Genomic DNA, 72089 nt, shown 5'->3' on the forward strand with positions numbered 1-72089 from the left:
CACCTTTTTCCTTATAATATTCTCCACTGTATTTTCGTCTTCTGAAGGTCATGCTTAATGATATTACTCATACATCTAACTCCTACTTGATTAACGCTCTTACGATTGGTGTACGATTTAATAGTGCTTCCTCTAGGTTCTCCTCAGCTATTTCTCATGCACTATTTATATCCTTCTCTTGCAGGATTTTATGCCATGGCACAGATTCAAGCTTCTTTCTAAGCTTTTTATAATTACCTGTCTTGAGTAACACATATTACCTTTTTCTTCTGAATTTGCCTCATATTTTGCAATCTCCCAAGTTAAGTGACATGGTCACTCTCTCCAATCGGAGGCAATGTGGCCACGTTGATAATGGTTACCGATCCTATAACCAGATCGAATACTCTCACGCTCCGAGTGTGAGATGTTAATTGTTTTCCAGTTCGTGGGTCATCTGCAATCGAAGTTTGACCAACCATCTTTAAATCTTTTGACGCACTCTAATATCATTGGGCAACTCAGAACATTATTCCCCGAATTATTTTTCCGCCATAGAAATTTATGGGAATAAATTTCTTTGGCTTTTTTGACAAATAAGAAAATACAAGATACATTTAAAATAAAAGTAATACACACGCACACACATATATTTATAGATAGATAGATTTACATGTTTGAGTGTTTAGCATTAACGAGTGTTTTTCTCGACTTTGTTATTTAGTAATGTTATTTTTTCCCCAATTTTTCATAGGTGGCGATTATTCTGAATCAGTTATTCGTCGGCGAACAGAAAATTCTTGAAAATAGTTTGTATGTTGAAGTAACATATTATATGGGTTTTGAGTAGATATTTTTGTGTTTGGATATCAAAGAGAAAGGAAGGCTGTTTTTCTTTTTTTTTATCTTTAAACGATGACAAGTATCGAACTCGGTACTTACAGAGACCAGCACTTTAAAGTAAGTTAATTGGGTTTAATGTTCACGCTGTCTGAAATACCGCGTTTAAAAGTTTTGACTTACTATAAAAGAGAAAAATAAAGTAACGCGCGCCAGTAATCAGAACGTCGTGGAAGATTTTATCATTTGAGTTTAGTTACTAACATTTTCACCTTAAAAGTTCGAATAAGTAGGAAGCGTATCATTTGTAAAGAAGGCTGGAATTAGTACTGAGAATACCTCAGGGCTCTGTGTGTGCGGAAAAGGGGCAAGTGAATCAGAGCAAACTCCGTTCAAAGATTATTTGAGCTTTGACCGTATTATTAATATGTATTTTAAGTTTTGGTATTGATTTTCTTTCGCTCTATAATTTTGGGGTTTTAAAAGTTAGAAATGCATTTTCGTATCTTCCCAAGGTGTTGAGGTGAAAAAAAAAAATCTCATAGAAACTCGCCCTCCTTAGACTATGTTAAGGTACTAATTAACAGCCAGTGGTGGCAGATGAAAGAGAATACTTCCATTTCACAAATAATGTTTTAGTACTATGTTTTTATTTCTTCGTTATGAGATATGTTAAAACTATTGTTATTAATACAGTAGCTCACCTGGAGTTAGACTGAGGGAGAGAGAAATTATATATATATATATACACACACACATGCACACACACACTCTTATAAAATTAATATTGTATATTTATTAGAAACATCCAGAGTACACCAGTGGGTTTTTTCATCCTGCAAAACAGGCGAAGTGGATAGAAGAACATGCATAATTTATAAACTTAATATACTGGTCTCAGCCTTAGTAACAACAGCCCATACTAAAAAATAAATAAAACATTTTTATCATCAGGCATAATGTATTCAATTTATATTAATAGTTTCATTAAATAAAGGATTCATGACATATAGCAACTAAAGACTGATATAGATCAGATCTCACTGACAAAGTTTGAACAAGTAATCTGTCATTTGCATGTTATAATCTAACTTTACCTGCTTATGTGGTTGCATATTTTTTCCCCCTGCAGAAGAATGAATTCTGACATAATAGAATTAGACTGAACCATGTAAATTTTGCATTGCAGCTGTGTAGAGTATATATATATATATCAGTTTCTTAATGGTACTGCAAAATTCATTATGCTGTGATATCGGGAGGGAGTTCAGGCAAGATATCTGCTTTATTTTACAGAAAGATTTTTTTTAATAAAAAAAAAAGTTCATAAGGTACATTATTACCAACAGACATGAAAAAATTGAAATGTTGGATACGGTTAAATTGTTTTATAATCAGTTAATTTTCTTTAGTATCTTTTTCTGTGAAGAATATTAAAATTCTGTCACACTGTAAATTTATTCCATAATAAAAAAAGATAACTATCTTTTATTTCTCTCCCACTCATCAGCAAAATAGTTTAAAAAAAAAAAGCACAGATTGACTTAATGGTATGTCAATTAAAAATGCAGACATTCAAACAATAATATATAAAGACCAGGTAAAAGTTAAAGAAACTATCCTCATATAAGTTAGTTTGGCATTACAGTTATTATACTAAACTATTATAGTATGTTATGTCTGCGTATGTTCTTTGGCCAGTTTACTTATGAAGTAAATAGTCAAAGGCCATTAAAGACTGGGTATCTTATGAAATTTTATCACAATATGTAGGTGAGGAAAATGTTAAATTCAACCTGTATGTGGAAAATAAAGCACAGCAGAAAAATGTGTTTTTTAAAGAAACAAACATATACAAAGAATAATGGTTAAATAAAGCCTTTCTATGAGCACACTTATGAAAACACTGAGAATAACTATTCAAACTACAAAGCACTATTGAGTAGCATCACTGCTGCTTCATTAATGAATGATGAGGTGATGAAATTAGACACTTGAAACTAATCAGAAAATTTGACTGAACTAGTACATAATATTTAAAGAAGAAAGAATATTACAAAAACTGGATATATTGGAAGTCTTATGCAATAAAGTTTAAAAGTGATAAGTCATTCACTTCACCAAATGGCAGAATATTCCTTGAAGCTTCTGTAGCAGAGAAGCTTTAAGGAATAATATGATGTACAGTTGGTAAAATTCATTATATACTGCAAAGGTTGCAGATTTAAATTGTAAGGTACAGTATAGTTCTTTTTAAAAAGTTACCTTGGATGAGCTTCGCATAGCTCTGAACTTATAAGGCATATCTTATAAACGTAATTTTTAAACTAAAGTTATACAGAACATCATATTATAGTTATAACTTTTGAACAAATTTTGGCCCCTCTTTAATTTATTCATCATTAATTATCTCTTCTCCAAGAGAAGTGCAGCTGTCATTATTTAGTTCATGGTATCCTAAAACTTGTTAGGGGAGGCCTGCACTAACCTACATACGCCTGTTATGCCTCTTTTTAGAATAGCTTTACTGGTAGTTCACTTAGCTTTTGGTAGCCTATTTGTTCACTCTTAGCAAAAATAAAATCTTGACATCACACCCTTACTTGACTTCCAGGGCATCATTCCAAAATTTCTTTTTGCATTTTAATACATAAAATCCCTTTAGCTTATGTTCCTGTCATATTTTACAGCCCACAGACCTGGCATCTTGGTTATCATCCTCTGAATCCTTATCACCAGTTCAGCTTGTTTGAAAGAGATATAACTAAATGTGAGCAGTGCAGTCTAGATATGGTCTAGACCATATTGAGGCCTTATAAAGAGTGAACAACAACTTATCAATTTGACCCACTTTCACTGTGTTTTCTGAATTTCATTTTCTATCATAACTCAAATCTCAGTAGTTTCTTAGCATGAAGTCAGTGTGTATTATATTAAAGTAATACACAGCTTATTTGTTCAGCCCAATGTTTTGCAGCACTGAACTGGTAATTGTTATCCTTTGCTTGCATTGTCAGTCAATTCAGTGCTCCTGTGGAATGGTTACATCAGCAAACTACTGGATATTTCCCCTTCAAATCATTCCAGTTTCATTAACATGCAAATTAAATAGTATTTCAAACACAGAGCCATGTGGCTTGTGGCTCACTATCAGATACCTGTATTTTCCAGGACTATTCCATACATATTCTGATATGCATATTTCAGTCAACTTTTATCCTTGTCACTAACATCATCTCATTTACTACATTTTAATTGTTATTAGCACTTGCACATGAATGAATATAATTGTATTCCAAAAAAGTTGATCTGCTGATGAGTTTAGAGGTGGTCGATTAAACCAGTGCATAATCCCCATGACTTCTTACAGTGGATGTGTTTCCAGAAGGTACTGAGGGTCAAGAATCATTTGTTCATGTGATCTGATACCTTAATATTCTCAGAAAGACTGAGAAAAATAGAAGAGCTAGAGCTTTTTTAGTTATGCTTTTTTTTTTAATGCTTGTCCTTGTTTTTTGGTCCTTCTTCAGTCCAGATGATCTGCTTTGGTAGGTGGGTATCTGCATATGGTGGATATGCAGAACAAATCCATTGAAATTAGTGATGGATAATCATTGCCTCATTAGATACAATGAAAGGTTACGTGTTGGTGATACTTCATAGTAGTAGTGCTTCATTACTATAAATAACGTTATATACTTGTTATATAGCAAATATGCTTGTGCTCTGAAGATGCTAGTTTGAAATCCAGTAAAATATATTAGCAACGATAATAAATCTTTGATTTTGTTCATTTGGCATTATTTATCCTGTGAAGCATTACTATGAACATTGCCCAATGCTTGTGCTGTTAGTGTCATGCAAAACACAGATGTTGGTGCACCAGCCTTTCTGCTAAATGTTGATTCTTTGAGGAGAATGTTGGTAGTTGTAATATTTATCCAGTTTTTTTTTTTGTGTGTGTGTGTGTGTGTGCACATACGCAAGTTCCTGCAGTATATCCCCATGTTTCCCAACCATGAGTTTGGTTGCACAGGGATGTCCCAGGTATCGCTCATTTTTTCTAATATCCAGAAGCTGCATTAGCATATTTTAACAATATTTAATTTCCTCATCGATGTCATCATTTACTGAGAGATGACTTCCAATTTTCAGGATTACTCTGTACATCTAAATGACCAGTATATTCAGATCAGCTGGAGAAGGTTAGTAAAGCACTTTTTGATACTTACATGCAGAATCAGTTTGTTCATAGCCTTCTTTGAAAATGCCCAGCTTGACAGCATAATGAAGTTACACAAAATATTTTGGTTGTGTTTGGTTTGGATCAGAGTAAGTTTTCCTCTTCATCCTGTAGGTTATTTCAACTCCTGGAGGAAGTTTTCCAAAGTGAAGAATTATTGCAATAAAGGTTAGTAATGAGCATGGATGCTAAGGCACAACCTTGCTTTACACTTGTTTTTCCATAATAGGGCTCCTAAATAATCATTGCTGATATGCAGCAGTCTTAAAACAGATTAGTGGACAACAAATCTGATAGAATTTTCTAGTTTCCTGGTTTGACACACTCTTTGCTATGAAAAGTAGGAAATTTTGTTCATGACATTTCTCTTGGGGTTTCATGTGAGTGCCTGAAACTACACTGAGATTCTAGAAGAGTATTTCCTCTTACCAAAAGAAAAAACAAATAATCAACAAGAGTAAAGATCTTTCCAGCAGTAGATAGCAGAGGGTTGCCCCAATAAATATCATTGTCTTATTCTCCTCCCTCCCTGTTTTTTAAAATGATTACAATCAAGGCATCTTCAAAGTTAGCAGGCATATCTTTTGTGTTCCAAATCTGAAATAATTGACTATGAATCTTCTGCTTATTCTTCCATTTCCTTCCTTGAAAATCTTAGCAGGGATGCAGCTATCAATATTGGATTTTGCATGGTTGATATAGCATATTTCATTATTCAAAAGAGGCAGAGAACTATGGTCATCTCTAATTGGCTCTTGGGAAATATTAAGAAATTTACCGGTAACAGTCCTACTTAGAATCTTGTTAAAATGTTCCCTACAAGGAGCAGTTGTGGCATTGTTCTAGAAGTGAGTTTATCCATGCTTTTGCTCGTATGGTATTCAAGCTATAAGTAGAAAGTCCATAAAATGCTTTTATGGCTGTAAAGAAACTACACAAGTAACAAGTTTTAGCAAGGCATTGCATTTCTTTAGATTACTGTAATCACTACTGATTTTTCTGAAGTTGCATTCTTTGTACCTCTGCTTTTTTTCTTGATATGCATTCTTTATTAAGTAGTGTATGGGATCATTCCACCAGGCATTGAAGCTTTCTGTTTTTCTTATTGATCAGATACAGAGTTTGCTGTTATTTTCATCAACCACTTTTGTTATTATTTAAGCCACTTGTTTCATGCTGGTAACAACACTCATATGGAATTTTTCTTTTAACAGGGTGTGTTTTGTCAAATATGATTGATCTTATCACCAGTACACTTTTTACTGGAAACATTTCCACTCAAGCCACTGACATTTTGATTATACCTCCTTCCAAGTGCCATGACTGGTGCTGATTACTGCTGGACTGATCATAGTCTTATTTGCTCCACAATGTCTTCAAGTACTAAAAGGAGATTTAATGTTGATACTGTGATAGCTTCTGCAAAATGCAGTCAGTTCCAAGAGTGTATGAACAGCAATTATCTTTTGAGCTTTCCAAGAATATTGCTGATAGGTGATTTGTTGTTGGAACATTTAGAATTTGACTGTACTTTTTAGGTTCTTTCAACATTGTTTTCTTTGTGCCTTTTGCATATAGATTCCTTCTTAGGTAGTCTTTAGTGCATGGTGGAACAAATGACTTGGTCATCACACTAGTTATGGCTCTCATGAGAGAATGTAATCATGGATCTAGACAATGATATAATCAAATCAAATGCCAGTGACTTGAACAAGTGCATTCCCACAATGTCCTGAATTTTTTCTCTTGATGAAAAGGTGTATTGGGGATAAGATCATCTTCAGCAACTTTGTCAACAGTAGAATTCCATATTAAATTGATTTTCTAATATCTTGTCAATATTTTTCTGCCCAAGGAAGTTAGGAAAAAACTGATTCATAGGGTTGGTTTTAAGTCTGAAAGTACCAGCTATAATCAGTGAGCATATCATGATCTTATGCCTGAAGCCGATCAAGAATCATTAGGATACTGTTATAACTGCCTATTTCCCAAACCTGGATATTGATGATGATGATGCAAAAGATTTTTATGCCAAAGTGGAAGATACAATTTTGTGTAATATCCCATGACAAGACAGTGATTCTTCTTGGTGACTTTCAGTGCCAGAGTTGAATGAGATTCATTACACAAAATGGTATTTGTTTTGTCATAAAATCTTTTATCAGTATCCTGGCTTGGGGTATAGGCAGTTGAAACAGTACCCTGATGATTCTCAGTCAGCTACAGACATAAGGTCATGATACTGCTCCTTGATTCCAGCTGGTACTTCAGATAGATGGATAGCAAGTTTATTTTAATAGCAAAATCACCCCTATGAATCAGGTTTTTTTTTTTTTTTTTTTTTTTTTTTTATATCCTCTGTACTTGTTTAGGTATATCCAACATGGTAAGTTTCCAGCAGGGTAGCTATATCAATGCCAAGTCTCGTCAGTTTAAGAGCAATAAAAGCAGTCTGTCTTTCAGGTCAGTCAACAGTATGATTATCAAAATGCAAGGCTTGAAAAAGCAACTTGTCTGCTTGTCCATGATGAGTGAGAATTTTTAGTTGGCAAGTAAAAAATCAGAATTTCAGTTTAAATTTATGTAATGCTGATCCTATGGCATATTTGTGTCAAATAAGTTTTTATAATTTTACTTTATGCCTGTTGGACATGCAAACTATTACAAACACCTATTTTGTTGATATATATTTTTTTATCTTTATCACTAATTTTATGGAATAAGATGAGAGAAATGAGTGCACTTTGTGGTTATTACCTTGCAGTATGCCTTAGTGCACTCAGGCATACTGCAAGGTAATAATCAAATAATTGTAACATTGTAGTCTAAAATATATGCCCAACAGTGTATGAAATTATCTTATTTCATATCCATTGAATCATGGATATTAAAACTTGGAAAGTTGAGAAAAGTATTCGATTTTTTATTTTCTCAAAATATATAATTTAATTTATTTTCAAAATGTAACCTAAATTCTTTTTGTTTTCTCAGTTGCCATTGTATGACACCATCGGCCTTCCATTTGACGTGTTTGGAGCAGAATTCAGAAACGATTTTTTATTGAAAGTTTTTATGATTTTGAATGCCTTTTACCCTCACCATTTGATTATAATGGCATAGAATAAAATTTGACTTTTTTCATAAAAGTGAAAATGAAAACTGAAACTGAAAATAGTGTAATCCAATGTAGGTCTTGTGGCTCATGTTCATTTAATGATTTGTCACTTCCAGAGATAGTTAAGGGCAGTATACAGAGGGGGGGGGGGGGACAAGTGGAAAGAATTAAGGCTCTGTACGATTCATTCTCTGTAGGCTTTTTTCATCAAAATGGTTGGCTGAAAGTTGGCTGAAAGACATGAACCTTTCAAGTTACAATTTATCAGGCATCACATATTAGGTGAAAGTAAGCATTAAATACTGAAGAACATCCAGAAAATAGTGCAGTTGAAAAGTGTTTTAAAAAGATGAGAAAATGTGTGTTCATTTAGAAATACATTTTAATGTATAATACACTGCCCAAAACATCAAGTTTTTCACTGACATGAAAAGCCTTGTCGAATTTGCAACAGATGCGAGGTTTAGGATTAATATGCAAACAACATTCAATGTAAACAATTCATACGCTACATGGCCTGTTAAGTGGTAGACAATATTGTTGCCAATATCAGAGCATCAGAATTCATTTGTTTTGTTAGCTGGCTCAACTGATCGATGGATCAGAAATAGTAAAATGTATAATTTATGTAAAGTACATAAATGATGGCCATGTCAGAAAGAGGTTTTTTTAGCTACTGCTCCTTTAATAAATAGTGTGTTTCAGGCTATTAGACATCATTGACAAAGAATTAAAGGTACATTTGGATAGGAGAAATGAAAAATATCTTGTTGAACTAGCAACAGACTACCTTCTATGATTGGAAATGATAGTGGTTTGGCAACAAAAATCACAGACAGCACAATGTCACAGCTATACAGTGTATAGCATAAGATGCAGTTTGGTGTTCTCTGATTACTTAAAGGGAGTAGCATATATTAAGGAAATTGGTCACTTTTATTGCCATTTTCAAGCTACAAGATATCCAGTAGCAATTGATAGAAACCATAGAATTGATGTCAACAAAGCTACAGTGACTTCTATGGAGTCATCATACTTGTCATTAAGTGGGAAGCCCACTTAAAAACTAGCATCATGTCTGTCATATCAAACTATGAACTCATTTACACTCAGCATTCACAATACATTTCACTTGCCCACCACTATCCAAAAAATCTATTCTTAATGCACCTATCTTCACCATAATTTTACAGAACTTCCAGGGATGGTCTTTTGTTCTTCCTGTTTCACTCCCTGTTTTGTAATCCTCTGTTAATCCATTAAAATCCACTCATTAACTTAGATGTCTCTCATCGCCTCTTCTCCTCCTATCCACCAAACTTTATAACTTATATTCCATCAGTCTCTATAACCAACATTCTAGAGTCCTGACTGATGTTGCCTTGTGTTCCTGCATCACGGTGAGAACCGGGTGACCAAATATGAACAACACAGAAGTCCATTTGTGGGCTGACCAATATCTTGTATGTGAGCACAACCACCTCTTCATCATAGCAACAATATATGATTTGCTGTTTTCACAACTTGCATTATACCCTTGGAACTTCAGTCAGCTGTCAACCATCAACTACAGATCTGGAATCTTATCCACTTCCTGAAGCACAGTACAGCCTAATATCTCTGCACTCCAGAGTGCAGCACCTTGCATTTATTAATATTAAAGCAACTTCACTCATTTGTTCAAGCTGAAAGTCTATTCAGATTTTCCTGAAAGGAATTAACATTAATAACAATCCTTAATTCTTCTAATTATCAGCAAACAATTGAAGATGCCCAGTCAGTCAGCATGAATATTAAGAAATATATTAAACAGCAGGGACCTACGAACAGAACCAGAGAAATACCACCAGTCACCTTCCTTTTCTGAAGCACTGCTCCATCATTATTATTATTACGGGCAACTCCAAGGAGTCCTTAGACTGATCGAGCGAGGCCCTAACATCATGTCAAGAATAACTATTCGACATTCACACAGTATCTATCATACCTCGCCTTGAACTCATTCACAGTCACATTATCCACAACAGACTCTGGCAGCTTATTCCACTCATTCACCACTCTAAAAGTAAAGAATCCAGCTCTTACACCCTTGCTAATCACACTCTTGCCCAGCTTCCATGTATGGCCCTTAGTCCTCCCACCATCAGTCCTATTCTCAAAAATATCTTCTGAATTAATCTTATAGAAATCTTTTAAAAATTTGAATGTCTCAATCATATCTCCCATTTTCTGCAACCCACAAATCTTCAACCTGTTCTCATAAGGTTCATTCCACAGACCTGCTATCATCTTGATTACTTGCCTCTGGATCCTCTCAACCTCCTCCCCATCAATAAGAAACCTACGTGACCAAATCTGGGCACCGTAGTCTAGAATAATACAGAGGATTATTGTTACTCTGTATCAAGTCTTATCAAGGCTTGATACAGAGGAACAATAATCTGTTTGTCTCTGCTTGTTAAAGTATTTTTCAGCAACCAAGTGATTTGATGAGCTGATTTTGCCACTTTTGCAATGTGCCCCCCCCCCCCCTCCCCTAAACTTCAACTCCCTATCCACCAACACTCCCAAATCCCTGGCCTCATCAATCTCCTGGAGTACAGTTCAACCAATATGATATATTGCTGCTAATCTTTTCACCCCAAAATGCATAACCTTACATTTTGCCACATTAAATTGACATCCATTCTCCTTAGCCCAGTCCTCCAAACTATCCAAATCATCCTGCAAACTTTTGACATCCTGTGCACTCACTATTGTTCTACCCAACTTTACATCATCAGCAAACAAATTGACAGTTCCTCTCAGATCCTTTCCTATATCGTTAATGAACAAATTGAACAGTAGTAGTCCAAGAACAGAACCCTGCGGCACACCACTAGTTACAGGCCGTCTTTTGGACTCTACTCCTGAATAAACCACTCTCTGATATCTCTCTATCAACCACCCTCCTATCCCATCCCCATATGCTGCAGTCTACTGATTAGAATTCCATGTGGTATACTGTCAAAGGCCTTAGCAAGGTCCAGTAGAATCACTATAAACCCAGCACCCTTATCCAGTTCAGCCGTCTCTGTTATAAAACGTGAGCAAGTTACTGAGGCATGATTTACCCTTCACAAAACTATGCTGTCCCCCCCATACAGTATCCCATTTCATCTATCGAATCCTGTTTTTCTCTTGATTATTTTCTCCAATACCTTGACAACGATTCCTGATATGCTGATCGGCAGGTAATTTACAACAGCAGTCTTGGAACCTCCTTTATGCAGTGGAACTATTTTCCTCTCTTACCACTCCCTTGGGACTAACCCAGACCCGAGACTCAAATTAAACAAAATGATCAAGGGCACTGATAATTCTTTAGCCACTTCACGTACGACATGAGCTGGTATACCATCCAGTCCCACAGATGTATTGACATTGAGGTTTTGTAATAGACTATTCACCTCCACTTCATTCACCACAATTCCCGTATAAGCTATTGTGGTTCATTCATTCCTGCAATGTCACCACCTGGATGATATACTCTTGCAAACTGCTCGCTCAGTAATTCAATTATATCTGATTCGGTTACCTCCCTACCATCGGCATTCTTTAAAATCATTCTGCCATATACATTTTTTCTTTTACTTGCAACATATCGAAAAAACTGTTTGGGATTCTCTTTAGCCTGCATGGCTAATGTTCTTTCATAATCCGCTTTTGCTTTTCTTACCACACTCGTTAACCTTCTGCCTGCGCTTTATACTGTTCATGTGCCTGCCTGTCACCTTTCTCCTTAAATTCCCTCCATGGTTGTTTCTTTTTTTTGCAGCTCAAGCTTAATGGTGTTATTCATCCATTTAACCCCTACTTGATTTATTATTCGGACTCTAGGTATACAGTCAGCCATTGCCTCATGCAAACACTTCTTAACCACCTTCCATGCACTATCAACATCCAGCCGTGGCACTGAACCAATCAAATTCCTAAGCTTGTCATACTTACCAGTCCTATAATTCCATGTGTACCCTGTCTTAATTGTAAATTCCACACCTTTAGCCACCTCCCAAGTCAAGACCCTATGATCATTCTCATTAATTGGTGGCAACATGGTCATATTCGTTACAGCTAAATTCTCAGATGCAATTACTAGGTCAAGCACTCTCTGATCCCTAGTATTTTCCATTACATGCCGTCGCAAATAGTTATCCCATAATAACCGCATAAAATCCAATTCCTTCCTCCTATGCATCCTCTCCTTCCAATCAATGTTACCATAGTTGAAATCTCTCATAATAATTACCTTCCTTCCACTCATTTCTTCTATTTGCTTATGCATACTATCCCCACCATCTATCCATCACCTGGTCTATAGCAGCACCCAACTGTATATTTTGTTCTGCTAGCCTCAATCTCACACCAAATAGCCTCAAATGTACTCTTTTCTTTATCCTGCAGTTCCATTTCTATTCTCCTTGGCAGTAGCTCATCAGCTATCATCAATAACATTTCTCCCCCTCCCACCCCATTTTATTCTCCCTGTCACTTCTGAACACACCATACCCTTCACATTTAATCCCACTAGTTATATCATCATCTGTCAGCCATGTTTCACTAATGCCAATAACCTGTCGCCTAGAAGTGCCAACCAAGGCCAAAACTTCTTCTTTCTTGTTCCTAATACTTCTGGCATTAGTATACATGAATTGCAGAAGCCATTTGTCCCATTCCTATTTTGATGTCTTATACTAACTATCCCATTCTGATTTGTTGTCCTTCCTACTCGCTCGGGCATATTACACACATTCATACACTCAACTGTCTCCCTAAAGTCTGCATATCTACTTCCCCACCCCTTAACTCTAGTTTCCCTGATTCTGCACATCCACTTCATTCAACTACACCTTTTCAAGTCTCCATACACCAAATCCATTCAAATGTAAACCATCTGTCTTATATAAATCCTTTCGTCCATCAAACTCACTCCACAAATTCCACATCACTCCTCCTGCATAATCCGCGCATAAAGTCATTCTATACTTTTCACTGTGATTCCACAGCAACAGACTCACCATCCTAACTCTCTCACCCTTCTCTTTTGCTACCTCAAGTAATTCCTTCAAATCCTCTCTCATAGCCATTTTGTCTCCTTTCAAATCATTCGTTCCTGTTACTACTATCAATTCTTTCACCCTTTGTTTTTGCATTCTAAATGACTCGCTTACATCCTTAACATTCGCACCTGGTTGGTACGATTTTGTTAAATTCTCTTCTATCACACCTCTTACTAAAGAATCTCCATACAACACTCGCTCTTTCATTTTGTTTACACTCACTATCATACTCTTATTTTTCTTATCATACTTTTGCTGTTTATTAGTTGGTATGCTCGGTAAACATTTTTGCCAATGCTCCAGCTGCCGATTTGCCCTGTGCATTGCTCTGCGTAACCGTGCGATTTCACTCATTGCATCTGTCTCATCATTTTTATTATCCATTAATTCATTCGTTTGTTCGTTCTATATGTTTACCTTCATTCTCACTTTCAACGCCACTCTCACAGCTATCTGGTACTACCTCGCAAATATCACTATTCATACCTCGCATATCACTATTTTCTACATTCTCACTTCCAACAACGATATCACTCTCACAACCTGAAACACTCTTTAAATCCTCACATTCCTTACACTTTCTGCACGCATTCACTTCACTATCGTTGTCTAACCAGACTCCAACCGCTCTCCAGAGCATACATTTCACAAACAGTACACTGAATAAAATCCTTTAAATCAAAAGTTTTAGACAAAGATGACGATCTGTATGCTATTATATTCATATTCCTCCTTATTGATGCCATGTGCACAAATAATCGTATCTATCAAATTACTAATTGGAAACTCAGGAAAACGCACAAAAATCACCCAGACATGCTAAGATATGAAAAGTAAATAATACTACGTAAGATTCAAGCATATTTACCAATTATTACTTAAAATAACACTTATCTGTTCAGGAGCTCTCTATAAAGACTACATACCATTCAGCCCTCTGATCATACACAACTTGATGGTATAATTCAGAGAGCCAATCTGTTATCCATCTTCTCCAGTTTGTGCACCAACTTATGTAGAATATGTCAAATACATTTGTAAATTCCAAGAATATCACTATGAATTTTTTTTTTTATCTAGCACACTCATCACCTTATAAAATGCAATTAGACTGAGAAAACTAGACCCATCCTTCAGAAACCCATGCTGTCTTCTTTTCACTTTGGAACCTTTTCCCCATTGCAAGACTCATTACATGTATTCCTTAAAAATATGTAGTATCATTAATTCCCACAGCCTTACTAACATCTCAGCCATTCAACACTTCATATATACCTCTGATTGTTTCAATTCTACCCATTAGTTGCATAGAATCTTTTATACTGGTATAGTATAGAAACTGATAAATGCTTATTGAATAATTCCACTACATCCTTTCTCCTGGTCACTTTCTCACCATGGTATAAGAATCTTGCCACATAGCAGAGGAATTATCTTTGTTGGGCTATCAGGCCAGTATTTTCTCATACTGCTTTTTTATGCTTGCCACCTTTGTAGTCTGTATTTGCTTCTTATGTAAGGCCACTGTTGACTGTTTTGTATCTTTTTACCACACTGCTTGCTTGATTTCATTCATTGTTCATCCATCTAACTCTTGATTCATATAATTCTTAGTTGTGCATTGCTTATCAGATGCTTCCTAATCATTTCGCATACTCTGCAACCTCATTTCTGCACAGCTCGTCAATCAGGGTTTTGATGCCAATTAACTTCAGAATTTCTCATAATCATCCTATATATTTCCATATACACAGTCTTGCCATAAATACTGTTAAAACTTTCATGCACTGCCCACAGAATTGCATGAGCCTGGTTCTATTAGTGGCACTATGCCCCTACCAACATTTGCATGCTTATCAGTAGAGGGAGAGAGAGAGTTGTCTAGTTGTACAGTTAGCTAGTTAACATGCATTGGGAAGATTATGAGAACCGTGTAACTGAAAGCTGTAATAGCACTTCACAGTTGGAATGCAGCCACATGTTATTTTCAACACACTAAAACACTTGGGATTAGTAGAATGCTTGTGTATTGGACTATTGACCGTAATAATGATACAGAAGATGTATCTGACCACCAAAGAACAGATTGACCACTCAGCATTAGGATGCAACAGCTTGTGAAGGCACATCTCCACTAATCCTGAGAATGCAGAAAGTGATATCATGAGAGATGAACATTTCCCAGAGAACGATGTCACATGTACTCACTTGATGATGTGGGGGTGAGAGCTTATCGTTGTACTGGACACTTCCTGATACCACAACTTATGTGCCAAAGGGTGATAAAATCAAAGGCACTTCTCTCTGTTCTCTCTGGCAGTAAGGTACGCAAAGAACAGACAGAGTTATCCTCTTCACAGATGAGTAGATTTTTACCATTGAAGAGTCATTTTAACTGCTAAAACAATTGGGTATATGAATCCTGGGTACTATGGCAACCCCAGATGGTTGCCATAGTACCCAGGATTCAGAGAGGTTATCACCTTGTATCAGTGTTATGGTTTGGTGGGGGGGTATATATCAGGAATATCCAAGTTGCATTTCTGTGAGAAAGTGTATCCAAACACCATGCTGGAACATGTGGTATAGCCCCTGAACAGCACTTTGTTTCATGGTAGGCAGTGGACCTTCCAACAGGATTCAGGCCCTGCACACAAGGTAAGGAACACACAACAGTGGTTGGAGGCAAATTCGCCTGACCACATATCACCATCTGGAAGTCCTGATCTGAATCCATTAGATTTCAAGTTGCGGTGGGAGCTGAAGGTGGATTTGTAGCGACCAGTGGCATCATTTCTGTTGGATGTTGTGCGTGCCATCATCGATATGTTGGCTCATGCGTGAAGGCAAAAGGGGACATTTCGAACATTGAGTGCTGCTATATGCATGTTATAATGTGGTATGCGTGTGCTGAAAGCTGTAAATAATTTACTCATAGATTAAAGATTTATGTGCTGAAGTTATAACAGTATTTATGGCTAGATTAGGTGTGTGTATCAGTGGCATATATTCCAGGTGTGCGGTGCACACCCATGGAATAGCATTCTCATCAATTTTATATTTTTGTGTTTATTCCTGTTAAAGACTTTCCTAATTATTTCCTGGCTTCACCTGATTCCTAAAATTAAACAATTTACTAATGCTTCATGAAGAGGACACTTTTCGACCTGTAAACATTTCTCACGTTCATGTTAATAGCCGGGTGTGCAGTCACAAATAAGGACCCCTTTGAGTCCTTTGATTTGCAGATGGTGCAGGCAAGTCAAATTCTTAGCATTCCAGTGGTTTTAAACCACCAAGAAGGCAAGACAGGTGTGTACTGAGACAACAGCGCAAAATCAATAGCTGTGGTTGGTTGTGTCAACCAATCCAATTGAATGTTGTCATTTGTCATTAGTTGCTGTTTTTGTTTTCTGAGTTTCATCTGTTTTGAGTGTGTGAACTGACATGTTTAGGACACAGATGTAGACAAGTTTTTAGTATATAATTTTCTATAAATAAACTTTTTTTTTTATTATTATAATTATAATGGGAAACAATGGCGATGTACTGAATGTCCCATTTTCTGCCAGAGGATTTGCGAATTGTATGATTGAAGTTGTGTTTACACCATTGAGTAATTCAAATTTGCCAACCAAATATATCAAACTGATGTTTTATCGTTGTTTTCTAATAGATCTTAAAACAAACGCATTGCCCCCACCCCCACCCACTGTTTGCAGATTTGGTTACAATTAATTGATAAATTGAAGCATACAAAGTTATCCTACAATTAACTACATTTTACCGATTAAGATGAGCGATGATGTTCTATGCACTATTAAAATTTTTATACATTGACATTGCTGTCATGTAGCTTATGCATGGATTGCATAAGCTACATGACAGCACACCCAGCCGAAATTGGCACATGATGCCACTGGTGTGTGTGTGTGTGTGTGTCATTCTTTGCACAATCCATTTTTTGTTTGACCACCTTCCAAGCTAGTATCTCATGATCACACCAAACAACACTGTTGATACCTTATCACAACTGCATTCTGTGAGGATATCACCTAATCCAACACAATAGCCTAAAACTCTATGTAGCTTTCATCACATGTTGCTTAAGATAGTCATCCCTCAGAAACTCAACAGATTGTCTCCCTATTTCCATACGTTTCTATAATCTTCCATTATTACCTTCTTTCTACGTATCCAACCATTTTGTGTAAACATTTTATGGTTGTGGCTTTCTATATTCCCTGGCCTCAATTAGATATATTTCCTTAATTTCAACTTCACGTCAAACAGCTTCAAAAATTTCATGGACTATCATTTTCCACTTGCATTCTTAGTGAACACAATTCCTCTGCTATCATTAATGGCATTCTTCTGCTTTTGTCCTTCCTATCCTTCTGCAAAATTTCTTTCTTATATAGTGAAACCTGTGGACTATCCATAACTACAGTATAACACACATGCCCCAGTAAATAAGTTTATGTAATTTTTCATCTTATGTGTCATAAGACATCATCAGTACAATGTTCAAACAGCAATAGGAATTTAATTCAAAAAACAGTAGCGTACATTCTTAAATTGGAATCCCTCTACATATATAATTGCATGTTCGTGTATTAAACCTAATGAGCTGAAATTAAAACTAATTAAATTAAAATATAGCAGATAAATTTATTTAATACAGTTGAGGATTACAATTTCCAACTTTTGGAATAGTGAGATAGTCATTCTGATTCATATTAGGTCTATGAAGGCTTCAACGCTCCTTTTAATGTCATTGGCTTTTTACTCGAGAATTCTTAGGGCATTACAGATGTATTTTTGAGACAAATATATGCAAAATAATAGAGGAAGAAAATTCGCACATACCTTTATTGGATGTTGTTGACTGTCTTCTTCCTGCGATGTGCATACTTCTGCTGTTAGGGTGTTAAAAGAGAAGGGGGCTTGGGGAAAAGTGGAGGGGGTTGAGGCAATGTGGGAGAATTAATTTGAAAAAACCTGGGTTTTGTATATATAATCTATACATCTATTATTATTTTTAAGGGTGCTTTTTTGGAGGTGGAAGAGATGACAGAGGGGGGCTGAAAAATAGAAATTTTTTTGAGGAAGAGGAAGGATTTATGGAGAAAGGGGGGGCCGGGGAGAAGGTTAATGGGGTGTGCAAGCCGTTTTGACCATGTGTCGTCTTTGGAACTCATGGGGAAAGTGAATGCTATGTCATGTTGGTTTGATCTTTCTGCCTTTGAAGTGCTTGTTATTGCCTATTGGTCAGAGTTGCGACTAATTTTTATGTTATGGAGCTTTCAACACTCGGAGATTATCTAGGGTTGGTGGACGTTGATTGAGTTTTCGACACATTTTATGGCTATCGTTTCCGATATTCTAAAAATTTTCATTGTCTTGTCTATTATTATGGGCTTGTCGAGTTGCGGGGTATGTTTCTGTTCAAGGACATGAACTGCTATTTCTGTTTTCCCTGTGTGTTTTTTAGTGTTTAAATGTTCTGGAATAAGGATGTTACAGTCATGGAAGTGTCCTTGTAGTCTTGCCCATAAAGACCTGATAGTAGAACCTGTGTAGGTGATATCACACTTTTTTGGCAAGGAAATTTGTAGACCATGTTGTGGTGTTCTAATATTTCTTTGTGTGTGTGTGAGATTTAGTGATTTTTAGAAGTGGGGCCAATTTTTGGTTTGTGATGAATACCAGCTTCTAGTCAGTATGTTTGAAAATGTATTTGTAGGCTTTGTATGTGTTATGGATGTATGGCAGTTTGATAACTTTTTGTGTTGGGAAGTTTGTTTTGGTTGTTGGGTTGTTTTGACGGGTTTTTGCCGTCCTATTTGCATAATTTATTAGTTGTGTAGGATAGTTGTGATTTTTAAAAATCTGTGTTAATTTCTTTTCCTGTGTTTTTTTAACTGAATATGGATGGTGTGAGTTGAAATGGAGATAGTTTCCGATATGCATGGGTTTGTGGTACATTTTCGTGGCTATTTTGTTGTTTGTTCTGATTAATGTCAGGTTTAAGAAATTGATGGATTTGTTCTGTTCGGTTTCTATGGTGAATTTTATTCACCATAGAAACCGAAAAATTTGATTTGTTCAGTTCGGTTTCTATGGTGTTGCTGTAATTGTTAAGGACTGCTTGTAAGGTGGTGATGTGTGTGTTGGTTCTTCAATGCATAGAATATTGTCCACATATCTGCCATAAAAGGTGATGCTGGGGGGCGGAGTAGGAGTGATTCTGTGTGCTAGAAACAATTCTGCTAGTTGTCCGTTTTGGCTCATAGGGAGTCCGAAAATTTGAATATACATGCGCTGTTGTTGAACTTAAAGAAGTTAGCTGAGATTGTTAGTTTGATTAAGTTTATGATATCACTAGGTGTTAATTTTATACGAGAGTGCAGGGTGTGGTCTTCTGTGAGAACGATGTCTAATGTTCTGGGAACGTCCACGGTAGTGTATAATGAAGTTGCATCCAATGAAGTGAGGATGTCTTCTTCTTGGTATAGGGTTATGTTATATAAACGCTCATGTTTATATGTGGATCTGTGTAGCACTTGAACATTTTGCCATTGGATCTTGTGGTTAGCATTTTCAGTTCCATGTTGTACAAGGCCAGATTTGTGAGGTTTGATAAGACGGATGTAGCCTTGATGTTCAGAGATACGTTCATTTATAGATCTTCCTGTTTGTCCATAGTAAGAGAAGTTACATGAACATGGTACTTTGTATACACCAGGTAGCATTGATTGGTGAGAGTTTGTCTTTTGGAAAAGCTAGCAAGTTGTGAATTTGGTTGATGGATTTATAGGTAGCAATGACTTGATATTTTTTATCATTTTTGCTACACTTTTAGAGATCCCTTTAATATATGGTATAGGAGTCTTGTGGGCTTCTTCTTGTCTGAGTTGATTTGTAGGAGAGTGGGTAATTATTTTTTGGGTTATTATTGGATTATATCCTATTCTTCAGAATCTCTAAAACAATATATTTTATCTTTCCTAGACAAAATATATCTATAAGGAAAGATAAAATATATAAATGGGAGGAAGGAATGAATGGCAGTGGGCTCACCCTTATCACCTAACTTAGCCAACATTTTTCTTGAACACCTAGAAGAAAGAATTTTTGCTCTTGACTCAAAACCAACAATTTGGCTATAGTACGCTGATGTCTTTGCAGTTTGGAGTCACATAGAACCAGAACTTGACTCATTTCTACAAAAAATCTACATCCTATATCCTCGTATCAAGTTCACACTAGGAAAAGAATTATCAAAAGGTATTTCTTTTCTTGATGTACACATCCAGCATAAGCAAAATGGATCCATTTCCACTTCTGTCTACCAAAAACCAACCTTTTCAGGTCATATCAACAATACATCAACTCACCGTTCATCTCAAAAATAGGATATCATAAAATCTTTAGTATCTAGATCACACAAGATTTGTTCTTCTGATGAACCTCTAAAACAAGAATTGAAAATTGTCCAAGAAACAGCTTTACTAAATGGATATAATCTAATAATAACCTCAAAAATAATTAACCACTCTCCTAGAAATCTGGCTGCTACAGAGATCCATATATAAACATGGACGTTTATATAAATAAGTGTTGAAGCCTTCATAGACCTAATCTAAATCAGGATTTCTTTTGGAAATTTCCCAGTCTTTTAGAATACTGTCTCACTATTCCAACTTGTATTAAATAAATTTGTTATATTTTAATTTAATAAGTTTTAATTTTAGCCCATTAGGTTTAATCCATGAACATGCGAGTGTGTGTGAAGCATGCATGCTACTGTTTTTTAAATTCAATTCCTATTGTTGTTAGAACATTGTACTGATGATTTATTATTATTAAGAGAGACCTCTGGGGAGTCTGGAACTCAGCAAGAACGGCCATACTATTCAAACCAGCTGTCATATCTGTTCTAGAATTCATTCATGCTACTTCAACACATAACATCCAACGGCAATCCATCCAATCACGCACTATTCTATGAGAGAAAAATCTATCCCCAACCTTTTCTTGACAGCATTCATTTTCAACTTCTATGGATGCCCTTGCATCCTTTCCCCACCCTCCATAGAATGAAAAATTCCTTTGACTGAAATTCTGTATAACCCTTGTAGAAGTTTAGTTATAGAATTTTTGCTTTATGACCTTTGAACTTCAACTTGCTATCTAATAAAGCTCTGAGATCCCTAGATTGATCAGTTTCTTCAAGCATAATCTCACTAATATAATTCAACATTGGATATCTAATCACACCAAAGTGCATGACTTGTCATTTATTAACATTGAAAGTAGCCATTTCGTCTTATGATATATAAGATGAAATACTTACATAATAAAGTTATTTACTGTGGCATTATTCTATAGTTCTGCAAAATTTTATATACCTCCATTTATGTTAACAATAGTATATTATCTTTAGACAGCTATGTTTCACTTAGACCAATTATTTTTAGGCATACTGACTCAAACTTTCTGATATGTCATATAATGGATTTACTTGGCTGTGGAACATATTTGAAATAGATTAAATGACGACGCCGACAGATAAAAATCGAAATATTATTTTCTTATTTAAATAAAGCACGCTGCTAGTTTCGTCTTCTTAGAAGACTTCATTAGGTGCATTTCATGGAAAGAGACATACAAAGAAACATAGCTATAAATTAAATTGCCGATGTATTATTGACATTTGAAGGCATTCCAGATACCACAATATTGTTGGGCACGTGCACATGGTCACGATCTCGTGAATGTCAAAATTGGATGGCAGCACAGTGACAATCAGAAAGATTATAACTGAGGTTAGTGTTCAGATGTAATGGATTGGGAATGGTTTACTTAGATTCCACAATTATTCTCTTGAGTTTGTCATAGCGTCTAAAGATGTTCCCTGATTTGTTCCATATGACTTGGATAAGTGATAGAATTTTTATCAGGGTCAGTAGAATTAAGGGCATGAAGAAGTGGTTGAGCCTCAACTGTTACTTATAAAAATTGAAAAAAGCTACTTCCTTCCTCCTCAAGAATCTAATTTACTTTGTATGGAATCCATTCTCATAATTAATAATGCAAAACAGATGGTGTTCCTCTTGCAGAACATCAAGCAGTAAAAAACTACAGAAAAATAGAGAATTCTTCCTGCAGATAAAGGTAATTCAACTGTCATCCTAGATACTGAATAATATAATAACAAAATGTTACAATTACTATAAATACTTACTCTATACTTGGCAGAGACCCAACTCATGGACTTCATAACTGCACCAATAACCTTCTGGGAACTACTACAGAATTTTCTTGAAATTTATGATTCTGTTCATTCACTTAATCCTTTGATCCCCCAATTATATGGATTACTAAAAATTCATATAATGCATATTTATATATGCATTATATGAATATATAATAAGATCGTCCATATAAGATCTCAAAATATTTGATCAAAACTCTAAAATGCTTCTCAGGCTCATCCTCTTCTTTCCTTAAGAATTTCGGACATTATTTTGAGTGTCAAAGACTTATATATTCAAAAAAATGAAATTATGGCTAGATTTGATGTTTCCCTATTTACAAGTGTGCCTACAGAGGAAGTTCTAACTCTTTTAAGGGATAAGTTATAAAAAAAAAAAGTTGTCTCTACTGACCCATTGCATTAATTCTGGGTAATTTTCTTTTCAAAATTACTATTTATAAACAGAACTTTGGCTTAGTCATTGGCAATCCTTTATCTCCCATACTGACAAGTTTATACATTCAAACATTTGAAGAAAAATCTATCACTTCGTTCCTATTAAAGCCTAGGTTATGAAAGATATATATAGATGATATTCACCTCAAGTGAATATCATCTATAAAAAATCAGTTTAAAAAATTGTTAGAATTTGACTGTATTGTGGAGTTAATTAGTTTTAAGTTAAATTTTGTTTTAAATATTGTTAATTTAGTCTTTTGCATGGTAAGTTATGTAATATAGCACATGGCACCAATGCAAATCAGAATAATGGCATCCGAGGTTTCACTGTTTAAAGAATTTAACCAAAGGGACTTTGTGCAGTGCAATGTCTGGATATATGCATTACTGAAGGCAAATAGAATTTAGTTTGAAAGCGATAGCAGTGGTGGAAAAGTGTGCCGAAAATGCTATGAGAGCGAGGCAGAAGTGTCTCAGGTCGTGAGATTGAAGTAATGGATAGAACTCAGAATATGCTTGAAAATGTGTGTGTGATGTAATGGCAGATAGGATTGAGAAAGAGTAAAAGTTTTGATTGAAAGAATGAAGAATTGGCTGTAATGAGGGAGATAGCTCAGTTACGTGGAGTGATACACAGGGCAAAACAGGAGCTGGAACGAATGTAGAAACGTCTAGTGAGTGGGTCAGTTGATAATAGAAAAAAAGAAGTGAGAGCTTGACCAAGAGAGAAGGAAAATTCAAGGAGTGAATCTTGTATAGTAATTCAATCATAAGAGGTGTGATCAATGAGAGATTGACAAAATCGTGCATTTTGGGTGTGAAAATGTTAGTGAGGCTATTAGAGCACAAAAGGGTAAGGTGAAAGAGATGATTGCATTGGCTGGAATGCATGATTTGAAAGGAGAAAAGTATGGCATGAGAGTAGACATGAAAGAATTGCTGGAAGTAGCAAAAGAAAAAGAGTGAGAGTTAAGGTAGTGAGTCTGTTGCCATGGTATGACAAGGTAGAGCCGAGGAGGAGTGTGAATGACTTGATGTGTAGGTTATGCAGGAGGAGTGGTATGGATGTGTGAAGTGAGGCTGATGGGTGAAAGGACTTATACGAGAAGGATGGTTTGCATCTGAATGGATTTGGTGGTCAGAAACTGGAACAAGTGTTGTTGAATAAAGTGAATGTGCAAAATTAGAAAGGAAACTAGAGCTTTTAGTGTGTGTGTGTGTGGCGGGGGGCATTGAGTGTAAGAATGAGTATAATATATCTAAGTTAGTACCACTGGTAACCAAACAGAATGGGGGTAGTTAGTATAAAGCGTCGGGATAGCGGTGGGCCTAAGGGACTTTTTTTGCACTTTATGTACGCCGACAAACTGCAACCAAAGAGTTGAAGTTCAACTGCAGGCCAGTTGAAAATAGTGCATTTGAGGCTATCTAGTGTTCAGATAAAGGCCAGCAAAACAAAATATACAGTTGGATGCTGTTATAGACCAAGGGATGGAAAAGATGGAGATAGTATGCATTGGCAAATAGACTTAATGAGTGGAAGGCAGGTAATTATTATGGGAACATAGATTGGACGGAGGGAAATGGAATTTATGCACTTACTAAGGGATAATTACCTGAGACAGCATGTGATGGAATATACTAGGGGTTTGAGAGTGCTCGATCAGGTAACTGCATCTGAGAATTTGTCTATAACGAATATGACCATGTTGACACCAGTTGGTGAGAGTGATCGTATGGTCTTGACCCTGGGAGTTGGCTAAATATGTGGAATTTTCAGTTAATATAGGGTATATGTGGAATTACTGGACTGGTAAGTATGACAAGCTTAGGAGATTGCTTGGATCGGTGCCAATGCATGTAAAACTGCAAGGGCTGGATGTTGATAGTGTACAGGAAGTGGTAAAGGAGTGTTTGAGGGAAGTAATGGCAATAGCATAGTCAGGAGAGTAAATCAAGTGGGAGTTAAATGGATGAATGTCATCATTAAGCTAGAGCTGGGGAAAAAAAAAGAAACAGTTATGGAGGGAATTTAAGGAGAAATGTTACCAGCATGCACATGAACAATACAAGGCACAGGCTAGAAGGGTAACTAGTGTGGTAAGAAAGGCAAAAGCAGAGTATGAAAGAAAATTAGCAATGCAGTCTAAAGATAATCCCAAACAGTTCTTTCGATATGCTGTAAGTAAAAGAAAGAATGTTTATGGCAGAATGATTTTTAATGAATGCCGATGGTATAACCGGTAGGAATGCCGATGTGTAGGTAACTGAATCAGTCGAAATAGCAGAATTACTAGGTGAACACTTTGCAAGAGTATATCATCCAGGCTGATGATATTGCAGGAATGAGAGAGACAAAGGATTATATGGGAAATGGAGGTGCATAGTATATTACAGAACCTTAATGTGGATACAGCTGTGAGACTGGATGACCAGCTCGAGTTTTACATGAAGCTGTGAGGGAATTGTCAGTGCCTTGACCATATTGTTTAATCTCAGTCTCAGCTCTGGGTTAGTCATGAGAGGGGGGGAAAGAGGAGGGAAAATAGTTCCATTGCATAAAGGAGACTCCAAGACTGATATAGCAAATTACTGACCAATCAGCATATCAGGAGTTTTCAAAGTATTGGAGAAATTGGTCAAGAGCGAAATACAGAAATGGATAGATGGAAATGGTATACTGTATGGGGACAAAATGGTTTTGTGAAGGTTAGGTCATGCCTCAGTAACTTGCTCACGTTTTATAATACAACAGCTGAGATGGATAAAGGTGATGAGTTTATGGTAATACTGCTGGATTTTACAAAAGCCTTTGACAGGCTACCACATGGAATTCTAATCAGTAAACTGCAGCACATAGAGATGGATATAGGGTTGGTGAGGTGGATAGGAGGGTGGTTGATAGAGATATCAGAGTAGTTTATTCAGGAGTAGAGTCCAAAAGAAGGCCTGTGACTAGTGGTATGCTGCAGGTTTCTGTTCTTGGACTGCTACTGTTTAATTTGTACATTAACGATATAGGAAATGATCTGAGAGGAACTCTTCAGTTGTTTGCCGATGATGCAAAGTTGCGTAGAGAACAAAGTTAATATAGATGACAGAATTTTGCAGATGATATGGATAGATTGGATGACTGGGCAAAGGAGAATGGATGTCAGTTTAATGTGGCAAAGTGTAAGGTCTTTTGCTCTTAGTTCATTTTGGGGTGAAAAGATTATCATCTATATACCCCCATTAGTGGAACTGTACTCCAGGAAATTCACGAAGCCTGAGACTTCGGAGCGTTAGTGGATATGAAGTTAAAGTTTAGGGGACACATAGCAAAAGTGGGCTAAAGCAGCTCATCAAATTACTTAGTGACTGAAGAATACTTTGACAAGCATGTTATTGTTACTCTTAATCGAGCCTTGATAAGACCTCATCTTGACTACTGCATGCGGATCTGGGCACCAGGGTTTCTTGGTGATGAGAAGGAGGTGGAGATGATTCAGAGGCAAGTGACCAAGATGGTAGTAGGTCTATGAAATGACCCTTACGAGAACAAGTTGAAGATTTGTGGGTTACAGAAACTGGTTGATTTTCAGTTTACTCTTCATTTTCATTTCTTCTTGCCTAAGCTCTTAGTTCATTTCATTAGTATGTTACCAGCACTTGCATCCATTTTAATACATTTGGTAATACCTTTTGGAATGCTCCAGTGTATCATTGCACTTCTCACACAAACTAATACTTTCCTTTTAATTCATCTTAGCAATTCATTTACTTTTTCACATTTTTTGATGCACACAATGGATAGTAGTGCAGTGGATCTGCTACAAAAACATAACCAGGGTTGAACTTTTTTTTTGTGCTCCCTTATGGACACCATTTTTGAAATATCAGTGGAAAACCAAACAGTAAAAACCCAAACCACAAAAGATAATGCCATGGAACAATGTTCATATCCAAAAAATATATTAAAAAAAATAAAGTATGCAGTGTAATTTAAAACTAGTTTATTTTGCATAGTTCAACACACTACTAGATTCCTTTTGTACTGTGGCTAATGTCAAGAAAGTTGAATTTTGAAATCAGTGTTGGATAGCCAGCAAAGCATTCAGGACTGCAGTCTAATGATACAGCTCGAACCTGAGTTAGAGCAAGGACAGCAACAGAGTGAAAGGCATATTAAAGACATTGCAAGATTCCTTAGAATTCTGCACTTTTAATAGAAGTTTTCAGAAACTTGGGTTACTCATAAAGCAAGTGTAGTTTCATATCAGCAAGTTGCTTTCCAGTCTTCAAGAACTCAAAAACAGTGGGGATAATGGTCACAACAAAATTATTTTTGAGAAGTTACATATGGCATATGGACTGCTGTCAGTATTTAATACATTCGCTTGGCCAAAATCCTTCTTGAAAGTTTGATAATCGTGAAATAACCACTCTTTTATGACTGAGGCTCTTCTACAAGTCGACAGCAAAGAAGATAGATATAATTGAGAAAGTGTTAGATGAATGATATATGAATTCAAAGTATGTTCTAATGGTTTGTCTTTGAAGGATTTAGTGGAAAAAGCGGTGTTCTACAGTGATCATTTTCCTGTTCTTTCCAGATTCTGGAAAATTACCTCTGTTACCAATATCCACAACTAGCTGTGAACAGGGATTCAGCCAAATGAACCTGGTAAGAAATAAATTTAGGTCATCTTTAGATAGTAAAAGTTTGGATGATCTCATGATAGCAGTCTAAATGGCTCCCCTTCTAAATGACAAATTTAAATCTGAGTAGGCCATAGACAACTGGTATTTCAGTTCAAAAACTGTCAGACATGTTGAAGAATACAAGCTCTGTTAAGTGTTGTTTGATCTGAGAGGAAAGAAGTTAACACTACATTTAAGTGCTTGTACATGCCTTTCATGTTGTCTTTCATATTACTTGTTTGTGATTTTGTGTCATTGATAATATTTTGCGTAATTCGTGACAACTAAAGTCACATTAAAATATCTTAATTATATATAATGAATTTCTTTCGGTATCGATATTACTTTCTCATGTTGCTATGTCAATGATAATATTTGTATTATTTGTTTATACTGTAATTATAGAATTTTTATATACACCAATTACATATTTTATGAATTGAATAAACCAGTTTATGATAAAATTTGTTTTTTTCTTTCTGTCTCATCCACTGATTAAATGCTGATATAAGTAATTAACACACCAGCTTCAAAGCTGGTAGTTATGCAAGGTAAAAATTATAGCTTATAAAACGACCAGGTCAAGGATCAAACATGCAACTGATATTTTGGGATGACTGGTATTCCACCTAGGTTATCATCTGACTAGTGAAATATTTGCCTGACCTGGTTGAGCCAGCACAAAATTTTTCAAGCTTATCAATTCATCTCTTATGGACAGAACTGAACATTCCAGGTTGCAAAGTAAATGTTTTCAGCTGCTGAATGGAATCTGATTATGTAAGGAGTTGATGAGAGACTCTTTTTTGGTCTTTTATAGCCCTGTCCACGTGGAATGAGCAGATTCTAAAATAGGCTACTCAGTGATGAGTATAGCTACCAAATTCTTTACTACTACAATCTTCAAACTTGACAACTTAAACACTTATTGCCCATGTGCCGATTCATGATTAGGAACTTTAAGATTTGTGGTTCTTTTCCACTTGCCATTTACAGATTATTGAAAGGCTTGTGATTGTGTGGAGATGATTGTAATCCTTGTGTTAAAGATACCAAGCAATTTTAAACCTGGTTTTACTCCATTTTTTCCAAGTAAGCAAACAGACAATGTCAAGTTTGCGCCTGCAATTTATGCAAGACTAGCTGATCCCACAGGTAGTGCAAGACCAAGGCAACTCGTGGTAAAAGTGGAGCAAGCTCTGATCACTGATCTTAATATTTGCCCTTAATGCCAAAACACATCTCCAAGAAGGGGATGTATGATGTTTTGTATTAAAGGCAAGGAGCCACTACCCAGACCGGTTTCGACCTTTATTGCACTACCTGTGGGATCAGCTAGTCTTGCATAAATTGCAGGCGCAAACTTGACATTGTCTGTTTGCTTACTTGAAAAAATGGAGTAAAACCAGGTTTAAAATTGCTTGGTATCTTTAACATAACTATACCCAAGTTAAAACTACTTTCTACGATTGTAATCCTTGTTCAGAAGCTTTCCATGTTGTAACGTCTTTTAATAAGGGATGTTGGTGCACTTCTGAGAGATCTGCTTCATTCTTCTTTTGACATTCAGGTAGAAGTATAAGACCATTAGAGTACAAAACCTGATTGGATCACTTGGAATGTTTATACATATTCTTTTTTTAGGTTTTAATCCATCTAGGATGCAAGGAATATTTATAAGAGGCACTTTTAGCTGAAAGAGAGATTGCCAGTCCTAAATGAATGTGACAGGATTTTTCCTTCTAGAAATGTTCTTCCCACACAACAGATTGGCTAGAAAATGCACAGTGCCCCCACCTCATATCTTAATTGCTTTGGCATAATCTTAATCAATTAACTGCACTGCTGATTTTTAGAATGCTTACTGCAAGCTTGTTTTGGCAATGGTTGAAAATTAAATCCACTGAAATAGAAGTCTTTCCTAAAAGGAAAAAAAAAAATTCCCTTCAATTTCTGGTACCATTGTTCAAGGTTTCAAGGGTTATACCAGATGTTACGTAATGCAGTGCTTTCCAACTATTTTGCCATAAATTTCAAATTTCTTTCCAGTTGGTTTGTTTCTTATATATATAAAGTAAGTTTTATACCAAAGAGATAAAACCTGGATTTTTAGTTACGAACAGCTTTCATAGAGATGGAGAGATATCAGAGAGTAGTTTATTCAGGAGTAGAGTCCAAAAGTGACTAGTGGTGTGTCGCAGGGTTCTGTTCTTGGACCACTGCTGTTTAATTTGTTCATTAATGATATAGGGAAGGATCTAAGAGGAACAGTTAATTTGTTCGCATTCACTATTGCCCTCTCCAAAGTTGGGTAGGACAATAGTGAATGCAGATGTCAAAATCTTGCAGGACAACTTGGATAGATTGGAGTTCCGGGCTAAGGAGAATGGATGTCAATTTCATGTGACAAAATGTAAGGTTATGCATTTTGGGGTGAAAAGATTATCAGCAGTATACCACATTGGTGGAACTGTACTCCAGGAGATTGACGAAGCCAGGGACTTCGGAGTGTTGGTGGATAGGGAGATGAAGTTTAGGGGACACATTGCAAAAGTGGCTAAATCAGCTCATCAACTCACTTGGTTGTTGAAAAATACTTTGACGAGCAGAGACAAGCAAGTTATTGTTCCTCAGTACCAAGCCTTGATAAGACCTCATCTCGACTACTGTGCCCAGATTTGGTCACCTCGGTTTCTTCTTGATGGGGAGGAGGTGGAGAGGATCCAGAGGCGAGTGACCAAGATAATAGCGGGTCTATGGAATGAACCTTATGAGAACAGGTTGAAGATTTGTGGGTTGCAGAAATTAGTTAATAGGTGGGAAAGGGGAGATATGATTGAGACATTCAAATTGCTAAAGGGTTTCTATAGGATTAATTCAGAGGATATTTTTGAGATCAGGACTGGTGGTGGTGGAAGAACTAGGGGGCATCTATGGAAGCTTGGCAAGGGTGTGAGAGCTGGATTCTTTACTTTTAGAGTGGTAAATGAGTGGAATAAGCCAGAGGCTGTTGTGGGTGCTGTGACGGTGAAAGAGTTCAAGGCAAGGTATATGATAGATACTGTGAGAATGTCGTATAGTTGTTTGGACATGATGTTTAGGGCCTCCCTCGATGAGTCTAAGGACTCCCTGGAGTCGCCTGTAATAATAGTAATATTGCCCAGGTTGGTGTAAAGCACCATATTTATGAGCGTACTCATTATCTGTAAAGCTGGTTTTTTGCTTTAAAAAAAAAAAAAGCTTTAAGGATGTTAAAGGAACTTTTCTCTTTAAATCTCCCCAACTAAAGAACTCTTTCTTCATTTGAAGCAATTCCTTTTTTGATTATGATTGGAAGGTAGGATACTCCATGTATTTAACTGCTCTCTCACCTTTTATAACGGCTTTTTAAAGTTAGTTGATCTCATGTAAAGGGTGTCCCAAAATTCATGCAAGATTTAAATTTAGTGGCATTTGTGCAGTAAAGTGTTGCCAACGAGAGAAAAAAAGAGCGTGACAGCTGACAGTTCAGGGTTATTAAAAATGGAACGCTACACGAAAGAACAACGCATTTTCATTGTTGAGCAATATTTTAAAAATAATGAAGGTTTGGCAGCTACAGTTCACAATTTTCGTACAAAATATGGTCGGAATAGTGATTTAACTTCATCAACTGTGAAAAGATTAATTAAAAAATTCAAGGAAACTGGATCAATTAGTGATCTTATACACTCTGGCTGTCCTTCAACAGAAAACATCGAAGCAGTTCGTGAGAGTGTTGCTGAGAGTCCAGGAACATCAATTCGGCACCGTGGTCTTGAATTGGACATTTCGAGAAGCTCTCTACAGCGTATTCTCACGAAAGATTTGCATCTTTATGCTTACAAAGTTCAATTGACTCAAGAACTGAAGCCTACTGACCACACACACAGCGAAGAGAGTTCGTTGAATGGGTTATGGAACAACAACAAGTGGATGCTTATTTTTTGAACAAAATCATCTTCAGCGATGAGGCTCATTTTCATCTTGATGGCTTCGTTAATCGACAAAATTGTCGCATTTGGGGTTCAGAAAATCCACAAGTGATGGTTGAGAAACAAATGCATCCACAACATGTCACTGTTTGGTGCGGATTTTGGGCTGGAGGCATCATCGGTCCATTCTTCTTCGAAAATGCAGCTGTTAGGCAATAACAGTTAATGGTGCTCATTATCGCGACATGATAATCCAGTTTATTGTGCATATATATGGATGTGGATGACGTGGTTTCAACAAGACAGTGCCACATGCCATACAGCCCGAGAAACAATTCAATTACTGCATGAGTCATTTCCTGGTCGTATAATTTCCCGTTTTGGTGATCAGAATTTGCCGCCCAGATCATGTGACTTAATGCCGTTGGACTTTTTTCTTTGGGGTTTTTTGAAGTCTAAGGTTTATGCCAACAAGCCCATGACTACCCACACTTTGAAGAAGAAATTGAGCGCTGTATCAACGAAATTCAGCCACATTTATGCAAAACAGTCATGGAAAATTTCGACAAAAGAGTGCGTATGTGACAGCAAAGCCGTGGAGGCCATTTACCTGATATGCTATTCCATGCATAACTCTATACTCTATACTTTATGAATCAATAAGAAATTACAATTTTTAATTAAAAACCTGTGTTTTCTATTAAAATTACTTCTTGCGTGAATTTTGGGACACCCTGTAGTTAAGAGGGTTTTTCTTCCCATAAAATAGACAAACTTCCAGAAGAACACAAAATTAACACACAAGCATAGATTTAACAGCCTTAATTGCTTTGACTGTAATTCTAAACATTTTTTCATCCATATGACTTGCAGTTACCTACATTTCAACTTTAATAGTGATATATATATATATATATATATATATTTTTTTTTTTTTTTTCTCTGTCCTTTCATTTAATTCATTTTGGTTTTAATTTTCTTCAAGGTTGAATATAGTCATTTTAATGATTTTTTTTGTTGCTTTAAATTTAGAATTCAGTGATCCAAATAGTTTTACAACATGCTCTTATTCAGTGTGCTTTATGAATATCCTGTATTTAAAGAAAAGTTATTAGTTTCTTAAATGTTTCAGAATTTCATTTGAGCTACGTGTCTAACATTTTCCAGGAAATTAAGCAGTGTTATGTTATCTAGAGCAAATGGTATATCCATAAATGATTCATATTTGCAAGTAATCTGAGTTTAGTTGCAGATTAATCTCTTCAGAATATATTTCACTATTTGATTGTGATGACTTGTAGTTGTTGCCTTTTTTTTTTAATTGATCATACATTTCAATATAAGGTGCTGCAATTAGTTCAACAAAACCAGAGAAGTTTGGTTTTGGGAAAACAAAAGGGATATAACAAAATAAGTTTGCTACTTTTGAATAGTAATCTATATTATATTGTATTCAAATTGAAAACTAAACAATTTTACCTATTGCTTAGTTTTCAAACTAAGCAATAGTAAAAAAAGAGGTTCTTTTAACCCTTTAAAACTGATATTCGGAATAGATACGTGACTATTGGTCACTTAAGAATAACCTTAGAATGGTAGCAGAATATTTACATAAATGAAATTCCATTTCTTCCTTTCACATTGCTTACTACTTACATATTTACCATTGATGTATTGGGGGGGGGTATATTTCTCTATTTTGCAAAGTGTCTTGTTTATTCAGTTTGCAATTTTATGGTTAGTTTTACAGATCACATCTAAGTTAATGAGCATTTTACCTATGAGAAAACAAAAAAAAAAAAAAAAAATTGACAATAGCAGCTGCATTTTCATGTTGCAAAGCTTAGTGACATTGCCTCCAATTTATCTGATGATTTTAAAATTGCATATTCAAGTATTTTTTTGAAATACTTTTCTGTGATAGTGAAAAAAACCTGAAATATACTATAGCAAAAGACAATATGGAACTGATTGAAGGATAGCAAAAAAAAACATACTTGAATATTCTTTGAGAGAGAAGATTATAGTCATTTGTAGAATCTCCATATTTAATTACTTAAAGGATTTCTTTTAGGTTTCGATTTTTAGAACTCATGATGGGACTTCATGATTAAAGAAACGGATTCCAAGAATAAAGAAAAAATTAACAATGCATAAAATCATGGAAATTAAGATTCCCTTAGACCGTCCAAATAGAATAGCCAACTACCCAGCATTTCCTCCAAATCAAGACAGGAAAAATATAGTTATTAATTTTGAAATAGGGAAACACGAGAAAAAAAGCCTAGAAAACCCTTAAATTTTGAAATTAGCTCTTTCAAAAATAATGAAATATGGACCCAATTCAATAAAGATCTACACATATGGTTCCAAAAATCCAAATGGCAATTCTGGGAGTGGCATACTCATCTATGGTTCTCAAAATATAGAACTAAAAACAACCAACAGTATAGAATGCAACCCATACCATGCAGAATTAATAGCCATTAACACAGCACTGCAGCATTTAGATAAACAAAACCCAAAGGAATTTATATTTTTGATTCCTTAGCAGCCCTTCAAGCTATTAAGAATTGCTACACTAACCACCAAAAAATACTTAAGGCATATCAAAAACATAAACAAACTACATAAGGATTCTGAAATGAAATAATTTTTTCAGCAGATTCCATCCCATGTGGGATTAAATGGAAATGAATCTGCAGATGAAGTAGCATAAAAAACCTCAAAAAAGAAAACGTAAAAAGAATGATTCTCCAGGACACGACTCACCATTGGTATTTAGCAGAAAAACCAGGAGCTACCATCAGTTCCAAATTTAATTGCTGTGCCACTACTATGATCTCTCGCCACAAGACCAATCAAGTTTAGCAGTGGCATAAGTCTTCCCCATCTGCAAAATCTGTTACATTGAGGAATCATCACCATTGTGTTTACTAACTTGTATGAATGTTTCTAAATGTGAACTTTATAACAACCCAGAAAAGGTACTTTATAAAATACATGAATTTGATCTCTATGATCTGGTGTAATAATACCATGAGATGATAATAAATGGTGGGACTAAAAACAGAATGGCTGAAAATAATGAAGAACCAAGCAAGAATGAAGACATAAGAGACAAATTTATATAAATTGGTAGCATGAAATAATAAGATGAAATATTACATACATTATAATATAAATATGAAAATGTATAAAGACTACGGAACAAAAAAAAAGTAAAAAAAAAAAAAGATTTGTAGTACATAAGCTAGCATTGTGAAATCTGTCTTCAAACCTTTTAGTTACAAAGTGGTCTTACTAATAAACTACAGAACTTAAAGAAGGAAAAAAAGCTCTATTTAACATATTCCTAATGTATCTTGAAGGGGAGTACAGAATAATATAGTATTGTGTGAAAAGTTTATATCATTACTCACAACTTATCAACAGTTACCTTAAAGATTAGTCTGTTAGGTTTCCAGTATTGTCAGATTACCTACCTAGATCTTGGCCTTCCTCTGGATCTTTCTTGGCATCACACACCTGTTTTACTATTCTTTCACTCTCATATTTTGTTTAAGTGACCAACTGAGATTAACTCTGGTCACATGTTCTAGAGCTAACAATTTTAAATTCATTCTTTACATCTTCATTTTATAATGATTCTGCCATTGATACTATTGTTCACTCCTAATTTTTCTCAAACTCATCTTTGCTTGGATCTGCTGAAACTTTTATAGTTTCTATATATTCGGCACAAAATGCTTGTAGTTTCCTCTCTTCGGCTTTGAAGTAATGTTGGATTCGATATCCACTTAATTTGAATAATTTTGCATCGCCGAAGTGAAGCCTTTTGGCTTTTTATTTCAGTATTTCCATACAATTTGTTATCTTCACTAAAAATTGTGTTTTAAATAGCTGGAATATCTATTTATTTATAATAGTAGTTATTCAGTTTCATTAATGAATCCTGCAAAATTGTACATGATTATTTAAGCATATAACATCATCTGCATGAAGTAATGAGTTGAATATCTTAAATTTTGATATCAGGCCCAAGCGCTTCATAATGTTATCCATATAGATCATGAATAGCAATGGAGATAAGGTGCATCGTTCTCTCGCACCTGATTTAACATCAAATCATCTTCCTGTACTTCTGTTCTAATTGCTGACTTACTACTCAAATATAGACTGTATTGCTTGATGTAATCTACCATTCACACAATATAATTACTGTATACTGTTTTAAATGGCTTTTCTCTTGGTACACCTTGTCGTGTCTTTTAAAAGATCTAGAAAGTTCATACTGATCCTTGTTATATTTCCATGATTTCTCAACTGTTAGGATCAAATTTTCACTTTAGGAAAATCTATTTGGCCTTGAACCAATCTTGTTCTTTTCAAAGTTTTCCTTTCATAATTTTTCTCAGCCTCTTTCTGAAGTATGTTTGCATAAATCTTACCTGGAACACTAAGTAGAGAAAGTCCTCTGTAATTCTTATTCAGTTTTATTTTTCTTTTTATAGATGAGCTTTACTCCAGTCAGTTGGAATTGGCCTTTGGATTATGTAGTTCATCCATCCACTGTAGCATGTACTCTGGCTGTCTTTTTTTTTTTTTTTTAATGGCTTTTTCTGCTTGAAGTATTGATTTGTACTCCTAATGGCATCTCTCTAGAATGTTTTCTACTATTGTTATATCAGTTGTGTCTGACATATGGTATAATATTATCTACATATTTTGTCAATTTGGATGCAACACTAGCTATACTGGGTCCACTGTTTGTTCTCTGAAATCAAGATTAAATGTACATTGCAGCAATGAATGCTGTCAGTCTAGTAGCATGTGCAGTTAATGTACCTGTTCCCTAATCAATAGGCCACTGATTCAAATCCCACTGCGAGCAGATGAATGTCTTTAGATAGGAAAATAATTTCAAGAAAAATACAAAAAAATGCAAGCAGTATAAACAAAAATGCTCCTGTTAAAATATCTTTTGCATGCTATATAATTAAAACACATACCCCTAAATTTAGCTGAAAAGGTCACTACTATTGATTTTCAAGAAAAAAGCAAATTGCCATGTTCAGAAACGTAAGGATTGAGAACCAACCAATACATGCAGACCTTACTTAATCTCTTCCACATAATTAAATTACTTTTCCTTCTCTCTCCTTTTTAACAGGAGCATTATTATGAACAGCAATATTAATACTGCTTGTCGTGTATGCTACATTTTTTTTTGTTCTTAATTTTTTTGTACATTTTTATTTACATTTCATGATTTAATATTTCATTTGATAATTTTATTATTGTATTTTATAGTCTTATTCTTGCTATTCCATTTTTCTAATTTATATAAATTTATCTCCTCATATTTCTTAGTTAAAAACTTTTTGCATTATTTTCAGTCTTGCACTGTTTTTGGCCTCATAAGTTCCATAGTAAAAAAAAAAAATCCACGTAAATAAATTTGAAACTTTTACAGATGTTTATAATCTTTCCTTTCAAGAATATTCGTGTATGTTATCATAGCAATATATATTTGGAAAATAAACTAAATGCCCCATAAGCCTTGATGAGTCGAAACCAAGTCAGTAAATAATTTATAAGATCAGTTAAATTCTGTGTGAATCCTCTCCAAGTGCAGACTACCAAAACAAGTGTGTAGCAATTTATGTAGTTATATTTTTCAAAATATTAATGAAAAAGTGTTAATAATAGTTAGGCATTGGCCATTAATGTTTTATCAATGTCTTAAGTGGGGATGAATCCATTTTATCCCTTTTATATATACATTTTATAAAAAATAGCAGTTTTATCTCACTATCTCCTGCCAAGTTTCTCAAAACATAAACATTAGTATATCTTTAAGTTCCTGTGGAAAGGGTTACCTTGATCATCATTATTATTTCATACTAAATTTTTTAAATAAAAGTGTGCATTTTAATCATATGCCCATTTGTTATGAAAATTCTAACCTTTTGTCTTCATACTGGAAAAAAGCTTTTCATAAATTCTTTGAAAAATCAGACTATAATAAATAAATTTGTTTGGGAGGAAATGTAAGACATAAATTATCCCTATTTATATCCAAGCTCTATGTATAGTTTAAAATATTCCTGATATTATTTTTATTTTATTTCCTTATTAGGGAAGTCGGGCAGATCAAGAAAAGCTCCTTAGTCAAAGTTGTTCTTTATATATAGGAAATCTATCTTTCTATACCACAGAAGAACAGATTTATGAACTATTTGGCAAGTGTGGAGATGTGAAAAGAGTGGTAATGGGTCTAGACAGATTCAAGAAAACACCATGTGGATTCTGTTTTGTGGAGTATCCTTTAAACTAAAATGGATACTTTTAAACTGTAATTACATTAATTTCATTTTAGTCATTAGTAGTATATTGTATTCTATGGTATATTACACAAAATGATTTTTGTTCTTATTTCATAAACTCCTTTTACTAGAGCACTTAATATTTTAATAATCCAAAAGAACTGACACAACTGTTTCTAATTTAACAAAATGAACTTTTGTTTTATTTCTTAAAACAAGAAAATCTATTCAGTAATAACTGTAAGGAAATGTGGCTATTCCTGAAGGCAGAAGGGATAATGAAAAGAAATCGGTTTGATGAAGGGAATTATAAGTCAGAGACATCATAAATTAGCAAAACTTGAACACACACACACACACAGTTTAAATTGATTTATTCAAGGCAAAAATTTTAGCCGTTTCCTGACTTTTTTCATTTTTTTCAATGTTTTATTCTATTATTTTAAGGTTACAAATCATCAGAAAGAATAAGGTGTAAAAATGTTGTAAATCAGGAGACTTCTGCTAGTTTAACAGGATAAAACAGTTTGCGTGTAAATATAAAAATTTAATTACAGTTTTGTAAGGTATGTAGTAAAGTTACTCTTTGAAGACTGGGATAGTTGAAAAGGAGCATTCTTATTTAAGCTTCATTACATATCAGAACCTTGCAATTTTCTTTATACATTTTCTAGCAGAAAGTAGCTTCAAACGTAGGACTTTTTTTTCTTTTTTTTTTTTCAGTAGACTTGCGTGTGTGTGGTAGAAATTGCATGATGGGCAAGACTTGATTTATTTTACGTAAGCTGAGTATTCCTAGCAGCTTATGTAAATTGTAGACTATAGTGTTATAGTATGTGAGAACGACATCTGACTCCTGAATGCAGTAGTGAATTAAGTTAGTATCTTTTTTATGTTCTCCTGAAGATTTGTAGATTTAAATGGAAGATTCATAGATTTAAAGAATGTGGGGGTAATTTTTTACAATAATCCTTTGACACGTATATGAAATGATCTTGTAAATATACAGGATGGCCATAATTAAAGAGGTGTTCTCAGCCCTGTAGCGAAAGATGTATTGGACTAAATTCAACCAAACTTGGTGCAAGTACACTCTGGAACATGGGGTTTTTATTTACAGAAGATAAAAATAGTACAGAATTCTGCCAGCAGAGGACATTTTGTGCTATAAGCATATGCTTTGAGATTAATTAAACAGTAGTGGTTAGAAGAGCGACAACAAATCAATTTTCATGTTTGTATAACTTACAGATGTGGTTCAATATGTCCTCCTTTCAGATGTTCTAAGAACTGCATTCTGTGAATGACATTTTCTACAGCAGATTGCAACAGATCTGCATTGATTGCCTCACATGCTGTGTTATTCTGTCTTTCAAGGTTGCTAAATCAAGAACATGTCCTTCATACACCATGCATTTCAGATTGCCCTACAACCAAAAGTCACAGGGATTAAGATCAGGCGAACAAGGAGGCCATGCTGTGGGAAATGCACAACTAATCACTCTGTTTTCTGTGAAGTGATTTCATAATATTCGCTGCACCAGCAATCCAAAGTGTGGTGGTGCTCCATCCTGCATGAATATGATAGTCAAGGCATCTTTGCTTCTGCAGTTGGAGAACAGTAAAGTTGTGCAGCATTTCTCGATACCTAACAGCAGAGATGGTACAAATCACTGGTCCTGTCAGACGAAGTTCTTCGAAAAAGTATGGGCAGATAATAAATGATGCAGTGAAACCAAACCACACTGACTTTCTGTGAGTGTAAAGAGGTCTGGTGGGTTATTCACAGCCCAAATGTGGCAATAGTGTGAGTTAACACTACTGTTCAGATAAAAATGTGCCTTGTCACTCCACAAGATCTTTCACAGCCATGCATCATCCACCTCCATTCAAGCTAAAATGTCAGGGCAAACTGCAGTTGAGTTTCTGCATCACATGAAGCAGAAACTCGACCATGATTTTCCATACAGTTGAGTATGTCATGTCCAGTTGCCATGATATTGCCCAAGCACTGCTGGACCCTTGTGCATTATTCGTTCCACGGTGGCAGTTGCAACTTTGTCACCTCATTGAAGAATAATCCATTTGCACCCTCTTCCTAGCCTCACTGCTAAAGATCCGTTATTTTCATATCTTAAAATCATTTTTCTAAAATTTGTTATTGTCAGTAGACAATTTATGTTATCCTTCATGTGCCGTAATTCTCGAAGCACGGCATTTGGTCTTCCATTTCGGTCTTCTTTATGTCCAGCAACTCGTCAGTAGAAACAGTGAGATTATGCAAATATCAAATGATTCTAATGCCAAATGTCCCCTGGTGGCATAATTTTTATCTTCTCTAAATAAAAACCCCATGTTCTGGAACATGGGGTTTTTATTTAGAGACGGTACCTGAGCTCAGTTTTAATGGCTGTGTCATTTGAACAGATATACCTGGCTTTTCAGGATGGGTGGTAGTATGATTACTTATGTAAGTACTTTCTGTATGTGTGGATGTTCTGTAAATGGAAAAGGATAATGAGCCATTAGGTAGTTGTCACTAGTGTTTCTTGAAATGGGAGACAATTGTTACTGCTTGTTTTTATCATGACTTTCTTTAATTAATATAAGTTAATTATCTTTCCTTCTCTTGGTATTGTTTATAGTGCTATTATGAATAACCAACAACCCAAGCCTTTCTGTACATATTAACTGTTTTTCACCTTCTGCTATCTGATTAACTTGTTACGAATACTGTTGGCTTGTCATATATACTAAGGGTTTTTTTTTTTTTTTTTTTTTTTAGTTCCTAGTCTATATATTTTGTTTTATTGTATTTTCTGGCTGTTTCAGGTTTCTGTGTTAAGTGTATTACCAAATAAAAATTCTTGAAGTTTTCACTAGGGTTATTACGTATTAAAAAACTAGGCCTACTGTCACTTCACTGACAGCTTAGTAACATACTTTCTCTTCTAGCCTTTGTGAAAGAATATCTTGATGTTTATCTAATATGTGCAAGGACATTAGCATTTATATGTATGAGGGTGGTCTGAAAACTTCTCGACCATAATGGCAATATTATCAGCAAGATTCTTTTTTTTTTCCCTAATTTGGTACATCTGTCATAAGCATCCATGTAAAATTGCAAGTCATTCTATCAAGTAGTTTGTTTTATACAGCTATCTGAAGCAAAATGTTGTTTGTATCCCTTGAAATGGATAAAATTGAGTATTGTGAGGTTATAAAATTCTTTGTAGAAGAAGGTTTAATGGCAGAAGAAATTCATTCGAAGTTCATAAAAGTTTATGGGCACTCTTCTCCTTCGTTTTCGGCAATTAAAAAATGGGCTGCCAAGTTTAAATGTGGTCGTACCAGCCTTGAAGATGATCCATGTGAAGGATGTCCAAAAAGTGTAACAACACTAGAAATCATTGATCAAGTGCACGATATGGTATTGGATGACTGGCGAGTCAAAGTGCGTGAAATTGCTGAGACTATAGGCATTTCAAAAGAACGTGTAGGATATATTTTGCATGAAGAATTGCATATGAGAAAGCTTTGCGCAAGATGGGTGCCACGCTTGCTCGCAGCAGATCAAAAACGCACTCACATGAAAATCTCTGAACAGTGCTTGGAGCATTTTAACAAGAATAAAACTGATTTTGTGTCAATTTATTACTATGGATGAGACTTGGATTCGCCATAACACACCAGAATTCAAACAGCAGTCAAACCAGTGGACAGAAGCCGGTTGTTCAGTGAAATTCAGTTCCATCAGTAGAAAAGGTCATGGCATCGGTGTTTTGGGATGCTAAAGGCATTTTATTAATTATCTTGAAAAGGGTAAAACAATAACTGGGGAATATCATTCCAATCTTTTAACTAGACTACACGAAAAAATTTGTGAGAAAAGATCCAGTTTGCAGAAGAAAAAAATTATCTTTCATCAGGACAATGCACCTGCCCACAAAAGTGTTTTGACAATGGGAAAATTGTTGGAACATCCACCCAATTCCCCAGATTTGGCTCCCTCTGACTTATCTCTTCTCAAAACTAAAACTCTTTCTTGTCGGTCAGTGTTTTTCTTCGAATCAAGAGGTGATTGCAACCTCTTGATTCATACTGTAGAGGGGTATTTTGCAGACCTTACTGAGAACCACTACAGGGATAGGGTAATGGCGTTGGAGCATCGTTGGAATAAATGTATTAGTCTTAAGGGAGATTATGTTGAAAAATAAAAATAATTTTGAAATTATAAATTCGTTTTTTTTCATTGTTAGGCCGTGAACTTTTCAGACCACCCTTGTATATATATGTTAGCAAAAGGAGCCCAAAGAAAGGAGGGAAAATGCTGTAATGTTTGCATTGTGCTGCTGAAGCATTGTCCTAACTTTGTCAAGATCAAAAGTATAATATAAAAAAATATTACATGCTAGCAAGCTTAGGTTGAGTATTTGAGGCACTCCCACACACACACCAGTTTCATTTAATCATTATAGGTAAAGGAAATTGGAGATTTCATTTTAAGCTAGTTGCATTTTTCTATCAAATTTCTTGGACACTTTCTGGAAACCAAAGGTTTTGTAAACAGATGTAAGTTTAGAATCGAGGAGTTGGTCTTCGTTCTTGAAAAAATCTCTGGCAACGTGCTCTGATAAAGTGTTGGATCAGGAGAGTAAAAACAATAGCCCTCAGAAATGAGATCAAATCTGTACACAATAGTCAAGATGAGTTATCAAGGCCTTGTCAAGAGGCAAAATGACTTCCTTATCCTTACATGGGAGTTTATTTCAACATTGCAATTATTCTCTGAGTTGTCCTTGCTATATGGCCCTGAACTTTTCCCAATATCATTTAATTTAAAGATTGAATAACAATGACCAAGGACTGATCTCTGGGATACACAAGTAGTCAGTCACCTTAAATCTTGAACTTGTGCCCCTTCTCGTACATCACTTTTTGATCTCAGCCATCCATCCATCCTCTTATCTAGTAATCCTCCATATCTACATAATAGTCCAGGTAAAGTTGTATCAAAGCATTGTAAAGAGGCAAAATGACTTCTTTATTCTTAAAATGTCAGTGTTTGTTTCAGCATTGCAATTATCCTCTGAGTTGGCCTTGTTATATGGTCTTAAACTTCAACTTTAATAAGAAAAGTCTCATGGACTATGCTATTGTTGATAGTGATGTTTTCTCCCTGGTGCAGGACACCAGAGAGTACAGAGGATTTGAAATTGGAAGTGATCACTATGTAGTCTTGAGCAGGATAAAATTGAATTTCATATTGAAAAGAAGAACACGTAGGAAAGTTTTAAAGCGAATAAAAGTTGAACAGCTCTCAGATATGAACTATAGACTAAAAGACACAAATATGATTGATGAAAAATGAAAGAGTTTGAGAACAGCAACCAAACCTTGGAGATTCAGTGGTGTTATAAAGTGTCAGCTGCTGCGGCTTTGTTATATCGTGTCTTGCCGCACACATTGTTATAAATGTGTATCCTTCTCTTATTATTATTATTACTCTATTATTACTGTCGCAAACATCAATTCTATCGCGTATGTCTCTATATTGAATAGATATGCGTTATTGTTATGCGTTCCACATTAGTAATAACAAACTAAGCCTTATATCGCGTTTCTTTTATGATTTTCTTACTTAGCTTAATCTTTAGGGCCACCAGAAAATTACCCGTTCCCTGAATCCTATATATTATCCTTATTACTCAAACAAATTTATTTTTTACTGCGCCAGCTTGAGCCTTAAAGTTAGCGAAAGACACTACCTTTAGGTTAACTATAGAATCTCAGGTGTTTTTAGCAATATAATTAATTTCCTAGAGACTTGTTTGCAGTCATGCCCTTGCTTTCACTTGGGGTATTCCCGCACACTCACACGTACTCAGGTTTGATTTTTATGAAGGGTCAGAGTCAGTCAACATGATCAGATACACATACATTTAAAGAATCAAACATTTTATTAAATCCAATTAATGAAGCTATACAAATTAAATTGATTATCAATTTCTAAAGTTAAATCATTACCTCAATGTATCAGCAATTCGATGTTTCAATATCTCAATACATAATACACTTATGATTACAATTCATTTTTAACACTAAGTTCAGAATATAAGCAAAATTTCATTATCTCAATAACTCAGAACATGTTTCATTTAAGATTTACAATTCACTTTATACATTAAACTCAGAGTATTGGTAAAATTCAATGCTTCATTAACTCAGTATACGTTACACTTAAAATTACAATTCATTTCTCTCATTAAGGCACTTCAATACACTCTTCGAATTCTCTCAGAATAAACATAACAGAATCTTTATCGGGTTGAAAGTTCCAAAAGTTTGTCTCAAGAAAACAGTCATTTATATTCAGATCGAAACCTTTCACTCTTTCCTGTAATACAATCTTAAATTCCACTCTCTAAAATGTAAGTCAATCTCAAAAAAGGGCTAGAATAAGTGAGAGTACTTATCTAATTTTTTGTCTTTGGTTTTCTTGCCGTCCTTCGTCCTTTGTTTTCGAATCTGGATCTCTCGATATCAATGCCACGTGGTTTACACACATTCGTTGGGCTGGATGCTATTCTTCTGCCTAGATTTTTTTCGTAGTCTGACTTCTTACTACGGCCTGCGATTTTATCTTGCCGACTCTACTACGGTGACATGCTGAACTCTGTCAAAAGTCAGCCATCAAATATGAGAGCTGAGCCATGAAGACTTCTCAAAGCACACGGAGAGAAATTTCAGGAACAAGAAAAAATGGTGGAGGGACAGATTTCCTTCCATGTCACGGGTTATATACCTCTTCTTGGAGTGCCACCTTTTCGCGTTTGAAATTTCCCATCGTTTCACCCATTGGTCTCCGTTCGGGTGACTACACCGATTTACATATGGGACTTCTTGGTTCGGGGAACATATGCATCAGCGTGCTTTCTAAGATATAGTGCCCTCAGGTATTTCTCTGATCTTACTGAATTTAGGGTGATCTTTGCCGTATGTCGTCGAGTAGTTCGCATTCTTTCTTTGCATTATTTTGTTAATAATTCCCCTCTTATTCTGCCCTTTTGTCTGACCTATATTTGTTCTAGACACTCAGGTACACGTTTCAAAATTCACAAAATTATCATACAGAGAGTAGTTACAAACAAAAACACATTTTTTCTGCTAAAAGATAAGTATGTAATTTTGATTTTATGTAAATTTGTTAGATTCTGGATGATATTCGACCAGAAATGCTAAAGTATGATGGTATAAAAGTCTTACAGTGGCTGCACTGCATAGTTCAGAAAGCCTGGACAGAGGGACGAATTCCCGATGATTGCAGTAGAGCTCTCATAGTACCAATATATAAAAAGGGAAATAAAACTGAATGTGAGAATTACAGAGGTATTTCCCTACTGAGTGTTCCTGGTAAGATATATATATGTATACTTGAGAAACGGTTGAGAATGATTGTGGAAGAGAAGCTTGGTGAAAAACAAGCTGGATTCAGGTCAAATAGAGGCTGTCAGGATCAGATTTTCACTTTACGACAGATAGTTGAGAAATCATGGGAATATACCCTCTGAAAAGAGAAGAAACTAGTGGCGCCACTTGTTGTATCTTTTTGTTGTTGAAAGCGGCAACATTCATTAGTGTTGTGTTAACTGTTTATGACATTTGTTTCATTAGAAGCCGAGTGACAGTGTATTTTGAAGAACAGTTGGAAAATTAGTTTCAAACAAAGAGCTGCGATTGACTTTTGTGTTAAACTTGGTAAAAGTTTTACCGAAATGCTTCAAAAAGTATACGGTGATGAATGCTTATCCCTTACTGAAGTTTACGAGTGGATTAAGCGATTTCAAAGTTGTCGTGAGGCGCTTGATTACGACAAAAAGCTGGGCCATCCATAAACTGGACTGAGCTAAGTTGACATCCAAAAAGTGCACGATTTCATCAAAGAAAACCCAAAATCGTTCTTGAGATTGATTGAAGATGAATTGAGGATTCCAAAATCAACTGTGCACAACATTTTGACTGAGAGTTTGGGCCTTCGTAAATTGAATTCGCGATTTGTTCTCCCATAAGTTGACTGATGACCAAAAAAATTATCGAATTGATCACTGCAAGAACCTCATTAAAACCGCTCATGAGGACTCAAACTTCCTTGAAATGATCGTTACTAGTGACGAAAGATTGTGTTTTGAAACAAAGTGCTAAGTGGAGACCACCAGAAGAGGGGCATCTGAAAAAAAAGTCGCTTGGAGAAGTCAAAAGTAAAGACAATACTCATTTGTTTCTACGATTCCAAGGGCATTCTCCACAAAGAATTTGTTCCCAATGGTCAGTGGTGAGTTTTATCTCGAAGTCTTGAAGCGATTGATAGCGAGAATTCGTCGCATACAGCATGAATATCATGATGCTGGCAGCTGGTGACTTTTGCACGAAAATGCACCATCTCATTGTTTGAACATTTTGAGACAGTTTTTGAAAAAAAATCAAGTTTGTGTGTTCTATCACTCGCCATATTCACCTGATTTAGCACCTTGTGACTTCTTTCTCTTCCCCCAACTTCATTTGTTGATGAAAGGAAAGCAATACGATACCATAGAAAACGTTCAAGCGGCAGTAACCACAACCCTCAACAGTATCCAAAAACCAATATAAAAAACTCATTTAACAAATTAATTGACCATGCCAAATGCTGTATCGAAGCTCATCATAACACTAATTACGGGTATAGACCATATTGGTCTGTTCTGGTCTTGTTATCCATCCAATATCCTTTTTTCAGATCTACCCTGCCTTCTCTTTCCAATTGGCTTATATTTTAGTATTTGTTTAGGATGTACAGTGGTATACAGTGGGTGTGAATCTGCCAGATTTAAGGTAACCAGTGGTGTACCTCAGGGTTCAGTCCTTGGGCCATTATTGTTCAATCTATACATTAATAACATCGAGCAGGGTCTATCATCAGATTTGCAATTGTTTGCTGATGATACGAAGATAGGCAGGGCAATCAGGGATGCTACTGATATTCAGCAATTACAAAATGATTCGAATAGACTGGAAATTTGGGCAAACAAAAATGGCTGTCAGTTTTAATGTTAGTAAGTGTAAAGTAACGCACATTGACATGATTAGAGTTCCAGCGGCATATTATATTAGTGGGGTTATGCTACAAGAAACTGAAGAGGCAAGGGATCTTGGTGTATTGGTGGATAAGAATTTAAAGTTCAAAGGTCACATAGCAAAAGTTGCAAATACAACTCAGAGGATAATTGCTATGCTGAAGCGAAGCTTGACATGTAAGGATAAGGAAGTAATTTTGCTTCTTTATAAGGCTTTGATAATGCCACACTTGGATTACTGTGTGCAGATTTGGTCTCCCAGGTTCCAAGGAGATAAAGAAGCTGTAGAAAGGATGCAAAGAAGAGTTACAAAGATTATATCCAGGTTATGCGATTTAGATTATGAGGACAGATTGCGAGCATGTGGATTACAGACTCTGGTTAACAGGAGAAAGAGGAGTGATATGATAGAGGTCTATAAACTTTTGAATAGGTGTTATAGCATTTCAATTGATGAAATTTTTCGTTATATGGAAGGCGGGGAGAGAACACGGGGGGCATCCATGGAAGTTAAGGTTGTTCTCAGTCAAGAAATGGTTAAGAGCTAGGTTTTTCTCCCAGAGAGCAGTGAGTGAGTGGAATAATTTGCCCTTACAGGTAGTGGGTGCATCTAGTGTAAATGAATTTAAGGGAAGGTATGATAGCTGGGTTGGGTAATTTACAGCCTCCCTTGATGAATCCTTGACTCCCTGGAGGTCTGAGATGATAATAATATCGGGTGTTGGACATTCGGTTTACATGTTCGATCCATTTTTGTTTATAATTGTTTAGTTTTTCTTCTATTGATTTTGTTTTTACTTCTTTTAAAATGTCTTCATTCTTTTTTGATCTAATGTATATTTTTCAGTTCTTCTCATAAATTTCATTTCACTTGTTTTTATTCTTTGTGTATCTTGTTTGTTTATTGCCCAAATTTCATTGCCATATAATAATGTCTGCACTGCTAAAGTATTGTATATTTTCAAGCCTGTTTCTTATCAAAGCTGAGGGAGAGTATATTGATTGAAATAAATTTCAATCAATATGCAAAATAATTTCTTTTTGGACAGAGGGTGTATAACAAAGATCTGTATTTAAGTTTTGTAGATCTGGAAAAGGCATATGACAAGGTGCCAAGAGAGAGAAAAGCTATTCAAAACGCTACGGTTATATGGTGTCAATTGGGCATTATATCAAGCAATACTTCGTCTTTATTTGAGTTGTGAGTCAGCAGTTAGAATTGAAGGAAGTACAGGAAGGTGGTTTAATGTTAAATCTGGTGTCAGACAAGGATATACATTATCCCCTCTGTTCATAGACTGCCTCCTCGTGCTGCACCCTGAATAACGCTAAATAGTCTACAGTGACAGATGGATCCGTACTCTCCTAGCAGGATTCACAGACACAGGCTCTCAGGTAACCGACACACACCTACTGAGGACCTGAGAATCAAGAATATGGGCTTACTCTTAAAAATATGCCAATTAAACATAAGTAGGGCTAAATACTAAGAGCATGAATTACCATCAAATAGATGTAATACAGGAAACTCACACTAAGGATGACCTAGATCTTCTAACGAGAGGGAAAATATATGGATACAATATGATTAATTGCATAAACCATCCCAAATATGGTGTGGCAACATATATAAAAAATTACATTCCTAATTATAAGATCTGTGAACCAAGCACCAGCAAGGACATATATAGTGTATCTATTATAATATCTGGTTATACTATAACCAACATGGATAAACCTCCCTTAGCTAAATGGCTTGATCAAAAACAGCAACAACATCCAAGCATAATCCTGGGAGATTTTAATAGTCATCACTCCCTTTTGAGCTATAGAAAGGATGACCTAAATGGTACCCTACTAGTGAACTGGATGGAAAATCAGAACCTCTATCCGACCTTTGATGCCAAAGATAAACCGAGCTTTCTCTCCTCTAGGTGGGAAAGATGATATAACCCTGATTTGTGCTGACGATAATGGCAGCCAAATCCCCATCTCTAGGAAAGTATTAGACAGTTTTCCAAATAGCCAACATTGACCTATAATCTATAAAGTAGGCCTAAATATTCCAATCATAAGAACAGTACTAAAACCTAGGTGGAACTTTCTCAAAGCCGACTGGGATTCTTTTAAGAAACAGGTTGACACTGTAATAAGCCCACTGTAAACAATTACAATAGATTTGTTGGCATTATTATTGGTGCTGCCAAACGAACCATTTCAAGAAGAGGTTTTAGGAGAGATTATATCCCATGCTGGAATAGTGATAGTGAAAAACTGTATAAAGAATTCTCTACTAATAATAACCCTATAGTAGCCACTGAGCTACTAAAGTCTCTTGACAATGCTAGAAAAGACAAATGGATTAAAACAATGAACAATTTTAATTTTACTCATTCCAGCCGAAAAGCTTGGTCCCTGATTAGGAAGCTTGACCCTAATACAAGGACTTCTGGTAAACTGCCTGCCATAGATCCAAAACGCGTTGTAAAGCATATAGTCTCGATGACTAAATATCCTCAAGATAGAGTAGCTATGAAAGAGGTGAAGCAAAAACTAAAAAATCTTAAAACAGATCTTCCACCATCATTATCTCAGACTTTCACTTCCCAGGAACTTACCCAGGCAGTTAACTCATTGAGGACTGGGAAGGCAGCTGGATTCGATAACATCTACCCTGAATTCATTAAGAACTGTGGACCAAAAACTATTAAATGGCTTATTGCTATGTACAATAATCTCCTGGACTTGGGCATACTTCCATCAATTTTTAAAAGATCTAAAATCATTGCTGTCTTGAAACCTGGCAAAGACCCTACAATTGCTTCCAACTACTGCCCTGTCGCCTTGTTAAGCATCTGCCTGAAACTTCTCGAAAGAATGCTATACAACAGAATTTCTTCAAGTATACATAATAGAACTCCACAGGAACAGGCTGGCTTCAAACCTGACAGAAGTTGTTGCGATCTAGTACTGGCCTTGATAACCTTTATAGAGAACTGTTATGAAAAACAATTGAAAACAATAGCAGTATTCGTGGACCTCTCTGCTGCCTATGACACAGTGTGGAGAGAAGGTCTTATTTCAAAATTCCTAGAAACTATCCCATCACCAAAACTAGCCAACCTAATTAATCAAATACTAGAAGACAGATGGATACAAGTATCTCTCAATGAATCCAAAAGTAAATTATTTAAGATTAAAAATGGCCTACCTCAGGGGTCAGGTCTTGCCCCATTGCTCTTTAACTTATATATTAGTGATATCCTAGAGACAGCATCATGGAGATTCATGTATGCTGACAATATTGCCATTGCAATTCAACATTCCAAAAAGCTGAGAACACCATAACTGTAGATCTGGTTGTACTTGATAAATACTTTAGACGATGGCAATTACAACCTAACCTGAACAAAACTGAAGTAGCATCCTTTCATGTAGGTAATATCCAGGCCAACTATATCCCAAAAGTTTACTTCAGAAATAAACAGGTGAAATTTAACAATCATCCAAAATACCTAGGAGTTACCCTAGACAGAAGTTTGACATTTAAATATCATCTAGAAAATATTGCTGGAAAATTAAAAACTCGTAATAATATAATGCATGAACTCGCTGGTACTACTTGGGGTACTGATGCCAACATGCTGTGTACTACCGCACTGTCTTTGGTCTATTCTGCAGCAGAGTATTGTGCTCCTGTGTGGCTGAACAGCGCACACACTTCTTTAGTCGATGTCCAGCTGAATCAAACTATGAGGATAATCTCTGGAGCGCTCAGATCTACTCCTGGCTTCTGGCTCCCAACTCTCAGTAATGTAGCCCCTCCCTTGCTTCGCAGGAAACAAGCCTTAAGCAAATTATGGACAAAAAGAATTGGAAACATTTCCTTGCCTATCCACAAGACATTTCTTTCCATACTTCACAAAGACTGAAATCCAGGCACCCTGGAGGGAGTGCAATATAAATGAATGACCGGAACTTCGACCTATGCGAGTCATGGGGAGAGTATTGGTTTCAATATACCTCCAATCTTCAAATTCCCATTTCAAATCCAACATCTCGTCTGGAGGGCTTTAATCTCCCTAGACATATAAGGACCACTTCAAATCGGATCAGAACAGGACATGGGAGATGTAAGCATCTCTTGCATAAATGGAGCTGGTCCTATACTCCAAACAGCGAATGCGGAAGAGGGGATCCAGACTATCAATCACATTGTGCTTGAGTGCCCTATCTACTCATTCTCAGGTACTAAAGAGGTCTTTTTTAAACTGACCCCAGAATCCCTGGAGTGGATCTCACATTTAAGGATTAAGCTGTGACTCCTGATTCTTAATTTTAATGTTTAATCATTTCAACTTATTGTACCCCTTTTAATGATTTTTTAATTGTTTTTATGCTGTTTTATGTAATTTGTATGTATTATCCTGAGATCTGTACATCATATGCTAAATAAATAAATTCATTATCTATATGGATCACATTATGAAGGAAGTGGTATTAAACCTGATATCAAAATTGGAGATGTTAATGTTGTCAGCTTTTTGCTTTATGCAGAAGATGTTATACTTCTAAATAAATCCCTACAAGTCTGCAAGATTCCCTGACTAAAGTGAATAACTGTTGTAATAGATTGATATGAAGGTCAGCATTAAAAAGACAAAGACGATGAAAATAGGCAGAAACATTGGAAATATCAACTGCATTATGAATGGAGAACCTATAGAATGAGTAAAACATTTCAGCTACTTAGGCACAATTTTTAGTGAAGATGGTAAATTAAGTATGGAAATAGACAACAGAATCAACAAAGCTGGTATGGTAGGAAGTCAACTGAATAAATTTATATGGAATAAGAGAGAAATTAGCCAAAACACTAAATTAGCTGTATACAAGACAGTATTTAAGCTAATTTTAACTTATGGATCTGAGAGCTGGGTCAGAAGTAAAACACTTGACCAAAGACTAGAGACTGTAAATATCAGAGCCCTGAGAAAAATTGGGGCATGAACAGATGACATTAAAAACGAGGATATTAGGAAATAACTTGACATTGTCAGCATCCAGGAATGCGTTAGAAGAGCTAATCTCAGCTGGTATGGTCAATTAAACAGAATGTGAGAGGAAAGATTAGCAAAACAAGTTCTGCCAGGTTGGCAAGAAAAGGACCAGAGGAAGACCAAGATATTGGTGGATTGATACAGTAAAAAGATAGCAAAATAAGATCTGATAATGTTGGCGTCTTGACAGATAACAGATTGATTTGGAGAAAAATTGTAGATAGGAAGTTAGTAATGATGTAATTTTTCATGTAGTTCTGTCATATCCTGTACACCTTTAGAGGGTATATATATCAGGAATTTGATGAACTTCAACACTTGCAGCTAACTAAAAGGGAGAAGATGAATACAAAATTATATATAGGTAATGCAATAGTCATCACTAAAACTGCAATATTGCTTGTTTTTATACTGCTGATAGCATTTAGGCAGATAATGACACAGATGTCTCTGCCTAGATCATATCTCTGTCCTCCTGGTTTTGTTTTTACATATCAAACCAACCCAATAGGTTGAAAATCTTTTATCATATCAGTGCAGTGTTTTTCCCTTAGAAAAGATTCAAGTTAGGAATCTGTTAATATGTTCTTGAAGTCTTTAGAGAAAGACAAATTTGTAGTTTTGGAAAAACATGGAGGCTGTTCCAAAGAACAGAAATATATAGAATGGAAGAAATGGATGTTGACCAACAACAACTTGTCAGTCTTGGAAGAAAATAGAGGAATGATTGCTACCAATTTGGCAAAACATTGTGCGTGAAAATAACTATAGAAGACACTCATAAGAGAAATGGAGGGTCATCAGTTAATTGAACTGCTCTCTTCTGGTTAGTATTGAGAATTTTTAAGAGGTTTTTGATGCACAAACCCCAAATGTGGGAGCAGTTCCAATGCTGGACAGATTTTGTGTGTGTAGCATAAACAGTTAGTTGTACAAGTGAGATGTAATCTTGAGGAAACTTAAGTTGAAATGGACACCAAGTTTTTGGGGGCCAAAGAGGCTATGGATGCGATTACGTTATTTAATCACTCATATAAAACTACAGTTAACTCTTCCTATATCATGCTTATATGTATTATAGGCTGTTATAGTGATTTTTTTTTTTTATCATAGCATTGTTATTTATGGGGTATTATTTGGGACTTTTCAGCAGTTTTGTTACAGTGATAAGACTACATTATTTAGTGTGATTTTCCTTCAGCATAATTTCCTTAGCTTCACTCCTAGATATTATGATCGTGGTGATGCTGAAAATGCTATGAGATATATTAATGGAACACGGTTGGATGACAGAATTATCAGAACAGATTGGGATACTGGCTTTATTGAAGGTAGACAGTATGGAAGAGGCAAGAGTGGTGGTCAGGTAAGCTTTTTTTTTTTTTAATATTAATTAAAATATTTCAGACAGTAATTAATTGTGAAATATGTACATAACACTGAGCTGACTAGGGTTATGCAATCTCATTGTACAACATATTTTAGGATTATTTCCTGTCTATATGATTTTATTGAGTTTTCCAGGAAATTGTTGGTATTTGTTTGACTGAATGAATCAAATGTTTGCCATATACATTGATAAATATTGATCATTATCATCATCCAATTCTTGATATCTTTTTTTTGGGGGGGATGACATATTATTATAGTACTACATGAAGTCTACATCATTACCAACTTTCTATCTATGATTTTCTCCTAAATCTGTTTGTCAGGACTCCAATATCATCAGATCTTATAATTCATTCTTCTAAGACACTGAATCACCCCACCTAGATGATGGTCTTACTCTAGGTATTTTCCTGCTATCCTGGCAACAAATATATTTTGTTAAACAGAATGGAAAGGAAAGTTTAAGTGGCCATTACCTCCTTAGCAGTACTTTTCTTGGGGGTGGGGTGGGGATGTGCAAGGTGCTGGTACACTGTACCAGCACCTTGGTTAACAGCAACTCATGATATATGGATGTGGTATGGTTTTTTCAATTTTTCTGCTAGCAAAGAATGCATGCTGGCACCCATTTTTTTTACAAAAAAAAAAAAGACATGGACATGCAGTGAGAGGAGATACTGTTCTCCCATGCATATCTCTTAGCAAGATTATGTACTAGCTTGCAGGAAGCCTCCTATTGCCATTAGTTGGCCATCTTGTGCATGTACCTTCATTTTCAATAGTCTAGATTTCTACAATGTGTTTGGTATACTCTTGAAGGATATCATTCACACTACATGGTTTTAATAGTGGAAGGTGGAAAGAACTCCTTCTCTGACAACCAAAAACAGCATCAGATATTTCAGACTTCCTTAGTGGTGTTTCATGGGATATTGAAAGTCTTCCATCACCTAGTGTAGTTATTTTAATATCACAGTAGCCAGTGGTACCTCAGAAAAGCTGCCATCACTGATTTTGGAAATGGAATTTAAAAAATAAAAAAAAAGTAGCTGTTGTATATAAGAAACAAGATATGATTATTATTGTATTAATTAATATATTTCTCTTTCTAGGTTCGAGATGAATATAGAGTTGACTATGATAGTGGACGTGGAGGATATGGAAAGATAATGGAGCAAAAATTTACAGTAACCTTTTAATGAAGGATGTTGCATTTAAAGATACTGAGATAATTAGCTTTGTATATATATAAATGAATCCATAAAAAATATCATGTCGGTTTCATGGCAGATATGTTATGCATGTGGAAAGAAGTCACTTCTGTGTATAAACTCATTTGGTCATCTTGGATAATAAATGTGTGAAACTTTTCTTAGTTTTACTTTCTATACATAGTTTTTTGTGAACTTAATCTTAAGGATGGTTTCAATATAGTGCAATATTTGTTTACATGCATTACAGCATTATGCCTGGTGTAATTTGCAAGTGTTTGGAGGATTTATATAGTTTATTTGACATCGGATCGGATAATAAGAGTTTTCTCTGAGATTATCTGGTCTGTAAGCAGCAGCGTAAGGTTTATTTTGGGGATAATACAGAACATCTCCTATGATATTATAATGGTTAAGTTTTTCCTAAATCATTCTATGGTTAGACTCAGAATAAGGGAAACATTTTGGATGGGAATTGAATTCAGGAAACTTCTAAAAAATTTCTAGCTGCAGTTCATCAACTATCATTAGACCTTGGAGCGACATCTGCTGTTAACCAAGTTTCACTGATGCCTATTACTTTTAGAGATTGCACCAACAAGTAACCAAAAGTACTACTTATTCCTGGTTTCTTCAGGCATCAGTATACAATGTGCAGTATCCATGTGGAAGGTGGTGCATTTAAAGCACTGGTGTGAGATAGAGGCCAATATGTAGTTGATTGCTACTGTATGCCAGGAGTGCAAGGAAAGATGTGATTTTACATATAATTAATAAATAATGAAATCCCCCATAATCGCAAACTGAGTAATTATGGAGGATTTCAGTGATAGATTGGAAGGAGGAAGAAAGATCACATGTTGGGAAAGAAATGGAATTTATTCACATAATTACTTGAAACAATATATAATGGAGAGAAATCTGAGAATACTGGAATTGGTGATAGCATCAGAGGATCTGTCTAGAACCATGGCTGCCAGCTGGAGAGAGAGTGATCATGCAGTCTCTTGATTTGGGAGGTTTTCAGATGCAGAATTGTCATTTAAGAAGGAATACATGTGGAATTACAGGACAAGGTGATAAGTTTAGGAGGCTGCTCAAAGCATTGCCATGGTATAAGAATCTGCAAGGAAAAGACAGTAGTAGTGCATGGGAATTGAGGTGTCTGAAGGATGCAACATCAAACTGTATATGCATAGTCAGAAGGATAAATCAGGTAAGGATTGTATGTTGTCTATTTTTAACTGTATTTATTAAGGAAATTACAGTGTAGACTAATATATTAACCAGGGCTGTGGATTTGGTACATAAAGGAGTCTGAGTCGAAGGTTTTATTTATATATCAATATATGAAAGAAATAATAAATATACCAATTATTTATTTCCTATATCGATTAAAAGCACTCAACAATACATGACATTTCATCATTGCCGATGTGAATCATCAGGCTACTTTTTAGAACTCTAACCTGTTAAAGTTTGGGTCTAAAGACTATAGCTATGCCATTGTGGCTTTTTAATTCTGTTTATTAAAGAAATTACAAACATTCAGTAATTCAATTTTAAACAAAAGACAAAACTTAGAAAATGAAAACATTAGTCAATTGAGGTTATATTTTTTATCAAAAGGCTATAAATAATAAAGTAATAAGGTGTAACGTGGCGTACAAAATGTGGCCCTGAGGAAAAATGACATCAGCAGGATGGAGGTAGCAGAGACGAGAATGCTTAGGTGGATGTGTGGTGTGACCAGAAAGGATCATCTGGGAAATGACTATGTAAGGGGAAACAGTGAAAGTTACGAACTTAGGAGCAAAGATACAGGAGGCAAGGTTGAGATGGTTTGGTCATGTGATGAGGAGGGAGGAAGAGTATGTGGGAAGAACGGTCATGCAGATGGATGTGCAGGGGAAGAGGAAGTGCAGACGGCCAAAGAAGAGATGGAGGGAGATGGTGGAGGAGGACTTGAGGATGAAGAACTTGGATGTGGCTACAGCCCAAGACAGGAAGTTGTGGAGGAGACTCGCCACAAACAGCGACCCTACTTAAGTGGGAAAAGCTGCAGAAGTGAAAAAAAAAAAAGACCTAAAAAACATATCTAGCAACCTGCTTCTATAGCTGTCATCTAAAAATATGATACTGCATATAAGCTTATCAACATTGACTTTGTCAGGTGGAAAAATTTTATTTATAGGAAATCAGCTTTTTATTATTCAATTACCAAGGCATAGAGGATTACATAAGACTTGCTGTTTAGAATCTGCATTCAAGACCAATGCCCTAAGCCCAAGGTTAAAATCTAACAAAAAAAAGTATTCAATTTTATTAAATTTTTGCAAAAATTTAAAAATGCAAGACATGTTTGAAGAATCAGAGAAAATATGCCCAAGTGTATAAGGCTTATGGTGACTTAAGTGTTAAAATGGTGGCTGCACTCATTACTGATATGAGGGTAGTCTATTAAAACATGAAAACCTGTTAAAGCGCAGTTGCAATATTTATACATAAGCATGTCAATCCACCCTTCAAGAGGAAGGAATGATGACTATGACCTATGCAGATCTGAGCAAGAACAATTTCCTTGGTACAGCCCTGTGCAGACTGGACTGCCCTACCCCAATTTAACAATAGGCTTTATTTAGCATAGCTATTAACATCTATTCCATGATATATATGCTACTGGGATGATAGTTTTTATGATCTGCCTATAATCAATACAAGAGACAAGCACCCAATTGTAGGGGATGAGCAGCTTACCTGGCTGTAGTCGCATTTCCCTTGATCCCAGTGTGGCTGGGTCGTAACAAAGTCAAATGTTACAACATCTCAAAGGATGTTGGATGTATCAGAGAGTACTGGATGTGGTAGATATACTAAACTTTTAGTGTCTGTAAACTTAGTAAATCAGTGTAAATGATGTACCTTTAATAACATTTGAATTTATAGTTTAGTGCAAGCTCAGAAGTACAGCTGCTACATAATTATATATCATGCCTGAATGATAAATAAGAGGTTTTAACTTGTATACGTTTTTTTTTTTTTTATACCAGATGTATTTCCTGCGCATGTTTTGCTGTCTATATATGGCAAACAGGAGGTTGCTTAAAACAAAAACTGACAAGAAATAAACGTTTTCCAACAGAAGTTAATATCTATAAATTGAAAGACTGGAATGATAGTTAAATCACACGTATCAGGCATGCTACGTGCAGTCTCTACATTGTTGTGTACATGGTGTACAATTAACATGTGTTGACTGATTCGAAGTCTGTTCCGATGTTGACTGCCTTTAATATTTTGGCTATTGTTTTTTGATGCATTGCCAACATATGCAACAGACACCATGCCTTTGTACTTAATTTCTGGGTTATCACAGGATGGTGTGTCAGAAAATAAGTTTTTTTATACCTTTTTTGAATATCCATTTCAGAGGAACTGATTAAATAGGATTTGAAGTTCTTGTGTTCATTTGATTTCATCATTTTGTAGTATGTTTAAAGCTGTTGATTATACCTCATTTTTGTTGTTGATAGAATGAGCTTGATTGTAAGGACCTGCCTGTGTGGGTTTCTTTCCTATGGACTTCTAATGATAATCCTCCAGTGATGTTGTTGTCGACAAGGATGTCTAAGAATGGTAATTTTTCTTTTCTACTTCTAATGTGAATTTTATTTTTGGATGTTGATTATTCAGAAAATATACAAAATCTTCCAGGTCTTTGTGGGGACAGCAGATGACAAAGATGTCATCCGCATATCTCCATCATGCATGTGGCTTTTAAGACTTCCTGAGCTATAGCTGATTGTGCAAATTTTTCCATGTAGAAAATGGCAACCAGAGGCAATCCTGTTGCCTGTAATATGATATAGACAATAGACTCACCTCTGATTGCCATTTTATTATGTTATAGGTGAACCTATAATATAATATTCGGTAGTAAATTTTTTTTATTACCAAATTTTTTGAAAATCCTCCAGACATCGCATGTCACTTCTAACATTGCCTAAAATCTTCATTCTTCAACTTGGAAAGGAAAATTTTACTACCAAATATACGATCTTGCAATGGGCTTCCCTCTATCACCAACTTATATGGAAAAATTTCAAGAGTCAGCTATAACTGATTCTTCGGATTTCTATGCTGGTGTCCAAAAAAAAGCTAAGGATAAACTATATATTTACTTATATATGAAAATATTTTCATGACTGTAGCCAAACGTAGACATAAATTTATTTGCCAGCATACTAATAAATTATATTACACAAAAAATGTGTTATAAATGTCATACAAATTAAATTGCAATATGCTTTTGGCAAAAGTTACAAATGTCCTAAGGATGTAGTTAAGGAATTAATGTACAGTGCTTACAGCAAATTATGCAGAGAGACATTTTAATATGGAATAGGTCCACTCCAAACTGCAAAGCTTTCTCACAACGTCATACCATGCTAAACTCCAAGTGATTCAGGAGTTCTTGAAGCAAACTGGCCCACTTCTCCTTCAAAGCAAGGATAAGGCCTTGTTTGTTTTCTGAAAGGGAATTTTGAACAGTAATATATCCTCCTTATTGCATCCCAAACGTATTTTATGGGATTGAGATCTGGGGAGCTTGCTGGCCACTCAATTCGATTAATATCCTCAGTGTCCAGAAATATCTCCACTTCTCATGTACAATGTAGTGTGGGTTTGCCATTCATAAAAATTAATTCTATACCTACAGCACCATGGAACAATTGTACATGACATTAAAGAATTTCGTTGCAATATAGTCCACCAATTATAGTCCCTTTTTCCAGCACTTGGAGCTCAGTGCATCCATTAAGTATAATGCCTCTTTACACCATGACCCCAGCACTGCCATATCTACCCATTTCAGGAACGTTCTCATAATGGTAAGCAGTACCACTTTCACGCCAGATCAAGTACCATCTACAATCAGAAGAAAGACTAAAATGACTCATCTGTAAAGAGTACATTAGTCCATTTGTATCTTGTCCAATTTTTCAGGATACAACACCACAAAATGTGCTCTACGATAAGCTGTGGATAATGGGATGCAGACTACAGACCTTCGGGCGTATGGGCTTACTTGTTGCAGATGTCAGTGTACCTGTGCTTGAATGGAGCTGATGTGTCGTGGTGTGCCAATTACCTTTTGTTGTTATAACCAAAAATCTGTCTTCCTGTTCCATGATAGAGCGAGGGCAACCTCTTAGCAAACGTCTAGAATACATTCCATTGGTTTGAAATACTGCCAAGAGCCACAATGCAACGGTATGTGAGATGCCACTCTGGCAATATCAGTAATTCTGCAGCCTTCAAGCTTTCCAATAATTCTTTCTTGCATGAAATCATCTAGATCAGTGCTGTCCAACCTTATGTAATCCGAGAGATGCATTTAAAAAAAAAGGATTTATTTGAGGGCATCACAATGCATATAGTAATTTGGTGGCAGCAGCGACACAACCTCTATAGGCGAACAAACGAACAACACTAATCGCGTGCTCGCGTTCCCCGTGAGCACCCAGAGCATGCGCTTTGGAACAAAACAGTATAAGAACACTTCTTTGACACGTGCAATATTTGAAAAACACGTGGGTATATAGTGATGTAAAAACATCAAATAAAATTACCAACATCATGATTATCGATTAGTCATAGAATTAAAATATCTAATATGCATTAGATTCAAATTATTTTATTTTTTTCGCTTGTGAAAATCAAAACCCACAGGCGGGCTGCACAAAATCAGCCCACAGGCAGTGCTTTGGATAACCCTATCTAGATGATGTCTGAGACATTAGAAGACATCCAAGTTTGCAGCTTTATTCCTTCAAGAAAAGAGCTTAGTGTACTGTTTTCCTTTTATCCTACTGAGTGCTACCATGTCACCCCTTTCTGCAGGATTTGAATGTGTGTACTCGCTTTTCTATTCAAAATAGTCAGCTATACAGATTTCCACAAGCTGATTAATCTGAATTTGCAGTTGTAATGTTCAGAAATATGCTTCTTCTTAGGTTTTGGACACCAGTGTATTTAGTGTGCCTCAAAAGGCACACTAAATAAAAATCAAGAATGATCCTTCATGCCATCTGGAAGTCATTAATTAAGATGTGTAACATCAAAAAACCTCTCCTCTGCCAGCAATGTTTATGAGTTAAAACATGGTATTTATTATTCAAGCAAATCTACTCATAATGAATTGTATAAAAATCTGGGAAGATGACTGCATCAGCAGATTCCACTTAAAACTGATTTTGAATTCAATACATAGATCAGAAAAAGCAGAGAATTCTGCTGTGTGTGTTTTAAAGAGCTGCTGATAGATGGAATGATTAATTATTTGCTTAGATTGCACAAAGAGAAATTGCAGGTAGGGAAAGGTGTGCTGTGTGTGTGTGTGCGCGCGCGCGTGTGTGCAGCACTGTTTATTTGATGTCTAGAGCTTGTAATAATTCATAAGCATTGAAGTAAGAGTGATAGTTATCCACTCAGTGTGAAGACAAGAAATAGGTGATATTCTAAATCAGGGATTGGCAACCTTTTCAGACTCGCAGCCACATTCAATTTTTATATTTAATAATTGGGCCACAAGCATTTAATTAACAGAAAATAGTGAGTGAACAAAAAAATACTTAAGTTATCAATTTTTATTATATCAATCTTAAAAACACAAAGAAATATTTAAAGTACAACATTCTTGTAATGACGTTTGATATTATATTCTTTCATAACAACAACACTTTTATGACAAATAAGACAAAGGGGCTTACTCCCATTATCAATAAAGAAGTACTTGGTGTTCCATTCATTAAATCTTCTTCCTTCATCTGCAATTTTACGTTTTCTTGAACTCGTTTTTGAAATTTTTTTTAAAAAATATATCATCATCATAAAATTCCTGACATGTACCCTCAAGGGGTGTACAGGATATGATAGTATCAAATGAAAAATTTACATCATTATTAACTTCCTATCTACAATTTTCCTCCAAATAAGTCTGTTACTTGTCAAGACTGCAACATTATCAGATCTTATATTTCTATCGTCTAAGGCACTTTGTACCATATCAATCCATCTATATCTTGGTCTTCCTCTGGGTTGTTTTCCTGCCAACCTGGCAGAGAACACTTATTTTGCTAATCTTCCTTCACCCATTCTGTTTACGTGACCACACCACCTGAGATTAGCTCTGCTAATGCATTCCTGGATGCTGACAATGTCAAGTTCTTTCCTAATATCCTCGTTTTAAATATGATAATTCCACTGATGCCATCTGTTCATGCCTCTAATCTTTCTCATGACTATCATATCTGCGATGTCTAGTCTTTGGTCAAGTGTTTTACTTCTGACCCAGCTCTCAGATCCATAAGTTAAAACTGGTTTGAACACTGTCTTGTATACAGCTAATTTAGTATTCTGACTAATTTTTCTCTTATTCCATATGAATTTATTCAATTGACTTCCTACCATACTAGCTTTGTTGATTCTATTGTCTATTTCCATATTTAATTTACCATCTTCACTAAAAATCATGCCAAAGTAGCTGAAATGTTTTACTTCTTCCACAGCTTCTCCGTTCATAATGCAGTTGACATTTTCAACGATTCTACCTTTTTCATTGTCTTTGTCTTTTTATTGCTGACCTTCATACCATATCTATTACAACAGTTATTCAATTTAGTCAGGGAATGTTGCAAACTTGTAACGGATTTATTTAGAAGTATAACATCGCCCGCATAAAGCAAAGAGCTGACATTAACATCTCAAATTCTGATATCATGTTTAATACCACTTTCCTTCATAATGTGATCCATATAGATAATGAATAACAGAGGGGATAATGTACATCCTTGTCTCACTCCAGATTTAACATTAAACCATCTTCCTGTACTTCCTTCAATTCTAACTGCTGACTTACAACTCAAATAAAGACGAAGTATTGCTTGTTATAATGCCCCATTGACACCATATAACTGAAGCTTATTAAATAGCTTCTCTCTTGGCACCTTGTTATATTCCTTTTCCAGATCGCCAAAACTTAAATACAGATCTTTGTTATATTCCCATGCTTTCTCAACTATTTGTTGTAAAGTGAAGATCTGATCCTGACAGCCTCTATTTGGCCTGAATCCAGCTTGTTCTTCAAGTTTTTCTTCCAAAATTCTTCTCAACCATTTCTCAAGTATACTTGCATAAATCTTGCCAGGAACACTCAGTAGGGAAATATCTCTATAATTCTCACATTGAGTTTTATTTCCCTTTTTTTATATATGGGTACTGTGAGCTCTACTCCAATCATCGGGAATTCGTCCCTCTGTCCATGCCCTCTGAACTATGCAATGCAGCCACTTCAAGACTTTTATACCGCCATACTTCAGCATTTCTCGTCGAATATCATCTGCTCCTGCTACCTTTCCACATTTGAAGCCTTTGGTGGCTTTTTTTTACTTCAAGTATCAATATGTATTCCTGACTGTATGTCTGTTGAGTGTTTTTTACCACGTGCTATCACTGCTTGTTTAATTTAGAAATTTTTCGAAGTAGTTACTCTATACGTCAAATGTATCTTTTTCTCCTGTTTTCATGTCACCTTTATCATCTCTAACTCTTTTTACAGTACTGTTTCCTTGATTCCTAGGCTTTTTCAACAACCTCCAGAATATTTTGCCACCTTCTTGGTATTTGTTTCTATATTCTTGCCAAAGTCCACCCATGACTTTTTGTTTAGCTAGTTTTACAGTGTTTAGCTTTCTTACATTTGTCTCTGTATTCTCTAAGAGCACAAGCTGACTTATTTGACAGGAACTTTTGATATGCTTTCTTCTTTTCCTTCACTGCCTCTTTAACTCCCTGTGTCCACCAGGGAGTTCTGATTTTTCTATCCTTGCAGACAATCTCACCATACCTCTCTGGCTGAATCAATCAGTGTTGGCTTCAAGGCTTCCCACTGAATCTCCAAGGTTTGGTTCATGTTCTCAAACTCTTTCATTTTTTTTTTCAATAATCTTTCTGTATTTCAGTCTACAGTTCACATCTGAGAGCTGCTCAACTTTTATTCGCTTTAAAACTTTCTTACATGTTATTCTTTTCAATATGAAATTCAATTTTATCCTGCTCAAGACTAAATAGTGATCACTTCCAATTTCAAATCCTCTATACACTCTGGTGTCTTGCACCAGAGAGAAAACATCACTATCAACAATGACATAGTCAATGAGAGTTTCTTATTCCTTTTCCTCTTCTCACCATGTGAATTTTTGCACATTTTTATGTTGGAACATGGTGTTAGTAATAACCAGCCCATGTCCTGAGCAGAAATCCAACAGGTATTTGCCTTTATTAGCTTTGCTCTTTTCTCCAAATTTTCCCAAAATATTTTTGTATGTCTGACAATCATTTCTTGCTATTTAGATCCCCAACAAGGACCAACTTTTCCTTTTTCATTGTGTCAGTGGCTTTCTCTAAAGCATCAAAAAATTCCTCCACTTCTCTCTTAGTAGTACCTTCCGTGAGACCATAGGCACAAATAAGTCTCATTGTCCAATTTACCATTCTGCTATTTGCCCACATCACTCTACTTGAGACTGCCTGCCAGCCATTCAAGAACATTAGCCTCGTGTTTTGTGTTGAATACTATGGCTACTCCTTCTTTTTCTTGATTGTTATTGCCTGAATATAACAGTTTGTATTTATTGTCAGAAATATCTCACCAGTTTTTGTCTTTTTTGTTTCAGTCACCCCTATTATGTCGATCTATTATGTATTTCAATCACCCCTATTATACGTATCTAATTCCTCAGCTAGCCACATTTCTTTGCCATTCAGGCTTCCTATGTTGATAGTACTGATCTTTAACTCTGGTAATGTTGAGTTGGGGTGTTTTTTTAGATTTGTTCCAGTAGCTGAATTTTCGCTGTTCACCCTGGTTCCCTGGCGAAAACAACAGGAGCCTTGTTTAACCAGGTGACGCCCCAGCTGGTATGAAATTTTGTCATGTTGTACCATCATTTTGTAAATTGGTTCAAGCCAATAAGAATACAATTAATCGGCTAAATCCCAAAATGCTAGCCCATCCTCATTCGTTCAGAATCCAGTAGATACCCAACAGGATGAACCACGAGAAGGTGAGGATTTGACATTAGGTCAGAAGCCCTGGTTGGTTCTCTGCATTCCTTTAAAGGCTATGTGGAGGTCTCCTCTGTTATACTGCTTTGACCCTTAAGCACCCCTAATAAATATATATCCTCTGAAAATAATAGTTGATGTTATTGAATTATATTAAAAGATGGACCAGGGAACGCGACTGCAAAAGAGTGCCAAAATCTCAGTTGTGAATCGGATGAAGTCGGCTTTGTTATCCCCACTCATGATGACTCACATGGTTGATTCGCACCAAGTTGAATGCCGATATCATGAAGTATAGGTATAATATTATTTTTAATTTATTATTCATATTATAAAATGTATTATATAAATAATTCAACATATGGGCCACATGCCATGTAAATATTGTCAACCTTTTATGGGCCACCGACCCCTGTTCTAAATGCATCACATGCAGTTCTAAAGTACCTGATGGTGATCCAACCAATGAAGCATATTGTTTCCAGGGATGCCAAGTTTTTTCTGGAAGCTGATGATGCTATAGAAGTGATATGATTGTGCCAGGAAATGTTTGGAGTAACAGTCAGTCCAAGAAGAGAGATTTGGTCTTGACTGTTGAGGTGAGCAGTATCAAAAGTAAGTGGAGAAGATCTGAGATCCTTTTTACAAGAAAACAAGCAAGACTACATTTTAGAAGCATTGAAGTTGACTAGGTTGCTTTCACTCCAATCAAGGATACTGTGGAAATCAGTATTCAGGGCACTTACAGATGATCTTCAAACTTGAGATGTTTGAGCACTGCAAGGCTTGTGGAGTGTGTATCATCCACATGGTTTACAGTGAATGAGAACAGATCATTTATATAAATCAGGAAGAAAAAAGTGACAGAGCCCTGAGGGCCACTGGCATTGACATAAAAGTCTGAGAGAACATCATCCACCATTATACATAGGGATCAATCTGAGAGAAAACTAGCAGTTCCTTTACACAAGGATGAAGGCAGTCCAAATGATGGTAACTTCTTAAGAAGCCTTGATGCCAGACTATCAAAAGCCTTGGAGATGTCAAGAGCAATAGCACAGGTTTTTACAAAACCTTTTCATGGAATGGGTCCAAAGGTGTGTGTGTGTGATGTAGGCCAGATCTGTGGATCTAGATTGGCAAAATCGCTACTGGCGGTCACAAATTAGTAGTTCTCCGATTGATGAAGTTGATTGTTGATACCCTTCTCTAGACAAAACTGATGTGAATGCAATAGGTTGATAGCTTGATGGTAAACATTTATCTCATTTTTTGGGAACTGGAACTGGTTGTTTATGAGCTTTGTTCCATGCTTCAGGGGAATGCCAGCTGAGTACAGTTTAGTGAATAGATGATATACGGAACAGGTTTTAGTTCAGGAGCATAATGGGTGGGATTCCATCAGGTCCAGCTGCCTTTGCAGTATCCAAATTATTCAACATTCTTCTGATGTCTTTCTGGAGGAAGGTCATAGGTAACATGATATGCAATGTTCTAGGCAAAGGATGAGGTTATTTGCCATGGTCATCTGTGTAGAAGTTTGAAGAGAAGAAAGGTGATGTCACAATGCTATTATTAAGATAGAGGCGGTAGCACAGATGGACAAATGTTCTTCTGTTTTGATCTTTTGAATTTGTTGTTTTATCCTTTAACCATTGAAGTGTTTGGGAGTAAGCTGGATGCTCGTCACAAGTGTTGCATTTAAGTGTTTTGTGAGTGCACTTTGATATCATACTCTACTGGTGCAGACAGAATGAAACAGAGCATGAGCATAATTCTTGCATGAAGTATCCAAAAGTATTTTGGGATGCAGTCTTAAAGGGCAGTTCAAGTAGCCAGCTTTTGCACTAGTTAGAGGTTTGAGAGATGTCAAACATAAATGATATTCCCTGTCAGAACAATATTACCATCCTTAATTAAATTATACTCAATTATAAACAAAAGATTATATTCTATTTTATATCTTTACCCAAGCCTAAGAAAAGTTCCCATCATGAAGTATAAGCCTAGTCTACACGACTAGGCTTATTTATATATGGAAGCTATTGACTTCACATCAAATGGTTCAGTATCTGTAGGACAGTTCAATATTAAATCAGGTGCAAGGCATGCTAACTTCCACTTATTCATCATTATATGAATAACATTATGAAGTAGCATTAAACCTGATTTAAAATCGGAAGTATTAAACAGGCTGTTACTTCATGCAGATGGTGTTATCAGCAATAAAAATAAGTGAGGAAGACAGGCAACATAATTTAAAACATTCTCAATGGAGAACCTACAAAAGAAATAAACATTTCAGTCATTTAAGCATAATTTTTATTGAAGATATTACTAAATATGAAAACATATTTAATGTCTAGGTACAATGGAGAGCCAGTTTGGTATTCAAGCTTATGTCTATTGTATTTATTTTTTAGGAAATATTGTAGAAAAAATGTAGGTAAAGATATAATTGAATAACTTGATTACTATGCATCCAATACTTTGCCAAAGTCTGTATGTACCACTCAAGAACAATACAGTCATACGAATACATGCACAACATAGTGAGACCAAATGAATCTCACTCGTACATGCATGTATCTGTACCAGAATATTATTCCCTGATAAGCAATAATTAGAATTAGTTATTATATCACCAATGTTCTGATTTCCTTCTTAAAACATTAAGATTAATGATAATTCATACTGAAGTTCCTGAAATTAAAACTATGTGGAACTGGGATGAAAATAACTCATTTACTAACCTAAATTATATATTTGCATGCTGACATTTCGATAGTTCAAGCTAGCATTATCAGAAGTGCTTTAAAGACATGCTCAGCAAAGACTACAAATTAAATGATCTAGATAACAAGGGTAGTCGTATGTGTGTGTGGAGGATCCAGTGGTGTTCTCTACAGCTGTTATGTGCTTACTGCACATGGGAGGATAAGACAGTGTGCCAAAATTTGTGTAGGGTTATGCCATAAGTTCTGTTTCAGTTCACTGGGTTCTGCAGAACATAAGCTGCTTCCAGGAACAGTCACAGTCTCTGTGATTTGAAATGGGATCTGTGTAGTACCCTAGCTTTCTTCCACCTTAGGAAATGGTGTTCTAAGGCATGTTGCAATAGTCTGATTTTAGGTTATCCATATGAATATACTTTTTATGTTCTTTTCTTCTTAAGGTTGTCTGATCTGTCTTGTCTTTCCAAAATAATGGCTCCCACATTGACAGGGGATAATGCAGATACCTGGGAAGGAGAGAGGATCCTAGAAGTCCTTGTTTTGTCTCAGAGATGGAGAGACTTTGTCCAGAAGTTTATAGATTGTGCTAATGTTGTGCTTTTTTAGGAGTGAGCCTAATCTATCTGTTGTACTTTTAACATAGGATAGAGATATGGTGTATGTATAGTCTTGGAGGTGGGGTTAAATAATAAGGTGTTTAACAAGTATTTTCTTGCTGCAACCGTTTTGTTCAAAATATATCATAGTCTGTTGTTACAGATGCAGTGCAGGTCCGAGGATGAAATTTGCTCCACCGTGGAGGCTAAAGTTTTGAAAATTCCAAATTTCTCGGCATGGTGGTGATGTGAAGTGGCCTTTAAGTGTGTGTTTGTGATGGGGGGGGGACTTGCAGTAGACTGAACATGTGAGGGGACCCCATCTAAATGCCTTTTAACTAAAGTATCCAAAAAGGTAATGAGCCCATTTTTTCCTCTTCAACAGTAAAAGTAATATGGTGGGGGATATTGTTGAGGAAGAAAAGTTCAAAAGAGCCTGTAGGCCATGCGACCACATGGCAAAGGCATCATCTATATATACTTCAGCCATGCTTTGGACAAGGGGAGAAGGCTAGATTTAGTACCAGTTCCAAAGATTCCATGTATAAGTTAGCAGTTAGCACTCCAACTGCTAACTGCTAACATGTATAAGTTAGCAGTTGGAGTGAAAGTAGGGAGCCCACTGTCAGACCTAAAAAGCTGGTTAATTCAGCTAAAGTACCCTGATTTAAGGCATTGCTTAAAATGCCTGGAGCTCAACTGCATTCAATAATGGATGGATGCATTAATTATTCCACCTATAAACTTATTAAACATTTCCGAGTTCAACAATCACAGTGGCAAGATATCTTACATAAAAATCTCCACATACCTTTAAAACCACTATACAGAATCTTCAGTTGGATAAGAATGGCCACTTAATTCAGCTTCAGTCTGTCATCTCTTTTTGCTAATGTTTCATTAGATAATACACCAGAGCTCCTTTCCATAATATCCCCTCCCTTGACATTTGCAATCTCTAAGCTACCTTAACTTGGGGTACTTGAGCTGGAATAACAAATTCAAGGTGTAGCAATGGATGCCCCACTGCTAACTGATATATGGAATATTTGGAAACTTTGGCACCAAATTTAGTCTCCCTCAAGCTCAAAGTGTTGCTGAGGTATATAGATAGTCTTTGCCATTTGGGCACATGGCCTACACACTATAACTTATTTACAGCTCCTCAACAATACCTGCCATGAAATGGCAAGTATTGTTGAGGAGCTGTAAAAAAGTTGAAGAGGAAAAAGAAAGGCTCTAGCCTTCTTGGATTCTTTAGTTGCAAGGCAAGGATGGCTATGAGCAGAACAGAGCTCAAGAAAATATCTACAGATAGGGGCAAACAGCAGAAATAGAACATTTATGAGAAAGTGACTGTAGTAAATGACAAAAAACAGGGCCATTAATTAAGCAGACTGCTCTCTTCTAAATAGGAAGTTTTTGATGCATCATCCAAATTGTGACAACAATATTCATAGTGCATATAATATTATACAGTGGTAACATTGTATGAGTTAAGCATATTTTTTTGGAGACACAGGCTGCTATCTCCCCCCTCCCCCCAAAAAATAGGCTGAAAGCATAAGCATTTCCAAGCAGAGAAATCTAATTGTGCATAGAGATTTTGTTGTTATGAAGGGTGAGATCATTCTTCTTGCTTATAAGAAAGGACTATTGGTAACAAAGTCAAAAAGGCTGTCTTCATTGCTAAGGTATTAGTTATGAAGGATCTTGTAGCATTTGTAATGTATGTTTGTCAAATGACAAAGAGGAATGGAGTGCGCTGTCATCAGCAAATTATCCTTGACAATAAATTAAGTTCTTGTTTTAATCCTTAAATATTTGTACAAGAAGCAATTTCATGACTGGACTACTGTATATTAGTCAAAACACCAAATTAGCTGTACACGAGACAGTGTTCAAACCAATTTAGAGCTGGGTTATAAATGAAACATTTGATCAAAGACTGGAGACCACAGATATGAGGGTTCTGAGAAAGATTACTGGAGTGAACAGATGCATCAATGACAGTATATCCTAATATCCTCATTTTTAATGATGATATTAGGATAGAACTTTTCATTGTTAACATTGCGAATGTGTTTGAGAGCTAATCTCAAACGATATGGTCACTTAAACAGAACAGAATAGGAGCAGAAAAATTAACAAAACAAGTGTTCTTTGCCAGGAGGATGATAGCAAAAAGACCCAGAGAGAAACCAAGATGTAGGTGGATTGATATAGTAAACATAAGATCTGATAATGTTGGATTCTTGACAGATAACATTAATTTGAAGGAAAATTGTTGATTGGTAGTTAGTAATGGTGTAACTTTTTCATTCAGTAATATCATAATATCCTATACACCCCATGAGGATACAAATCAGGAATTTGATGATGACTACTATATATGGAAGCAAATGGTTTCACATATAATTGTTCTAGTATTCCATAATGTACACATCTGAAATAACATAACTACCTAATTGAAATAGCTGTAGAAATGTTCCAAAATAACTAAATTATCAATACCAGTGAAGAAGTGGTACAATTCTTTCCACACACTTTTTGTTGTGCATTAAGGTAGCATTTCTCAAACTTTTCCTATGACAGAACACTTCACAAATAATGAAATTTTAACGGAACACCTTAGTTTGAGTCTAGTATCATCGGTCTCGTATTCAATGTAAAGCTAAGCATACACCATTGCCGAAACAGGCTGTATCACATCGCAAAAATACAACAGCGTACACTGCAGCCCGGCATGCCTGTAGTGTGCTGGACTGCAGCACGTCGTATTGACCTTGCTTGTGACCGCACGTTTCCTAGAATAGATACCTCCGTACTTCACTCACGCTTGGATGGTGGCTGAGTCAAGGTCAGCACACGCTGGCCTTAATAGCACAATCCACACACAGAGTGAGGTGCACCTGATTTTCAAACATGTTTCAACTTGTGGCAGCATTTAAAACCATTCCAGGCTCATATTAATTTTGATAATTTTTCATGGAACACCACTTTCTGTGGAACACAGTTTGGGAAACCGTGCATTAAGGGATACTAGGCCAATTTGATGGGAAGTCATCTGACTCCAAATACAAGTAGTCTAGTCATGAGAGATTTCTACTTGGAAAGTTTTGTTTGCTCACATTTGCGTAAAGGATTAAAACAAGAATATAATTTCTTGTCAAGTATACGAGGGTGGTCTGAAAAATTCTCGGCCTAACAATGAAAAAACGAACTTATAATTTCAAAATTATTTTTCAACATAATCTTCCTTAAGACTAATCCTTAAGACTAATACATTTATTCCAGCGCCATTATCCCGTCCCTGTAGTGGTTCTCAGTAAGATCTGTAAAATATCCCTCTACAGCTGCACCTCTTGATTCGAAGAAAAACACTGATCAGTGAGGAAGAGATTTAGTTTTGGGAAAAGAAAAGTCAAAGGGAGCCAAATCTCAGGAATAGGGTGGATGTTCCAATAATTGATAGTACAGATCTCTTAATTTTCTCCATTGCCAAAACACTTTTGTTGTCAGGTGCATTGTCCTGATGAAGGATGATTTTTTTTTCTTCTGCAAACCGGGTCTTTTCTCACGAATTTTTTTGTCTAGTCTGGTTAAAAGAGCGGAATAATATTCCCCGGTTATTGTTTTATCCTTTTCAAGATAATTAATAAACAAAATGCCTTTAGCATCCCAAAACACTGATGCCATGACCTTTCCTGCTGATAGAACTGACTTTGTCTTCTTTGGTGCTGAACAACCGGCTTTTGTCCACTGTTTGGATTCTGGTGTGTTATTGTGAATCCAAGCCTCATCCATAGTAATAAATCAATGCACAAAGTCTCAGGAATAGGGTGGATGTAGATTTTCATGCGAGTGCATTTTTGATCTGCTGTGAGCAAGC

The 72089-nt window shown here is 35.8% G+C and overlaps 1 protein-coding gene across 2 annotated transcripts; it reads left to right on the forward strand.

The window, feature by feature from the left end:
- Positions 1-768: 768 nt before the first annotated feature.
- On the forward strand, positions 769-54897 carry Cbp20 (cap binding protein 20). 2 transcript variants are annotated; one of them, XM_090411222.1, is made up of 5 exons: positions 874-939; positions 27593-27663; positions 37776-37957; positions 53363-53501; positions 54640-54897. In XM_090411222.1, the coding sequence occupies exons 2-5, from the start codon at positions 27655-27657 to the stop codon at positions 54724-54726; spliced, it is 417 nt and encodes a 138-aa protein (XP_090267348.1). In that variant the 5' UTR covers positions 874-939; positions 27593-27654; the 3' UTR covers positions 54727-54897. The 2 variants fall into 2 exon arrangements, with proteins under 2 accessions (XP_090267347.1, XP_090267348.1); XM_090411221.1 differs by lacking the exon at positions 27593-27663 and having other exon boundaries at positions 769-939.
- Positions 54898-72089: the final 17192 nt, after the last annotated feature.

Source organism: Typopeltis vanoorti, chromosome 21 (assembly GCF_054136105.1).
Source record: "Typopeltis vanoorti isolate ZY-2024b chromosome 21, IOZ_Tvanoo_1.0, whole genome shotgun sequence".
Taxonomy (NCBI): Eukaryota; Metazoa; Arthropoda; class Arachnida; order Uropygi; family Thelyphonidae; genus Typopeltis; species Typopeltis vanoorti.

Excerpts from the sequence above, each read along its gene's own strand:
- Cbp20 (XM_090411221.1), top strand. The coding sequence starts at position 895 with ATGACAAGTATCGAACTCGGTACTTACAGAGACCAGCACTTTAAA. Across the intron at positions 940-37,775 it reads ACAGAGACCAGCACTTTAAA|GGAAGTCGGGCAGATCAAGA; the intron begins GTAAGTTAATTG and ends TTTCCTTATTAG. Across the intron at positions 53,502-54,639 it reads GAGGCAAGAGTGGTGGTCAG|GTTCGAGATGAATATAGAGT; the intron begins GTAAGCTTTTTT and ends TTCTCTTTCTAG.